At 39.2% G+C, this 72,089-nt stretch overlaps 2 protein-coding genes and 1 long non-coding RNA gene across 4 annotated transcripts; all 3 read left to right on the top strand.

Annotated features, from left to right (window-relative positions):
* Positions 1-4,213: 4,213 nt before the first annotated feature.
* On the top strand, positions 4,214-6,404 carry LOC116407821 (putative protein kinase C delta type homolog). The gene is made up of 6 exons (XM_031893863.1): positions 4,214-4,262; positions 4,651-4,757; positions 5,121-5,285; positions 5,659-5,750; positions 5,869-5,931; positions 6,257-6,404. Exons 1-6 carry the CDS (start codon positions 4,214-4,216, stop codon positions 6,402-6,404), a joined length of 624 nt encoding a protein of 207 aa, XP_031749723.1.
* Positions 6,405-6,959: 555 nt separating this feature from the next.
* On the top strand, positions 6,960-10,131 carry LOC116407513. The gene is made up of 5 exons (XR_004220375.1): positions 6,960-7,167; positions 7,640-7,768; positions 7,915-8,058; positions 8,976-9,078; positions 9,443-10,131. It is a non-coding gene; the product is annotated as an uncharacterized LOC116407513 (long non-coding RNA).
* A 10,140-nt stretch (positions 10,132-20,271) lies between these two features.
* Positions 20,272-56,920, top strand: ube2e3 (ubiquitin conjugating enzyme E2 E3). 2 transcript variants are annotated; one of them, XM_012970266.3, is made up of 6 exons: positions 20,272-20,562; positions 21,697-21,921; positions 27,976-28,026; positions 50,927-51,059; positions 52,636-52,783; positions 56,307-56,920. In XM_012970266.3, exons 1-6 carry the CDS (start codon positions 20,447-20,449, stop codon positions 56,402-56,404), a joined length of 771 nt encoding a protein of 256 aa, XP_012825720.2. In that variant the 5' UTR covers positions 20,272-20,446; the 3' UTR covers positions 56,405-56,920. The 2 variants fall into 2 exon arrangements, with proteins under 2 accessions (XP_012825720.2, NP_989305.1); NM_203974.1 differs by having other exon boundaries at positions 20,449-20,562; positions 56,307-56,914.
* The last annotated feature ends 15,169 nt before the right edge of the window (positions 56,921-72,089 follow it).

Raw genomic sequence — 72,089 nt, 5'->3', positions numbered from 1 at the left:
CCTGCAGCTTTCAAACACACATTATGGTCAATTTTAAAAGCAGCCTGTTAACCTGCCTGTAAGATTCTGGAGTGTGGGAGGAAACTGGTGTGCCCAAAGGAAATCCACACAGACACGGGGAAAATACAAATAGAGCATATAGTGCCTTGGCTTAAATTGAATTTAGGCCCCTAGCGCTGCAAGGAGTAAAATATGCATCCCTAAACATTTATTAGAAAAGGGAGTGAATGCAACCCCACTTTGAAATTGGGAAAATTTTACCCTTTGTTATACCTATTTAATTATTTTGAATTATTCTGCCAAGATTTCTATGGGTATCAGACCCATATTGGCAATCTGTGGATTCTGGCAAATGCCAGAGGGGCTGCTGCAAGATGCCATAGACAGTCACTATTTATTGGGTTGCTGGGGGGCTGTTTGGGCCTCTATGTACTTGAAATGCCAGGGCCTGTTTTGAATCCCAGTCTGATAGGTATAATGGTACCAGACAGCAGAAAAACACTACAATACTTGCTTGCATGGCATTAGCTGTAAAAAGGAAATCAACGCCCCACAATGCTTTGCATGCTAACAAAGTAGCAAAAGCAGAGATGAGATAGTGTACACTGCATCTGCAATATGCAGGCAAATTTGATTTACAAAAAGGCGTTTGGGATATTGGATTTCCCTATAAACAATTTTATAATAAAAAATAATGTCCCAGAAAGCAACATGCTTCAGTGGAATGTTCAGATCACCATTGTAAAAGTGTATCTCCTTTCCCTAGTTTTCTTATTATTCCATGGGAGTCTTATATCCAATGCCATAGTTGTAGTTATAGCAGTTTAAAGTCTGATATCGGGCCCCCCCCCAGTCCTAGTGGGCTCTAGGCAATTGCCCACTTTTGCCCAAAACAGCTCAGAACTCCACGTCATCTCAAATGTTAATTTAAAGCCTGACTTGCTTCTTTGCCACCTGCATTTTGCATGTTGCACCTAATACGGGTATTAGGGTGCATACGGGACCTGTTATCCGAAATGTTCGGAACCTGGAGTTTTCAAGATATTCGTTTTTTCCGTAATTTGGTTCTCCATACCATAAGTCTACAAAAAAATCCTTTAAATATTAATTAAGCCTAATAGAATTGTTTTGCTTTCAATAAGGATTAATTATATCTTAGCTGGGATCAAGTACAAGGTACTGTTTGATTACAGAAAAAAAGGAAATAACTTTTAAAAATTGGAATTATTTGTCTTAAATAGAGCCTAGGAAATAGCCTTCCTGTAATTCAGGCCTTTTTGATAATGGGTTTCCAGATAACAAATCCTGTACAGTAAAGTGGATTCAACCTGCTATTTAGTAAATTTGTGAGTAGCATTTGGATGGGAGAAACTTTGCCATTATTTCTGCGCCTTGTACTGTACTTTGGGTTCGTAAATGAGCCCATAATGAGTTCTATGGTATCCTATGGTCAGTTTATTAGAAGATGGGGGTGACCATCAGTACACGACAAGGACGTCCTATCTTTCTATGACACTCATCTTGCATGCTACCCCTTTCCTCCCAACACTGTCTTAGAAATACCCACAAAAATGTAATGTTTCACACTTATGGCCCTCGTCAGGATGTCTATTAAAAAATCTAAAAGCGTTATGCATGTGTGTTTTCTGCCTGACTACACTGGTGGTCAAATAACACTGTGTGACATAGTGACTATTCTTTCTTTTTATTTCTATTAAAACAGTTCAGTGCTTTCTTGGTTTTTAAAACTAGCACTTTTTTTAGGACTTTTAATTTTGCCCTCACTGCCGTGACCAAGAAGGACATTAAGGGGCAAATTTATCAAGATGTGCAATGAGCTCACCACAGAAAAATTCACATATTTTGTATTTATTTTCAGCAGCAATCTGGTTGCTAAGATCTTGTTTACCATAGCAACCATGCAGTGGTTTGAATGAGAGAATGATATATGAATAGGAGGAGTAACAACAAGGAAAAAGAGTAACCTCACAGAACAATAGTTTTTTTTTGGCTGCTGGGGTCAAATGGGGGACCTCTCCATTTGAAAGCTGGAAAGATGTAGAAGAGGAAGGCAAATAATTCAAATACTATAAAAAATAATGAAGACCAAACTGCAAAGTTGCTAGGAAAAGGACATTCTATAACACACTAAAGGTTAACTTAATGGTGAACCATCCTATGATGGTGAATATAAAATTCCAATAAAATACATCTATCTATTTATATATATATATATATATATATATATATATATATATATATATATATATATATATATATAAAATCAATAAGGTACCATACATGTATGGTATGGCCTGTATGATAGTTATGACTGTAACATAATTAAAGACCCAGCAAGTTCTGGGGGCTTATGAATGTAGGCAGGCAATGACAGTGTGTGTACAGTGCCACAATGTCAGTGTTTGCTAAATATCTCACCCTGTGAACATTTGGGGGTCTACTAAGTAGCTTCTAGACCCACCACTGATGATAGTTCCATAAGCTTCTTCTTTGAATGACCTCATTGTTTCTGTACAATCCAGCTTGGAAACATTTATGTCTAGACCAGGGGTCGGGAACCTTTTTGACTGAGAGAGCCATAAACACATATTTTAAAATGTAATTCCGTGAGAGCCATACAATTTGTTTGGCCTCGGATGCAGTGGGGCAAGGCAGGGTGGGTCCCAAGGATGCCGGATGCAGAGGAGGCCGTGGCCTGCGCTCAGCGGATAGAAGGCGTGTTCTAAGGCTTAGAACACGTCTTCTATACGCTGTGCGCAGGCCATGCCCCCATTTTATTTTTATTAAAGATTTGGCAGCGAGCCAGATGCAGCCATCAAAAGAGCCCTATCTGGCTCCCGAGCCATAGGTTCCCTACCCCTGATGTAACCTAAACTCATACACACTACACTGCACTAGACTACATGAGAAAGATGTCAAAAGTAAAGGTGGCCATACACGAGGCGATTTCGCTCGTTGTGCGATGAACGATTATATCGACAAACGATCGTATGGCGATCGAGTTCCCATACGATATGCCATCCACGGGCAACGATAATTCGGGAAAGATTTTGTGGCATCATTATCGTAAAATACCTACGATCGTACATCTACGTACGATCGATGTCGTTGACTTCTGCTGCTGGCAATCGTGACATGCGCAGAGAACAATCGTTGAAAGACAAATGTCTGACACTCACACCAACTGGCAGATTTTATCGTTAAACGACCAAAATTTTTAAACCTGGCCGATCGATTTTGGGGACGATAATGTCGGCTCGTTTGGTGGGCAGACGATCGTTCGTACACCACCAACTATACGATAACTTAACGATAGCATCGGATCGTTCGGGAATCGGTCGTTTGTAAGTAAAAAATCGGTCCGTGTATGGCCACCTTAACGCAGGTATTCAGTTATCTGCTGAAGATTTTGTGTAATATCTAAAAATGTGTTGAATAGGAGAAGGGTTTTTTTTAAGGTTTGGGCTCACATATTGCATAAAAGTTGATTTTGGTCTCATCATAGCCCAAATCCTTTTTTAAATAGCAACTTTGTCACTCGTGGCTTATGCCTTTTAAATAAATTTCTTTTTTTGTATAATTATTTTTGAGTAAAGGCTTGTTTTGTGCCACCCTTATACTGGCCAGAACTTTTAATATGGCGGTGTTTTTTTTATTAACTCCATTCACAGCTAAGATGCCCTATACGATGCCTGGGAAGGAATCATTTTCCTTTTAAAAGATCAACTGTTATTTCCATCTTTGTATGTAATTATTTATTTTCCTATTTTGCTCTCCTAGGAGTATCCCTAACATAGCAGGCTTCCTAGGCTCTAGCACCAGTGTCCCTGCTGCTTAATGCCAGCAGGACAATGCCCACTGTATGCTGCAGTTCAATCCTGCTCTAGAAGTACCAGGAAAGGTTTGCATTATATTAATATCCTAGCCACATGTATCACTAATAGTTCCCCATTGTGACTGTGACAGTTGGACGATGATGCGCATGAAACTCTCAGCCAAGCTCTCTGGATCGTACCAATGACCAGTATTTAACTGACTTTTTTGCCAGTTAGGAGCAGGAGATCCAGGAGCCTTTCCTTGGTGATTTTGTGAATAATTTGGAGATTTTGGAGTCAGAGCGACTTTTTTTTGCAGGAATACAGATTTTTATTGAAGAAGAAGAGACTAAGAAGACAATTTGATAAATATCAACATGGATAAGAAGAGAAAAAGAAGCAGAAGTCCAGAGAAGACCTCAACTGGTAAGGACAGCAAACCTATTACTAATTATCTATCATTCTGGCACAAGATGGGTACAAACATGATCAAAATTCATTGGTAATTACTATTGATAATTGCACTGGTCTCGGGCAGGAGAGGGGCAGCCCTAATGTAAACGAATATACATTACAGTATCATTAATGTACAAATTCAGAACCCCTCGCTCGTGAGCTTTTGGCAACACAACATGGACTTTACAGTGGGATTCTTTCAAGTATGTGTTGGCCCTAGACTGTTGCATCCTCCAGTTTTCAGGGAAATGGTATTTTTATGGTGTTTTACTCCACTTTTTACACAGCATGATAAATATACCCCATAAGGTATATCTATAGAATGAACTTTAAATGAAATATTTTTTTATTTCCCTAGAAAGAAGAGATAAGAAGAGGTATCGAGTGGAGGCCACAACACCGCCGGCCCTCGATATCAATAATTATCAGTTGGTGAAAAAGCTGGGTGAAGGCTCTTTTGGCAAGGTGAGTAATCAGGAGCCCGCGCAGTCAGAGCTAACTCCCACAGTGTCAAATTAGAGTTTACTACAGCAAAACCCGCCTATTCATTGCTATAGTATTTTTAAAAGTGTATTTATAAAATAGTAGGGAGCTCTAATTTCACACTTTGATATATATGCCCCCGATAATAATGGGATAAAGGGGGGATACAGAATATTTCAGTCTCTACTTCCCTTTATTGTTTCCCTCAATACACTTTTGAAAAGATTTATACTATCAGGCACCATTTCTAAGAATTGTCCCATTTAAGACATCAGTAATATCAGATTCACTCATGTCCTTACAAGGGACCAAGTAATAATGATTTCCTTCTTGCTTCTTTTGTAGGTGATGTTGGCTTCTTATGCCATCAAGAAGCAACACGTTGCCTTGAAGATTATAGAGAAGAAAAAGAAGATGAGCCACAAAGATATCAAGACGGAGGCTGCGATACTGCGGTTAGGAAGGCTGTGTCCGTTTCTTATACGGGCATATGCAACCTTCCAAACTGAGGTACAGGGCAGTGAGTTTACTGAGGGCTTATTTTCCTCTTCCCAAGAATGCTTACATTGCTAATAAAAGTATTTCACATATTATATTCACAGTTACTCAGTAGATGGACACTATACATTTTATATTTTCTTTCCTGCCGGTTTTGTTGGAACAGAGCACATGTAGAGGGGATGGGGGGTGGGCAGCAATAGAGCAAGAGCAAACACAGGGGGGATGCAATTTTCTATTGCAGGGGACCCATAGATGCAAGTTATGCTACTGGTTTTGCCTAACCTGCAGTTATATTTTTGTGGTAATTATTAAAACCGATTCTATTAATTCTGTTCCTCTGTTCTGACCTAATTCTATACTTTACCTTTTGTTTTATAACAAGTCACTCGTATTATATGTGATGGAGTATGCCAGAGGCGGAACGCTGCACCAGCTTATCAAGCAAAAGGGATACTTCAAAAGCCATGAAGTGCGGTAAGTAACAAGTTCCTTGAGACAACCTTTGGAGATGGTGGGAGCTCCAGGTTCCCCCTAATTTACCAAAAGAGACCGGATAAGTATCTTATGATTTTTATTTCATTTCCTTTTAAAGGTTTTACTCAGCGGAAATAGTGGTTGGATTACAGTTCCTGCAAGAGTATGGGGTTGTTCATCGGTAAGAACATTTCTCAAATTCCTCTCTCTTTTTTTTTATCTGTTTCTGGGCCTATTTCCCATCCCTGGGACTTTTCCCAAAGTCATCCGAAGTTTCCTTGAGAGGCAACTTCGGGTGACTTCGGGAAAACAAAGCAACGCATATGCCATCCCACCGGCGATTTACATGCTTGCCAGTGGGATGGCATGTCAAGGTGCAGAATGACAAGGCCCAGATTTGTGGGTAGACCCCCTGTTCCCCTGTGATTTCTCCTATCATTCCCAGTCACTTTCTCTGACTTATTATAGTTAAGGTAACGGAATAATAACTAATTTATGCCTTACAGGGACCTTGAACCAGAAAACATCTTGCTGAATAAAGAGGGCCACGTGAAGATCGCCGATTTTGGCCTAGCCTGTGTCCATGAGTTCAAAGGCTCAAAGGCCTACAATGGTATTAGCGGAGCATACGGATATATGGCCCCTGAGGTATGAAACTATGTTTACAGGGATACTGGTATGTCTTGGCACTGTGTTTTATTAGAATATAATTACTCCTTTTTATTTATGTTTATTTATTATTCCAAAAGTTACAGTATGCATTTTACTATATTGGCATTTGGTATGTTGATTTGATAAATAGTATGGGTACCAAAGGCAAATAATACTTGGCTCAGCCCCCTGCCTCTTGCCACCCAAACTGCTCACTCATCCACCTCTCTGCAGCTCAATCTACACACTAAACACCCAAAACTGCTTACTTAAAAACAAAAATTATATATATATATATATATATATATATAGATTTTTTTTTCTGTAGTGAGTAGACAATAACAACTCAGCCTCTATTAAATCTGACCCAAAGTGCTCGCATAGTTTGCTTAAGGCCCAGGCATTCCCAACCTACAATTTTATACCTGTTTTATTAAAGCATCAATATTTTTGGCTTAAACTGGGTGGTAATTTTAGAAATCTGTTATTTGAGCAGTTACAGATGAGGCAGGAATAATATAAAGAATTATTTAAGAATGTTTTTGCTATTTGATAAATTATCTTTCCTTTTAAGGTTTTGGCGAACACTGCATACGACGCATCAGCAGACTGGTGGTCATTCGGTGTTGTCGTTTATGAAATGGCCACCGGCAAGCTGCCCTTTTCGCCAGATGGAACCTCTAAAGAACAACTAGAGACCATCATGAACAGGGAGCCATATTATCCTGAGCGGGTTAGGCCAGAATTGTGCGACTTCATAAAACAGGTTGGTAAAAAGGCATTGTGATTCTAACTGAACTGGGGCTGCTTGGGCCTCAGTGTACTTAAATAAATGCAAGGACTTATTTTGAATCCTAGTCCACACATGGCTGCTGCCATTACAGTAATCCTGTTGCTTAAATCATAGGGAGTTCCATGTCCTCAGAATCCAAATGTCCATTTCCCTTATGGCTTTATTTGGGCTTCAAATATCCTGATTACCTACAGTTAATATGTTAAATAGTCTATTACGATTGCACAGCTATGTGTAGGGTTGCCCCATTTGTCAGGTTTTAAACCCGGACAAAGAGGCCTTGAAAAAACTAGCTTTCCGGGTCAAAACCCGGCCAAAAAAGGCCACAAAGCCTTTAGCTATAAATGTTTTTGGGGGTTTAGTAAAAATTTTACTAAATGGTATACAGTGAAATAATAATAATAATAATTTCTAAAAACAATTATTCATTATTTTTATTTTTTAGCTTTTGAAGAAGGACGTCAAACAACGCCTTGGAGTGTGTGCCAATGTCCGGGACCACCCTTTTTTATCTTCGGTTAATTGGAGGAATGTTAAAAAACTAAGACTGGAACCCCCTCTAAAACCAAGAATTGTAAGTGCAAAATTGAATCTAGCTATGTGATGGCACGGGGCATTCCCCCAGAACTAACATAGTACCATGGTGGTATTAGTATGTATGTTTCCTATCACCTTAGCTGAAGTGAATAATTATTGGTGTTGTTTCATTCTTTCTTATAGAAACCAATTGATAGGCTCAGCAACATCCCCTTCCCAGTAAACAACATCAGTGGGACTTGCATGATCAAGGACATCACCTACACAGATCCAACTTGGAAGGACAAATAATTCATCTTTGTCCCACCAGCAAGGTAGAGGTTTGAGGTAGGCTAACATATTATTTCTAGAATGAATAATTGAGTTAAGAAATTTAAAAAAATTATTTCAGAAAATATCCCTGTGCTAAACACAGTTCTTTTGAGCTCTATTGACTGTGCCCCTGCATTTTCTGATGAGTAGTCTGTGCTGTTTGTAAATTTTCTGGTGTTTGGTGGTAGCAACACAGGAGAGGAGGGAGGGTGGGCACTGGGTGGTCAATAATGGTAGAAAGTGGAAGAGCACAAGCAAAATGTATAGAATGCCCAAACCCTTTATTTTTTGGCACACTTTCATACAAAATTACTTGTGTATTAGTTTTGGTTTATATCCCCTTTTTAACTTCCAAAGGTGTCAAAAACATCTTAGATGTTCAGGACTTCAAGATGTAAAACTAGAGATATGTAATAGACATCTGTTATTGGTTTAAGCCACCCCCCCCCCCAGCCTCCCAAGCCCGGGTTACAGACCAAGTTTTTGAAAAATATGTTTTTAATTTTACCAAAGATCTAAAACAATTGGGGTGTTCTTTCTGACCTTTAGTGAGGCTCTGTAACAGAAGATGTCCCTCATTTATCATACTATGAGTGGGTAAAAGGAAGTCTGGAAGTGAATCATTCTCTATGCCTTGCATTCTTCATTCTTAATTTCTTATTTATATATAGTATTTATATACCAAAGGCAGTTACCGGCAAAAACCTTGTGACAAACTTCCCGATGTACATTTTCATAGCACAAAGGGACCTTTCAGCTTGAGCAATTATTAAGGACACCTGTGTGAATTCCTTAACTCGGGCAAAAATACCTTTATTCCCCAAGCAGGCTTTCTTAAATAAAAAAGAGTTTGGAGAAAGACTTGAGCAATCATAAATGTAACCTTAAAACTCTGTATTAGCAGCAGTTCTTTACCAGAATATATTTTGCAGATTGATTCCCATCAAATGACCACCCAAAAGCTGTGCAGCCATTCCACCATACTATCCGCTAACACCTGGCTTACTCCTCCACTTCTCCATCCTTTGATATGAGGTAAGTGTATCAATCCTTCAACAACCAACACAAGGACATGCTGTTTATTGCCATTTTCTATCACTGACTTTTATAACTTGTTACTTCGCCTTCCTACTTTGGTTGCCAGTCAAGATAAGTCAAACAACACGAGTCAAACTTTGAATCTACGATACTAGCAGACTATTATTTGTGTGCCAGAGACATAAATTCTATACTCCCTGGCAAAAGAATTAATAAGTGGAAATGAACCTAATTCAGGCCACCCTGACCAACCCGTCAGCTCATTGCAGGCAATAACTGTAATTTACTGATTGATATACCTGTTCTGCTCTATCTTATTAAACCTAAAAAGTCTTTATCTCACCTCCTTTCTTTTTCACAGGAAGGTTCTAAATACCAACTGATCTAATACGTGCAGGTTGGTAGCACTGTGGGATAGGTAAGTATCACCACCAGAGAAAGTACTTATATGCTTTTTACATACTTTCTTAATTAAGATTTATATATTGTTAGTAGCCACAGAGCTAAATTCCATCATAAATCGGATGCCACAAATATACTTCCACCACAATGGCACAGATGCAGGAAACATACAATGTCTAAAAGATCCTATGCCCAGACATATATCATCTGGAATATTGTCATCTAAGTACTTACTGGTGGTTATTTGTTGTTTTTGTTCTAAGTTTGAAAAAAAACAAAAAAAAAAAACAAAAAAAATCTTTCCCTCCTTCCCGTGTTAATGCTAACCAGTTACTGTTTTACCTTTCTTTCCCTTTCCTTTCTTTTCCTTCCCCAGTTTTTTATAGCCTGTGTTGCCAACAGAGAGGAGGGTTGGGGGTGGGCCTATATGGTGGCCTGTGACTAGTTAATCTTCAATCTTTAGACAGTCACAAGCCACCATGGTGCCCTCTGTTGTCACCTCAATCTACACCAACAATATTAGGATAACCTTGTTAATAACAACTTAAGGATGATAAAATAGTTTTTATAAAAGCAAAAAAAGCCCCTGATAATATTAGTTTTATTATAATTGGCTTATTAACTTTAACAACCAGGTTTGTGCTGTCACCAGAGGGGAGGGTTGGGGGCGGGCATAGTTGGTGACCTGTGACTGGCTAATCTTCGGTCAGTCACAGGCCATTATGGTTCCCCTCTGTTGACACCTCAACCTACATCTAACAATATTACAACTACTCTGTTGCCAATATGTTAAGGATGGTAAAATAGTATTTATACCGGCAAAACAAGCCCTTGATAATAGTATGAAGCTTATTAACTTTACTAACTAGACACATAATTAATGAAATTAAAATGGTAAAAGGGTTGAATTTAATTGCATTCATTCAATAAAAACTAAATAACATGTTTTAATTTATTTTCCTAACATTAGATAGGTATTAGTAGGTAATTAATCTTTAAGTTGTATAAAGTTCACAATATAATGCACCCAGTCTTGGTGCTGATACGCAAGGCAAAATATATAAAAACAGGGTTAGGCATTCACAAGGACCCGCTCAGGTCAGTAAGTGAAGATAAATTTATTATCAAAATGTCCTCAAAAAAAGTCTAATGTTGCTATGAACAAGTGCACGCAGCAGGAAACACATCAGGATATTTTTGAAAAGATTTTTTTTTCTTTTTACTTCTCTTACTGGCCTGAAGAGATCCCAAATGCCTACCCCCTTCTTCTTAATTTAGCCAAAATCCTTATTTCCAACCAATATAAAGGGTCCTTTCAAATTTTTTAGAAATACATTTCCATAACATTTAGAAAGAAAGTAAGGATGCCCCTCACCCTACCATTGGTCCAGAAAATTAGAATAAATCAAACATAAAAAAACCTACCAGATAATTCCCTATGAGAATATTTTCAACATCTTAAACATGTGGCAATGGATACAAATAGTAATTCATCACTCTAGGTTGATTCCCAGTGTTTCATTGCCATGATCTGTGATATCACTAGAGGGAAGGGAGAGGGGTGGGCATAGCTAGTGGACTGTGACTGTCATTTTTTGCCCATCACAGCCCACTAGTGGCGTCCCTCTGGTGATATCACGAGTCAAAAGACTTTACTTTTACTTTGAACTCATCTTTCTGATCAAACAATTTGTCATTTCTAACTTTTTAGCTAAAATGAATCTTAGCAAATGCTCAGGTAGGCCCATAATAAAATGATAGCGGTTCTAGTATATTTTTAAACCTAAACAATTTACACCTTAAAAAATTAGTACGTAAAAATAAAAACACATAAAAGCAATAGATAAGTGAGGGAGAAACTGAAAATGTTAGCAAGGAATGATATATATCAACATAGAGACCTAGAGCGCAAACTGTTAAAATGTTTTTTTCTTTTACTTTCCCACTGTTTAAATTTTTTTCTCACTTTTTCTTTTCCCTTTTTCTTTACTATACTTATTCTTGAAGGAGCACAAGATCATTGAGTATGATAAAGTGCTCGATATACAAAATGATATTCATGTAATATGTGAAACAATTGCAACAATGAAACATGTGAAAAATCAATTAAAACAAAGTTTACAAAAAAAATAAAAACACAGTATTCTACAAATCTGTCAGTTGTGCAGACTTTATTATGGTCTGTGATATCACTAGAGGGAAGGGAGAGGGGTGGGCATAGCTAGTGGACTGTGACTGTCATTTTTTTTTGCCCATCACAGCCCACTAGTGGCATCCCTCTGGTGATATCATAAGTCAAATGACTTTACTTTTACTTTGAACTCATCTTTCTGATCAAACAGTTTGTCATTTCTACCTATTTAACTAAAATGAATCTTAGCAAATGCTCAGGTAGGCCCATAATAATGTGATAGCAGTTCTAGTATATTTTTAAACCTAAACAATTAACACCCTAAAAATAGTACGTAAAAATAAAAACACAGTATTACTGGCCTGAAGAAATCCCAAATGCCTACCCCCTTCTTCTTAATTTAGCCAAAATCCTTATTTCCAACCAATATAAATGATCCTTTCAAATTTATTAGAAATACATTTCCATAACATTTAGAAAGTAAGGATGCCCCTCACCTTACCATTGGTCCAGAAAATTAGAATAAATCAAACATAAAAAAACCTGCCAGATAATTCCCTATGAGAATATTTTCAACATCTTAAACATGTGGCAATGGACACAAATAGTAATTCATCACTCTAGGTTGATTTCCAGTGTTTCATTGCCATGATCTGTGATATCACTAGAGGGAAGGGAAAGGGGTGGGCATAGCTAGTGGGCTGTGACTGTCATTTTTTGCCCATCACAGCCCACTAGTGGCATCCCTCTGGTGATATCACAAGTCAAAAGACTTTACTTTTACTTTGAACTCATCTTTCTGATCAGTTTGTCATTTCTAACTTTTTAGCTAAAATTAATCTTAGCAAATGCTCAGATAGGCCCATAATAACGTGATAGCAGGTCTAGTATAATTTTAAACCTAAACAATATACACCCTAAAAATAGTACGTAAAAATAAAAACACAGTATTACTGGCGTGAAGAGATTTCAAATGCCTACCCCCTTCTTCATAATTTAGCCAAAATCCTTATTTCCAACCAATATAAAGGGTCCTTTCAAATTTTTCAGAAATACATTTCAATAACATTTAGAAAGTAAGGATGACCCTCACCATACCATTGGTCCAGAAAATTAGAATAAATCAAACATAAAAAAAACCTGCCAGGTAATTCCCTATGAGAATATTTTCAACATCTTAAACATGTGGCAATGGATACAAATAGTAATTCATCACTCTAGGTTGATTCCCAGTGTTTCATTTCCATGATCTGTGATATCACTAGAGGGAGGGAAAGGGGTGGGCATAGCTAGTGGACTGTGACTGTCATCTTTTTCCCATCACAGCCCACTAGTGGCATCCCTCTGGTGATATCACAAGTCAAAAGACTTTACTTTTACTTTGAACTCATCTTTCTGATCAAACAGTTTGTCATTTCTACCATTTTAGCTAAAATCAATCTTAGCAAATGCTCAGGTAGGCCCATAATAATATGATAGCAGTTCTAGTATATTTTTAAACCTAAACAATTAACAACCTAAAAAATAGTACGTAAAAATAAAAACACAGTATTACTGGCCTGAAGAGATTCCAAATGCCTACCCCCTTCTTCTTAATTTAGCCCAAATCCTTATTTCCAACCAATATAAAGGATCCTTTCAAATTTATTAGAAATCCATTTCCATAACATTTAGAAAGAAAGTAAGGATGCCCCTCACCTTACCATTGGTCCAGAAAATTAGAATAAATCAAACATAAAAAAACCTGCCAGATAATTCCCTATGAGAATATTTTCAACATCTTAAACATGTGGCAATGGACACAAATAGTAATTCATCACTCTTGGTTGATTTCCAGTGTTTCATTGCCATGATCTGTGATATCACTAGAGGGAAGGGAAAGGGGTGGGCATAGCTAGTTGGCTGTGACTGTCATTTTTTGCCCATCACAGCCCACTAGTGGCATCCCTCTGGTGATATCACAAGTCAAAAGACTTTACTTTTACTTTGAACTCATCTTTCTGATCAGTTTGTCATTTCTAACTTTTTAGCTAAAATTAATCTTAGCAAATGCTCAGATAGGCCCATAATAACGTGATAGCAGGTCTAGTATAATTTTAAACCTAAACAATATACACCCTAAAAATAGTACGTAAAAATAAAAACACAGTATTACTGGAGTGAAGAGATTTCAAATGCCTACCCCCTTCTTCATAATTTAGCCAAAATCCTTATTTCCAACCAATATAAAGGGTCCTTTCAAACTTTTCAGAAATACATTTCAATAACATTTAGAAAGTAAGGATGCCCCTCACCATACCATTGGTCCAGAAAATTAGAATAAATCAAACATAAAAAAAACCTGCCAGGTAATTCCCTATGAGAATATTTTCAACATCTTAAACATGTGGCAATGGATACAAATAGTAATTCATCACTCTAGGTTGATTTACAGTGTTTCATTGCCATGATCTGTGATATCACTAGAGGGAGGGAAAGGGGTGGGCATAGCTAGTGGACTGTGACTGTCATCTTTTTCCCATCACAGCCCACTAGTGGCATCCCTCTGGTGATATCACAAGTCAAAAGACTTTACTTTTACTTTGAACTCATCTTTCTGATCAAACAGTTTGTCATTTCTACCTTTTTAGCTAAAATCAATCTTAGCAAATGCTCAGGTAGGCCCATAATAATATGATAGCAGTTCTAGTATATTTTTAAACCTAAACAATTTACAACCTAAAAAATAGTACGTAAAACTAAAAACACAGTATTACTGGCCTGAAGAGATCCCAAATGCCTACCCCCTTCTTCTTAATTTAGCCAAAATCCTTATTTCCAACCAATATAAAGGGTCCTTTCAAATTTATTAGAAATACATTTCAATAACATTTAGAAAGTAAGGATGCCCCTCACCCTACCATTGGTCCAGAAAATTAGAATAAATCAAACGTAAAAAAAACCTGCCAGATAATTCCCTATGAGAATATTTTCAACATCTTAAATATGTGGCAATGGATACAAATAGTAATTCATCACTCTAGGTTGATTTCCAGTGTTTCATTGCCATAATCTGTGATATCACTAGAGGGAAGGCAAAGGGGTGGGCATAGCTAGTGGACTGTGACTGTCATCTTTTGCCAATCACAGCCCACTAGTGGCATCCCTCTGGTGATATCACAAGTCAAAAGACTTTACTTTTACTTTGAACTCATCTTTCTGATCAAACAGTTTGTAATTTCTACCTTTTTAGCTAAAATTAATCTTAGCAAATGCTCAGGTAGGCCCATAATAATGTGATAGCAGTTCTAGAATATTTTAAAAACTAAACAATTTACACCCTAAAAAATAGTACTTAAAAATAAAAACACAGTATTGTACAAATCGTTCAGTTGTGCAGACTTTATTATGGTCTGTGATATCACTAGAGGGAAGGGATGGAGGTGGGCATAGCTAAAGGGTTGTGACTGGTCATGTGTTAGTTTTGGCCAATCACAATCCACTAGAGACATCATAAACCACACCTTAGATTTAACTTAACTTCTCTTTCTTTCTTACGAAACAGTTTATAATTGCTCAAGCATTTTATCAGATAAAACAGGCTTTATCATGGTCTGTGATATCACTAGAGGGGAGGGCTGGAGTTGGGCATAGCTAGTGGCCTGTGGTTGGTCAACTTTTAAAATCTATGACTAGGGATGGGCAAACTAATTCGCTGCACGACCATAAAATTCACTGCATGTCGCTTCCTTTGACGTGGGCGTGCTTTCTCTGACACGCATGTCGCCCATCTTAGACCAATCATGAGCCACCAGCGGCTACCTTCGAGTGATATCACAAACTAAAGCATTAGATTGATATAATCAATCAGTTTGAATTGTTAGCTTCCAAGAACAAATTAGAAAACCAGTACCTGTATTATTGCAGCAAACGGGTGATCCCAACTTTATTCCAAGGTGCTTTACAAATGATCGAATGTTTCAGGACCAACGCGGCCTTTCCTCAATGATTTTTAACTTCCAGACATGCTCCTGGTATTAAAAACACATCTTATCAATTGAATCAACCAAACCCATAATAATACAGATTCATAAACACCAGATACAGGCATAACAATGTAAATAGAAAATGGATTTATTTGAGAGAGTATAGGTAATCATATATATATATATATAAACACTTGTACAAACAGTTACTGTTTGTCAACAGTCAGGCTTTGGAGTTGAAATTAAACCAGAACTAAGATGTAAAATAAAATATTTCTGTAACATGGGGAATATACTTCTCTGTTGCTTGCTGGAGCTGTTCCCTGGTCACCCAGCTACACCTGCGAAGGCGAGATAAATGTATGAATATGTATATATAGGACACTTCACTTCCTTGTGCGTAGACACATTTAAGAAATATATGTCTCCATTGGTTGCTGGAATCTTTTTCTGGTCCCCTATGAATGTAAGATAATCATATGATTAGTAAAATGTAGACCTATAATTACCATTCTATCACTCATCACATACAAATTGTTCCCACCACTGCTCTGCCCCCTGTACTGAAAGTGAGCTCCCAGTGCGGCCGGCCATGCTGAGGCACAGAGAGTACTCACTCACTAGCTCTGTTAGCTTGCACCTCTGGTGGGAGGGACCATTTTTATGTGATAGATACCCTTTAAATATTGTTAACTATTTACTATATATATGCTAAATGATAAAATAATATACATGCCAGCTTGTTAACTCTTTTGCCCTCTCTGCTTCTCACTACATATTACCCCCTAAACGCCCTCAATTTTCCTGTCACTCTCTAACCTAGGTGATCCATGGCAACCGGCTTTACATATAAACACTTCATGTTTTCCCTTTAATCTGTGTATATATACATTTATGTACAAACACCTGCATGTCTTGTATTATCTGTTGTTTCAAATCAATAAAAATAAACTTAATATTGGTAAACCTCAAAATGGTTTGTTTGTGTTTTTATTTATTCCACTAAATACAATGCTTGGGACCTGGAGTTTCCAAGATAAGGGGGTCATTTGGATCACCATGCCATTAGTCTTCTAGACCAGATAACAGCAGAACCCCAGAAAACATCCTGCAGAACACAAAAAGATAGGTGACAGTGGCAGCGTAATTTAATCTGCAATACTTTAAGGGCTCTGGCACATGGGGAGATTAGTCGCCTGCAACAAATCTCCCTGTTCGCGGGTGACTAATCTCCCCGAAATGCCATCCCACCGGCGAAAATGTAAATCGCCGGTGGGATGGCTTACGCGGCGGTGCGATTTCAGTGAAATCGCGGAAGTTGCCTTGAGGAAACTTCCGCAATTTCACTGAGCAAGGTAGAAGACCTTGTAAAAAAATGTGGTACCAACTGAGTGATACAAGTCACCTGGCCTGGTATATGGAGGGGTTAATTTGTTCTGGGGGTAAGCCTGTGCAGGAGAGCACAGAAAAGCAAATTTTGGACTTTAGTGCTCAAACTTCAGCATAATGATTGCTGAGGTGGAGCCCCTAACAAGATGAGCCCCCAAATATAGCAGCCGCTAATCCTGATTCCTGGTTCTGCCGTTTGTGCTTAGGTATTCTGAAGCAGTGCATACCCCCCAACTATCCCGCTTTCTGCGGGACTGTCCCGGTTTTTAGAACACGTTTTCTATACGCCGTGTGCAGGCTACGCCCCCCGTTATTTTTTTTTATTAAAGCTTTCACAGCGAGCCAGATGCAGCCATCAAAAGAGCCCCATCTGGCTCCAAAGCCATAGGTTCTCTACCCCTGGTCTAGACACATGGAAAGTGCTGGACAGCAGTGCATTATATTACAACTTTGCATTTCCTCACACTTCCTAACTTTTAGCCCAGAGTTACCGGCAGCTGTGGTTGAACTGTTGGCACTATATATCATAGACATCATTACGTTTGCTCCTTAATGTCAGCTGCACTGCCACAGATTGTGGTGCATTCTGAGAGTTATAGTTTGAGGAATAAATGTTGCTAATCCCTAATTGTGTTGCAAAATAAATATATTTTTATTTGTTTTTCAAACACCTTTACACTTTGCTGGTTGGACTGGGCTGGTGGTACACTGGAAAAAACCCCAAAGGCCCGGCCCCGCCAACTCCCAGTGGATGCTCCCCATGTCCTCTTCCCAGATCATAGAAAGAGAAAGAAGGACAGGAAGTAAAAGGAAAGTGGCAGGGTACACAGTGAGGGATAGTTGGGGGAGGGCCCTTAAGGTTGTAAGGAGGGGGCTATAGGGATAAAGCCCAATGGGTCCTGTATTCTCCAGTCCAACGCTGCTGGTAGATACAGTGAAGCAGAACTGGTCTTAAAAATCCCTCTGTGCCAGAGAAGTCCTACCTGCAGCCCTCCAGCTGGTGTTTTACTACAACTCCCAGCTTCCCTTATCAACTAATGGCAGGTGCAACAACTACAGGCTGGATAGCCCCACTCACCTAGTAAAAAGCTTAAAGACAGGTAGTCTCTTACCAAGAGACTCAAATCAGAAGGTCTAATGCTGTATACCCACTAAAAAAACCCATCTTATGAATCAGTGGTGTGCAAGCTACAGCTTCCAGCTGGTAAGTTTGACTCCCAAAATCCCAGGCAGTCATAGTTTGTCGGTGAGATGCTAATAGTTGAATATCTGAAGGGCTGCTGCCAAACCACCCCTGTTGTAACATCTATAAAACAATTTAAGCCCTATGGGCTGCAAAAGGGTATAAGGGAAATAAAATGGATGTGTTCAACCTCCCTAGGCATCTACAACTAAATTATAGTATATAAATTTATCTTTATATTTTTTAAAGCAGTTTTACATTATTTAGTTTGCAGTTTCTGAATGATTGCCATTTCCAGCCTGCAACTTGAAAGTGCTGTCTAGCTGTAGGGGGTCACTGACCCTGGCAACCAAAAATACACTAAAAGCTGCCCATAAACTAAAAGATCCACTTGTTTGGCCAGCACCTTGAGGTAGGCAGCCTGTGCATGGGCATCTTAAGTCTTTTAATTACTGTTAAGCTGGCCACATACGTAACAGTTTTTCTCTCTTTAATGACATATTTTAGTGATCTGACAAATCCATCAAATTATCTCGTTTAGTGGGTACTGAACGATTGTATATATTATTAATCTGACATTTGTCAGAAATTGATTGGGCAGGTTTGAAGATTTTAGTTGAAATATATGCATCGTCCAATTGTTTGAAGTGCCAAGCAGGCAGCTACCCCCAGTTCTCCTAGCTTCAACTAGTTCTCAACTTTCCTAATGCCGCGACCCTTTATTATAGTTCCTCATGTTGTGGTGACCCCCAACCAAAAAATTATTCCTAAAACCATCGGAAATATGTGTTTTCTGATGGTCTTAGGCAAACCCCTGTGAAAAGGAGCCACAGGTTAAGAACCGCTGAACTAGACAATTTAACTTGAAATGGCTGTTTTCGTTAATCGACAAATCGTACTTTTAAACAATTGTTTCAAGGTAAGCTTAGTTGTACAATAACAAAAAGATCTTTTAAAAATCTACACGTGTATGCCACCTTTGCCCTATGTTGTATCTCTTATCCTTCTATTCACTGAGTTAGCAGGTAGGAGTCCCCAAATCATTTGTACTTTGTGCTCCTAAATAAACAGAAGTGGAGGCTCTTGTGCACTTGAAATTGACTAAAGAGCTGTTTCTTCTCTACAAATGGGCCATTTATATGGAGAGGGTACCATTCCTAAAACATCTGCAATAACTTTAGAATTAAAAAAACCTCACTTTCATCAGCTAGGAAAGCCCTTCCATCTTACTGAATTATATTTATTTTTCATAATGTATTATTCTTGAACTTTTTGTTAAAAATGAAGCTACCTGCCATATTGCCCTTGAGCATGCATGATGCGTAGGGGCCCGCAGAGGTAATACCTTACAGCACGGGTCCCAACCTTTCATACAGAGAGCCACAGTCAAACGTAAAAAGACTTGGAGAGCAACACAAGCACCATAAAAGTTAATGGAGGAGCCAAATAAGGGCTGAGATTGGCTATTAGGCAGCCTCTATGCACACTATCAGCTTACAGGGGCTTTATTTGGTAGTAAATCTTGTTTTTATTCAACCAAAACTTGCCCCCAAGTCAGGAATTCAAATATAACTACCTGCTTTGGGGGCACTGAGAGCACCATCCAAGGGGTTGGGGAGCAACATGTTGCCCCTGAGCCACTGATATACAGACAGAAAAGGCCAAGGCACTGGATGGACAAACCCAAATAAACACGACATCTTTGAACTCCTCTTTTGCATTCATTTTAAGGTCCTCTCTTACTACAAGCATAGTGATTGGGTGGAAGCAGAACCCATCAAATCATATCTTCCTTAGCCCCCCAAGCATTACCGCAACTGTGATTGGTCAGCACAATACAGGAGTATTTCCTCTCCTAGACCTATATGAAGTAGTGCCCCCAGGCGTTTAAATGATGACGAAACGTAGGAACTTTTCGGCAGCCTCTCGCTTCAGTACAACGTGCCATTAAACAGCGCAAACTCTATTGTCCCCGCTTGGCACTGAGGGAACCCGGCAGCCGGCCGCACAGGGACGAGCCCAGGGAGCGCGCAGGAAGTTGCTGACTCCAGTGTTTTGCGCCGGGCGGGGGAGGAGCCAAGGGGCGGGTCTGCGCGGATAGGGGCGGGGCTAAGGGAACAGGAAAACCCCGCGGCGGCCGCTTTGGGCACGAGCCGGAGAGTTCGCGATTCTTCTGTTCCCGAATCCGCCCGCTCCCGCGCCTCCCACCGCGCTCAGCAGCGCCGCCACCAGCCTGCGGGAACGCACTGCAGCCTCCCCCCCCCACCTCCTCCTCCTCCTTTCTTCCGACTCTCAATGTTCGGCAGCCGGCCGGAGCCTGCTCGTTTCCCCGGCTCTGCGTTCCCAGGATCTCCCGGCGGCAGCGGCACACACAGCGGCGTGAGGAGAGCAGGGACCGGCGCGCCCGGAAGGTAAAGGGGGAAGCGGGGAGGGAGGCGGGGAGACGGACAGCTTTGTTCTTGTTTTCAGCCCCGGAGAAGGCAACGAGGAGGAGGAGGGTGCTAGCCCTGACTTCACGCCTCACTTGCTACACACCATGCTGATATCCTAGTGCGGGGCTGAGGGTAACCCTTACCGCTCCAGCTGCTGTGGGACTACAACTCCCAGCATCCTTGCTCCAGCTGTGCTGGAAGGGAACGCTGGGAGTTGAAGTTACGCCTGTGGTGCCTGTCTGTGCCAGTCCTACTGCCCAGTCTCACAGCCCCCCAAGCACCACAAAGGCTGCTTCCTCCCTCCCCAATCCCTATAGCACGGCCCCCTCCTTGGCTTTATAGAGCCCCCCTCACCGTGACCAGGGCTGTTTAACCTGACCCTTTCTGGAGAAACAGCTCCACTGCTGACAGAGAGGCATCTGGGAGTTTTAGTTTAGCAGATCTGTTGTATGGACCTTCCAGAGTGGCACTTTGAGGAAGTATTCATTTGATATGAAGAGTAAATCAGGGATGGCCAGTCTATGCTCTGTTGGTAAATAAAGCCCTGTATAGCCATGCCTATGTAGGATAAAGCCCCCCCAGGTATGTCCAATCAGAACCCCCCTGCTGTGCTTGTTGAACAACAAACCTGAAGCACCCTGATAAACTGAAATGGCCAGGGACTGTTTCTTTAAGCTGGAGTGTCCAGGCTGGGGTAAATATTAAAACCCTGCTCCTCTTCCTTAATTGGGTACATGCCAACGGGCAAAAAGTAGGAATTGCATACTCCCCCTCCCCCCTAACAAGACAAATCATAACAAACTTTTGGAGAGTTATACATTTCACATGGGATTGGAGTTCTGGAGCCCTTTAACTGCTACACATGGGGAACGGGAATGTAGTCTTTATCAGTTGGTGATGTGAGTAATGGACTGACATCCTAATCTTAATTATCTCTACAAAAGCTTGGCTTTGGGTGCTAATGCATTGATAAATCAGAATTAGGCAGAGTGGGTACCTGTTATAGCTTCAATGGCACCTAAATGTTACATTGTATTGTGTGCAACAGATGTATCAAATCTAAGCAGTTAAACCTGCCCATTCACCTACACACTTCTTGGCTTGTCTCGGCAGATTGCATCCAGAAGAAACAGAATCCATCAAGATGTCTAGTGATAGACAGCGCTCAGATGATGAAAGCCCTAGTACCAGTAGTGGAAGTTCAGATGCTGACCAGCGAGACCCACCAGCACCAGAACCTGAAGAGCAAGAAGAAAGAAAACCCTCGGCGGTCCAACAAAAGAAAAATACCAAACTGTCCAGTAAAACCACTGCTAAGCTGTCCACTAGTGCTAAAAGGTAATAAACCACTTGATACAGGATATTAAATGCAGCTCGGGTTCCCACGGGGAGTGTTGACATGAATTTGTGTGTCTTTTTAATGGATGCAGCTTGGATTGAAATTAAAGCTGTTTTTTTTTCACATACGTTCTGCCCTTACACCGCTTTCCATGTTTTGTTTGGCATGTGCTTTCTAATAATCCTCTAGGGAGTGCATAAACATGGAAAGAACCAAAAAGTAGGGTGACAATGGCAGAGAGACAGATTTAGCCTGAGTTATTACATAGAGGTTACTGTGTATCTAAAGGGTCATCAGTTTTCAGGTTACCAAGTGACTTGTGGGACTGTGCACCCTTGAGGTTAGGTGCCTTGGCCATGCAGAAAATGTGACTGCAGAGTAGAGCACAAGCTAGACGTTTTTGTTGTACTCAACTGGTTGAACATTTGTTCTAGCCCACCTTTGCCATATGAAGCAGAGTGAGCCAGCGATTAGTTGCAATGGTATCCATGTTAAACAGTTTTATTAGTGGTACTTTTTTAGGCAGAACTTGGGTTACTTACTTATCACTCTATGTAACATGTAAGTATCAGTTTTATCTATGGGGCAGATTAAAGGTGGCCATACACGGGCCGACTATAGCTGCCGATATCGGTCCCTTGGACCGATTCGGCAGCTAATCGGCCCGTGTATGGGGAGAGCAGATCGGCCTGGAATTGGCCAGATCTCGATCGGCCAGGTTAGAAAATCTGGTCGGATCGGGGACCGCATCGGCTCGTTGATGCGGTCCCCGATCCGACTGCCCCATTGCCGCCCACATAATCCGATCGTCTGGCCCCAGGGCCAAACGATCGGATTATTATTTTTTTTACCTAAATGGTCCCCGATATCGCCCACCCGTAGGTGGGGATATCGGGGGAAGATCCGCTCGCTTGGCGACATCGCCAAGCGAGCGGATCTGCTCGTGTATGGCCACCTTAAGTTTAGTCACATTGCAGCACTCTTTTCAGTAGCATGGTAAATTCATTCATATGCTTTAACGGGCATAGTGCAAGCTGAATGGGGCCCTCCAAGAGACTTTTATTATTGCCACTAGCCTGCCCAGGCATTCTGTATTCTTTGTATGACATCATTATTTTAATAACATTAAACATTGGTCTTTTAGAATGGACCCATAAAGCAATGTTTTGAGCACAGTGTTGGCCTTTTTGTGTATGTGTCAATCTTGTCCCCATTAGATTTAAAAAAAAAAAAAAAAAAAACACTTTATTGATGCTTTCTGCCATCCTAGAAGTGAACAATTGCTATCTTGTCCTGTATTCTAATGGCCAAACAATTGTCCTGTTTGGTCATTTCAAGTGTGGCCAGATTGTGTGATATGATTGCAATGTTCAAGGACCAACCCAGCCAAATTCTCTTGAATTGCCCCATGTTTGGCCAGCCTGGGCAGTTGTTTTTTTTTTTTTTGTTCCAGACTATAATAGTGGTGTAGGCAGGCAACAGAAAGGTTGAAATCCCTCCACACGGCAGTTGCCTGGAATCATAGGTGCGTTGGCATGTTAGATGTCTTTCATAAACTGTGTTCAGCGTCTCCGACCTACAGTTGCATAACATGTGAGATGTCAGACAATTGCCATTCAAATCAATAGGGTGAGATTCTGAGAGCTAATTATCTCCCAAGTGACAAAATGCCCAAATTTGCTTCCTGTGCCAATGCCATAATTGGTAACATATTCTAGTGCTTTGTTACTTTGTGAAAAGTGTATCCTTTTTAGGTCCCCAAATACATGATAGCACAAGGGCTACCATTCTTAATTGTATCTGCTTCACTGCTTATATAGAATTCTCTAATGGCATTTATCTTGAATTTTGCTTGTGATTTTCAGGATTTATGCAGTTTATGCAGTCAATATTTAAACTCTGGTTTTACTACTTGAAAAATGTGTAACAATAACTAGATTGTGTTAGTCTGTTCTACGGGGTGATATAAAGTCCACAGAATTATGCCAAGGAAAGTCAAAACTGTGTATTTTTATTTATGTGACTAGTATTTTGGTGTGCTTATTAAAACACATGATGGAATGGTTTGGTCTTGTGAACACCTTTTCTGGCCCATCCACTGCATGTTTTTCAGGCCAATGACAATGGGGCACTGTCAGGCTTGTTTATTGTAGGGTTGGGCAAATTGCAGCCTTCCACTTGTTGACCTAAAGCTTCATCCTGGGTGACCGTAGCCTAAGTGTCTACCTTTTTGTCCAAAATTCTAGACAGTAGCTCAACCATTTTCCTTGTATAAATATGTATCAAGTAATGCAATATATATGACCAGGATATCTCTTCAAATTGAAAAATGTTTTATGTAATGTCTTACATGTGTTTGATGTTGCTTGCCTGATAGAGGTAGACACAGCTCCTGCATTTTTAAAAATGTGATGGCAGAATCAATGTGTTGGGGATTGTCTGGACTAGAGCAAGATCACTTTGGTTATTCCTCAGGGAATATGTTTTGAAGATGGGTAGTCATTAATATGTGCACCCTGCATGTTTAGTCATCCTGTCCCTGAACATAGGCATATTGTAATTAAGTCACCCAAACGTTTCTCAGGAACACTTTTAGGGTTAAAACTCTGTGGTATATGACTTCCCACTGTGGTTATTGTGAGCTTCTACCAGTATTTTAGTGTTTGTTGCTCAAAACTGTGAATATTGCATATTCCATGTGTTCCATTCTAATGGATTTTCCCACTCACAGTAACAGGAAGGGATCAATGACTATTCTTGTCACCTCATCTCAGCGACTTTTCCTAAGAAAAGCTGCAGTAAGGAAACATGACATTAGAAATGAACTATAACGATGTGCTAATGAAATGAGCTGATTTTTATCTTGCTTTGTTGACTTTGAAAATAGTTTGGTATTGTGTAAACTTTTATTTTCCTTGAATTAGAATTACTGAGATGAAAATGGTTTGTATGTATAAAAGTGTTTTTTATTATGGCTCAATATTAGTAAAGGCAAACTTTCCCTTTGGCAGAATAGTGAGTGTGAGTGTAGGTTAGAATTATGTGGGTAGCACTTCTGAGTTCGATACTGGCTTGGGCGCTGTCTGCAAGGACTTTGTATGTTCTCCCCATATCTACGTGGGTTTCCACTGGTCTCCTAACACTACAAAAATATACAGGCAGGTTAATTGATAAAATTGGCCCTAGTGTGTGTTAATGTTATAGGGACCTTAGATTGTAAGGTCCGTTGAGGCAGGGATTAACGTGAATGATGAACGCTTTCTTTAAAGCGTTGTGTAAATGTATCGGCGCTGTACACACATAATAATAATGTCAGCATTCACAAAAGAATCCTGCACTCTGTACACTTAACTTGTCGAAGTCCACTTTTCAACTGTATGGAAAGAAACCTCCACGAGCAAGAAACTGCCATTGGTAGAAAAATTGCAGGAGAAAAATAACTATTTTAAACAATTTCTAACATAAGTGGGCATTTAACCAAAACCTACGGTATTGCTAGTTTCATTTTAACTTTAATGTTAAGAAGCAGATGACGGCTAAACCAACAGATGAACCTTAAATTTTACATTATTGGATTTTATGTTTTCCCTGCAACTTTAAAAGTTTTAGGTAATAAATTTGTTTTTTAACATTTTCCCTGAATTTACAATTTCCCACAGTTTGCTTACCTGGTTCACAATGGGTGTAAAATTGATGATATATAAATATCTTGTCACTCCTGAGTAATAACTTGTGATGAATTTAAGATTGATAGGATCCAAACAGTTTTTAGGGTGAAGACACATGGAGCTACTTAGTAGCAGCTACTTGTCACAGGTACAAAAATAGACTATGCTGAACATTTACTAATAATTGTCTCCATGTGTGTTTTACAAGAGGCAATTCTCAGTACTTTCTATGTCAGGGTGTTTTTTGACGTTTAATAGCCATGACAAGTAGCTGCTAGTAAGTAGCTCTGTGTGTCTTCGCCCTAAGGGGATCTCCAACCTGAAACACTTTTCAATAGTCTTAAAATTATTTTGTAAATTTTGTTGCTATTGCCTGATTGATATCTGGCCAGTTGTCAGTCGGGTAGGTCTGTTTGGAGGGCACTATGGATGGAAAGATCAGCTGCTGAATTGGTCTGAAGGCACAGAATCTGCAGCTGAAATCTGCCTTTGTATGGCCACCTTTATTCAAATTAGAAGAAGTTCTTCTCTGGGTTTGTTAATCAGTTGGTTTCTTCTACTTTGTTCCAAGAGTCAAAACCAGAGGTAGAGAGTATGTAATAGCAATGGCATTTACAAATCTACTTGTAACTTTCACTCCAGGGAAAATGGTAATTAATGTATATTGAAAAGTTGCTTAGAATTACAGTTTTGTTTTGGGAAACAGGCAGAGGACCCCTTCAACTGACCCCTTAAATAGATTAAGTCCCCCAGAAGCAGAGGTTATAAGTACAGGTATGGGATCTGTTATCTGGAAACCCATTATCCAGAAAACTCCGAAATTATTTTCTATTTCTCTGTAATAATAAGACAGTACCTTGTACTTGATTCCATCTAAGATTTCATGAATCTTTATTGGAGGCAAGTGCATCGTATTTGGTTTAATTAATGTTTAAACATTTTTTAGCAGACTTGGTGTGGAGAACCGAAATACGGAAAAATCCCCTATCCAGAAAACCCCCGTTTGGATTTTGTTAAGGGTTGAAATTTTCTTCATATACATTTTAAAAAGGTCCATGTATTGAGTGCTGAAAGGTCTTAAATAAAAAAAATTAAGTACGCAGCCTTCCAGATAGGGAACAACGTTTTTGCTGACTGTGTAGCAAACGGGCAGGGTTTGCCTGAGGCCAGTGCCAACTGCAGAGATGTAATGCCCTCATCGGGGTGTGTACATGTGCATGTCCCACAATTGTCCCAGGTCTGGATTATGAGGAGCCTTGGGCATATCTTGGTGTGTACATGCAAATAACATTGTGAGATATGTATAGCTGGCAGTGAGATATGTGTAGCTGGCAGTGGCCCTGGCCAAAAGATGACTGTCTGCACCACTGCAAGCAAGTATCATTTGCCCAATCTGGGCAAGATTTATAAGTACAAGATTTATATTTAGAAAAGAAACAAATCAGTTAAAAGTGGAGAGTGTTTTGTTTAAATATGGTAAATGGCATTACTGTATTTTAGAGCTTTCTGGATAATAGATCCTCATTTTCGAGTAGTAGTGTCACCAGTAAGAGTTTTGTTTGGGCTTATGCAACCTTGGAAATGGCTTGCCACACAAAGCCTGAAATGTTGCCTTTGGCAGTTTAGTAAAGTCATCACTTTAGGCTGTTATGTATATATTTGTTTTATATATCATCTTATGTGTGTTTGAAACTACTTAACAAAAATGTGCCACGTGTGGGTGTTACTTCTCCCACCCTTATGTTTGTTTAAATTATAGTTTTATTTAAATGAAACTGTTGCTAATATACAAGAATTCATAACCCTTATTTCCCGTAGAAAACCCCCCTCTGAAATGATATTTCTGGTGGTGCTTTTAGATCAATTGTTATTTTGGTTTTGTAAAAATAAATAAGAAAAAACACACACACACACATGCTGTCAGGAGGCAAGAAAATAACTTTCACTGCTTATGTTACAGCTCGTTAATTCTGCCTCGCTAAAAGCACGGTAACACTGGTTTAAAGTCATTGTCATAATACTGGAGCGCCCCCTCCCCTCCTGGCTCATTTGCATATAAGCTTAAACATGAAATCTTTCCTATAAAAGCGGTTTTGCTCTTAATCATAGTCACTTTATTGAAAAGGCGAGCGTGTTGCCTTTCAGCCTCCCTTATTTCCAGTGCCAACACCTGAAATGGAGCTGCGAAAACCCAGCTGCTAAGTTCCTCTGCTAAAGGGTTGGGGTTCTGCCTCGGAGAACAAAGAGGAAGCAGCCATGTTAGCGTTACCGAAGGCAAAGCCAATCTTGCATTTAACAACATTATGGTAGAGGGCAGTGTAATTCCCCCATTCGTTTCCCAGGGAGTGTTCCAGTGCTTCAGCTCTCTTCTCATTTCACTTGCAGGATTCAGAAGGAGTTGGCTGAAATAACCCTTGATCCTCCTCCGAACTGCAGGTACGTTTCAGCTTTACTCCTTTAAATTCTGTTTAATGAATGTTGATTTGCTTAAATGTTGAACATAGGCTGTATTGTTTAGAAATAACTTTAAAGCAAAGTTTTAAACATGATGGATACAAAATATTGACACTTTCTGCCAGATGGGAATTGTGATGCTTAACCAATAACCAGATATTTGCTTTCTATTTGGGATATAATTATTGCCTGACTGTGGCAATTCAAGTCATTTATTGTTTTCTGCCCTGTTTATGCTGCCACTGCATTGATTCTCTCATATACTTTTGTAGGATAATTCCATGTTTCAGATTTCTTTTATTTAAAACATCCAGTCATGCTTGTGGCTAGGAAGACGGTACTAATACAAGGGCAGTGTAACAGTGGCAATTCTAGGGATAAACTCATGGAACAAAGTGTTTTATACCCATGCTTGCAGTTACATTAAGCATTTCCTCAAGATGTTATTTTACAGACTGTGGATGTATGATTTTATCTCATTTCCTATTTTATTTCTACTGTGTTTTAAATTTTAAGGGGGGTTTACTGCTGCAGAAGTTGTCAAATTTCCCTGCTTAGTGTGAACTTTACAAGCGTGTAAGGGTTTTTCCTTAGCTGTTCTTTTGTCAAAATTCAGTGAAGAGCTTCTGTTTCTTGGGTCAGAGATTCAGATTATTTGCTGATAAATGTTACATAGTCCTTTGTACAGTGGCCCACAGAAAGGAAATTAGCATTTAGTTGACTTTAGAATTTAGATAAGCGATTTGATTTCTAGAATTTAGACGATAGATTTTTTCATATGACATGTTGATACATTTTCCTGTTTGTATTCTTCTGTGTGTATTGTGGGCTGTTATTCTTAGCAGTACCAAAATAGCTTTTATCAGTTTTAGATATGGATTAATGTGGCATTTGTACACATCAGCTCAGTATGCTGGTGTGTGTAATTCAGCATGTAGAAAGTAAAATGTATATGTGTATGTGTAAATTGTAGCCTAATAATAGGAAGGCCGTCTCCAAAAGAGTCCATTATAAGCAAATAATTCTGTTTAAAAATTATTCCCTTTTTCTCTGTAATAATAAAACAGTACCTTGTACTTGATGTCAACTAAGATATAATGAATCCTTGTAGGAGGCAGTAGACTTAAGGTATGGAGATCCAAATTACAGAAAGATCCCTTTTCTGGAAAACCCCAGGTCCTTAGCATTCTGTGTAATAGATCAAATAGCTGTATTCAGTTTGCAGCCATATGTAGTGGCAATCAAAAAGCCATGTGTGCCACAGCCCTTAAAGGGCTCTTTGGGGCACATGGATAAATATCTTTCATTATTTATTATTATATTATTGCATAAATAATAATTAATGGGGTGTGTAATTAGACTTATTTAATAATATTTCAATTCTATTGCCAGGAGTAGTATTAATGTATTTTCCCTGCCTATTTGTGGGTACTATTAAAGTATATTGTTGGGAAATACCCCAACTGCTATGTAAATTCTCACAGTCGTCAAATACATAATGAGTTACTGAAATCTGATCTTGGTTTTTAAAATCCTGGCTGCACTGATAGCCGACACACACACACACACACACACACCAGCAGCTTTACAAATGTTAGTTGCCACCTCCCATCTTGAATGAACTGTAATAAATGAGAAGAGATTTTAGCGACCCTAAACAGCAAAATGTAAAACAGGTAAGGTTAGGGAGAAGCATACTGCAGCATTGTTAGGTGGAGGGAGCAGTAACAACAACAAAATAAGGTATTAAATATATTTTGGAATTCTTTTAAGGACTTGCGGGGGTGGATTCCTACCTGCCAGTGGCAGATTGGCTCAGATTGCACTTGAACCTTATTAGATGCCCGCTGCACTGAAGTTGCCCCATGCCATCTCTTAAGGTTTTGCCTTTCCCGCCCATTAGGTGATGATTAATGCCACACGTATGCCATACTTAAGAAAGATAACTTACTGGTGTGAGGATATTATTATTATGATAGGCGTGTTGGAGTAAAGTAAGGCACAACTTGCTCTAGAAGTGCTTTGGATTAACTCATTAATATGTTATTTTCCTTTTGATGTAACGATTGCCATTGGGTATGTGTGTGTGATATCTGGAATGTTCTATGTTATCCTACAATATAAGCCTGGTGTATATATTCATGATATTGCAGATATCTACTGGCCTATTTATCTTATTTTCCCTTCATGTGATATTCTGATGGCTTTGCTGAGCACGTCTCTAGTTTCTCTATCTCTCCGTATCAGAGCTGCTGCAGAGATGGATGGGGGAAGAATAGGCAATGTGTACAACACCTCTTCATTGATATTGAATTCTGTCGTCAATGTATAGACATCCAAAGTGAGAGTAAGCTTTCATTAATGCCTGTGGCCAACTCGCTTCAAGAAAGCTATTGATGTAAATGTAATCTATATAATAATGTCTTTATATCTCTCTGTGTTGATATTATTTCAGCCTTCTGTGCATGTTTATTGATCTTGTTGTACTTTTGAGCAACCTGCTGATTAGAACCATAAAAAGCCAATAAAGCAAGCAACAACAACAAAAAAAAATTTTTGACTGGCAATTTTACTGTGTGGCAGAAGAGTAGGCAAAATGATCCATAACTGTTACTTTATTTTGTGATAGGCAACAGGAATACAGTGAATTTATATAGTCATGGTATTTTCTCCTACTCTGTGCAGGTATAGTGGGGAAAAATGCTTTGATGTGATTAATTGAATTGAAACAAGACCATGTATAGGGCCAAACACACGTCCGGGTTTTCTCAGGCTCCTCTATAGCTTTAAGGAATACTGTCATGGAAAAACACATTTGTTCCAAAGCATATCTGTTAATAGAGCTTCTCTAGCAGAATCCTGCATTGGAATAATTTTTTTAAAAGCGCAGACAATTTTTTTTTTTTTTTTTTATTTGATTTAGAAATTTCACATGGGGCTAGCCATATTCTTTATTTCTCAGGGTGCCACAGTCATGTGCTTCCGCCTCAGTGCAGGCACATGCAGTGGGGCAGAGCGTAGGTCAGCCTGAAATGCCTGCTTCCGAATTTTTTGGGCAGATCTACGTGTCACTCCACTGCGCATGCCTGGCTGAGGTGGAAGCTGTAGTTTTCGGTGCAGGCATATGGAGCAGTGTAGGCAAGCCAATCCGCTTCTCCCAGCCTTACTGAAAAACGCAGGGCTGAGAGAAGCGGACAAACAACTCCATGTGCCCAGGGCCTAAGGACCAAACATGGAGAGTAGCATTACTTTCCCTATTTACCATCTTTAGCTCAAACAAAAACAAAACAAAAAAAAATCTAGATTTTTTTTGGTATGTGTGATTAAAACAATAGGCAAAAAGTATATTGAGCACAAGACTTGTTTATTGAATGCATGTTTAAAAGGGGCAGTATAGCTCCTTTAAGTTGCATGGTTCTTGTTGCTCTTTTGTTTAGGCCAGTATTAGAATTATAGGGGTGAAAAATAGGCATAAGGGATTTATTTCATTAAAATACTCATAGTGTGTTGACATTTATATCACCTAATGTGTTAACAGCATGTAAGGAGATCAAGAAGATTCTGTTAAGTATTTAAATTCAGGTATAGGATCTTTTATCTTGAATGTTTGGAACGTGGCATTTTCTGCATAAAGTATCTTTCTGTAATTTGTTTTCCCATACCAAATCATTTAAACATGTAATAAACCCAATAGAATAGCTTTGCCACAATATGGATTCTTGCAGCTTATTTACCACCAAGTGCAAGCCGCTGTTTTATTATTACAAAGAAAAAGAATTTTTTTTAAAATTAGAATTATTTGCTTAAAGGTGTTGTTCACTTTCAAGTTAACTCTTAGTATATTCTAGAATGGCCAATTCTTACCAACTTTTTAATTTGTCTGCATTTTTTATTTGTTATAGTTTTTGATTTTTTTGCCTTCATCTTCTGACTCAAGTTTCCAGTCCATATATTATTATTCTGTGAGGCTACAATTTTATTGTTGTTGTTGCTTTTCATTACATTTCTTTCTATTCGGGCCCTCTCCTATTCATATTGTAGTCTCTCCATTCAGACCAAAGCCTGGTTGCTAGGTTAATTTGGACCCTAGTAACCATATAGTCTCTAGACCATTAGTCAAGGTCAGTATATTCTCAAGCCTTGTTCGTCTGGGCTAAAACTGGAAAACGCATCAAAGCTCATCTGTAATTTGCTGATTTTTCAATGCAGATGATGCATATGGGATGCCAGATGGCTTTGCGCACCTTTCCAAAGTAGGTTAAAAATTTCCGATATAAGTTAGATCAGAGGGAGGAAGCAGAAACACCAGTCAGAAATGTTGTTGCTTCTTTCAAATTCTAAATAAAGTTTTAAGTTTACTGTAAGGGGTGAGTGATATTACCCTTGTAATACCATTTTTATCAGCTTCATGCTTTGCAGTTGTCCTATATTATTCGCTTCTTTAAGTCTTTCAGTATATTTGAGTCCATTGTTTGCATCCTAAAGTCATGGCTAGACTGTTGAAGTAGCAGCTGAGTTATGTTTGACAGCAGTCCTGAACTTAAACCCAAAACATTGCAAGCTTAGTTACCTAAAAGAGGTAAAAGGGGACCTATTTGGCTTTAGAACAGTGCATCGTTAGAACTGACCAAAAAAAACCCCAATGTTTTCAGTAGACCTTTGTGAATGGTAGCATTTTAAATCACTTAATCATATACCATTAATAACAGGTTATTACTTTTTTTTATTGCTTCAAAGTTTTCCTGCCAAATTCCATTTTGTGCTTGGAAATACTTCCTTCTGGCCTTTACTATACTTGCAGATTTGATGCTACTGAAACTTTGCCTGTAGAATTCCTTTGCCGGCACTCTATTTTGGTCATTAAGCTAAGAAGGGATACTATGTGAGGAAAAATGAATAATCATTTTTGCCATTAATGGGTCTTTGTATATTCTAAACATCTTACCTTACCTATGTTTGCAAGTTGTTTTATATAAACCAGACACATCGTAATTGTCTTTGTTGATTGAAAGGCCTTTATGATTCATTTATTGGTGACTGGTATAGTTGGATAGAACAAACAGATCGATTTTTCTCTCAGGCTGAGTGGTTTTTGGTTCATGTGTGGACTATTGTCATTTGCCCAGTAAAACTACAATGGAATTGCACCACGGAGTATTAATTGAATTATTCTTGAAAAGACCTGTTACAGTTCATGCGTTGCCACTGGCTGGCCTAAGTGTTATGCCTTTGCCCTTTGGGAAGCCATCGAAAAATGAGTGAAAAATATGGCAGCCTCTTAATCTTTCCTTAGGCATATACAAAGGAAAAACAGTATATGAATTATGAGTATGCCAAACAACACTTTCCAAAGAATGTTTAATTACATACACATGTCACTTGGCTTGGTGTGCTGATATATGCGATTCATTTGCAATGTACAGTGTTCCATATATAAAATAACCTGTAAAACTGTTCATAGGTTTACTGAAACCTGTTTATTATATAAATACACCCAATTGTAAAATGCATTTTAATATTTTAATATACCTCCCCATGGAGTTCCGTGACCTGTATAAAAGCACATGGCCTGTGGCCTTTTCCCTTTATTTGGTTATGGAGCTTAATTCTCTATATAAATATGTGAGGTATGGTGCCAGGTCAGCTGTATCCACAGTCTACACATGTGTTTTTCCATTATGGAGGATTGCTCACCTTTGCTTTAGCTTTTTAATATTATGTAGCTATTGAAATTCTAAGACAATTGCAATTTGTCTTTATTTTAATTTTTTTTGGGGTGGGTTTTAAGCTCTTAAGCTTTTTGGTCTGCTGCTAGAAAAAAGTAGAAAGACCTATTCTGCTAGAAAAAGGAAGACTAACGGCAGAGTTGCTAGGAATAGAACATTCTATAACCTACTAAAACTTAACGTTAAATCCCTTTCACTGATGTGCCACCATAGGTATTAGAAATCGCTCAATGCAAAATCACAGGGAATTCTCAGATCTCAAACCTTATGATATATGCCACCCTCTGGCACTACCGGCTCATATCACATGTTTACAATTTGAGCTGATAACCCCACAGGTTCCCATGCACGAGCCTCGAAAACCATTCGCAATGTTTTGTTGTCACAGAAACTTTTCTCAAATGTGAGAAAATGCCCAGCAAGGTCTAGAAAATGACTTTGCTTAGAATAATTAGAAACTGCAATTGCATAAAAAGGCCAGGCTGTTGGAGAAAGGCAAAGCAATAATGATTGTTTAATAAGACATGTTTGCAGTTTAACTCCCTGTCCTGAAAACATTTACCCAGCTTACTCAGAGGACTCGAAGGATCACATTTGTATTTGAAAGTGATTTGGTAACTTGAGCCGTTTCATTCATTTTTCTTTCTTTTGTTTATTTAACGTGCTCTTTTTTTTTTTTCCCTCATGATCCATGCTTTTATTTTTATCAGGTTGCGACTTGGCTGCCAGAGTAGCTGTGTATGCAGTCTAGCTAGTGGCAGGCAGGTTGTTTCTCCGCGTGGCTATTTGCCAGCTCTCTAATTGAAGCACGCCGTTTTTCTGCAGGTCACATTATCCAACTGACAATTATATCTTACCAAGGAAATATTTTGAAAAATTCCACACAACACAAAAGAAATGGCTAAACATTTTTGTCTCAGGGTGTGTGACTGCAGTCATATTTTATATTCACACCTCTTAAATTGTCCACATTTTTATGCTATTTCTCAAAGGAGCTGGTGACGCTTGTTATTTGCAATGCTGGGAAGGTTTCCAAAGGTTTTCCATTTCACTGTAAAATCTTAATTTGGTATGTCTGGAAGCATTTAAATATGTGTGCGCGTAGCCTTTTTTCACTTTTCGTCTGGAGAGGTAGTGCCTTTTTCAAGCCATAAAATGCGCTTCTCTGACTTCTAATTTTATTTATTTATTTTAATGCTGAGCTTTTGGTCAGAATGCTTCTTATGTCTACTAAAGTCCTTGTGGACTAGTGGAAAATAGAACACCGCATTGCCACTAATGTGCAAAATGTGAGTAAAACTCACAGAAGAATCATAAATGGGTATCTAGCAGTGATCAGTGGCAGATACGGCATGGGCCATATTTACAAACCTTCACACTAATTGTGTATTTTATAATCACTCCAAAACCATACATTTTTCATAATCAAGTGTCAAAACCACAAAAAACACAGTTGCATGCTGTGGCATGACCTCAAGAAAGCAATTTATACCAGACATCCCAAGAATATTGCTGAACTGAAACAGTTCTGTAAAGAGGAATGGTCAAGAATTACTCCTGCCCGTTGTACACGTCTGATCTGCAACTACAGGAAACGTTTGGTTGAAGTTATTGCTGCCAAAGGAGGTTCAACCAGTTATTAAATCCAAGGGTTCACATACTTTTTCCACCTGCACCGTGAATGTTTACATGGTGTGTTCAATAAAAACATGGAAACATTTAATTATTTGTGTGGTATTAGTTTAAGACTGTAATTGTCTATTGTTGTGACTTAGATGAAGATCAGATCACATTTTATGACCAGTTTGTGCAGAAATCCATATACTTCCAAAGGGTTCACATAGGGTTCAACTGTATACAAAACTACGCTATCTGAGGGCGAAGACATACGGGACGATTAGTTGCCGTGACTTTTTGAAAAGTCTTTGCAACTAATCTGTGTGACGAATTTGCACGAACAATTTGTCACATATTTTGTCACATATACTCTATTGACCGAAGGTAACCACAATTAGTCGACGCAGCTGAGTTAATTAAAAGTCATGGTGACTAATCACCCCATGTGTCTTCACCCTAAGGCTAATGCCAGATGAGGCGTAGGGTGGATATTTTCGGCAAGCGGAAGAGCTGAAAATTCCGCCCTACACCTCCTACATGTGCCTGCACCCGAATGAATGAGATACGATTGGGTGCAGGCACATGTAGCCGATATACGCATGAAAACGCGAGATAATGCAAAGTCTAATTGTCGTGGCTACTAAAACAGACAATGCTGATCATTTAGAGCTCTGGCACACGGGGGAGATTAGTCGCCCGCGATTAACTCCCTGTTCGCGGGCGACTAATCTCCCCGAGTTGCCTACCCCTGCCATCCCACCGGCGAACATGTAAGTCGCCGGCGGGATGGCAGACGCGGCGGGGCGATTTGCGGAAATCACCGAAAAAGCCTCGCGAGTCTTTTTCGCCGATTTGCGCAAAATCGCGCCGCCGCGTCTGCCATCCCGCCGGCGACTTACATGTTCACCGGTGGGATGGCAGGGGTAGGCAACTTGGGGAGATTAGTCGCCCGCGAACAGGGAGTTAATCGCGGGCGACTAATCTCCCCCGTGTGCCAGAGCCCTTAATGATATCTATGTGTGTTTTATCAGAGGCAATTCTCAGTATTGTCTATGGCCAGGTATTTTCTGGCATTTAGTAGCCATGAAAAAGTAGCTGCTAGTAGTTGCTCTGTGTGTCTTCACCCTCAGGGCTGTGGCAGATGGGGAGATTAGTCGCTGCCCGACAAATCTCCCCAAGATGCCATCCCACCGGCTAGAATGTAAATCGCAGGTGGGATGGCATAAGCAGTGCAGCGATTTGCCAAAATCGACAAAGTTGCCTTGAGAGGAAACTTTGGCGATTCCGGAGCACGGCGACTAATCTCCCCACCTGTCAGAGCCCTAAAAGCTCTGTCATCTAGCAGTCAATAGGAGCTGCTTTAAGCAAATTGTAATACTCTTTAATTGGTGGTTAAATGTTTTTGTTTTTTTTTTTATCATTTTTTTCCATTTGTAAGCACATGAAAATTTTTACGAAAACAAGGATTTTGGAGATTTTCATATTCTTATTTGGATTTGTTTTTTTCATCAGAGTTGGATTGGGACCTGGAATCCCCGGGAAAAAACCCAGTGGGCCCTGGTGTATTTTTAGTATTTATATTTACTGACTATGCCTGTTTGACATGACCTAAGTACTAGGAGCCCCATTATTAATGGTCACATTCGAGATTGTAATAGATTTTTCTGTCTTTGTTCTGCTTGTGACATTTATGTACTTTTGGAGTTATTTGTGAGGGTAATGTTACCAGAGGGGGATTTAGGTCTCCACAACTTCTTAAATTGAGAAAGTCTTTGTAGTGCATCAAAAAGAACTGTGTTTAAAACTTTTGCTGTTATGATCAAAGGGAAATGTCTGTGAGTGGGGCATGTGGGTACATTTATTTAAAAACACTATAAAAAGGGTTTCCATGCCCTTGCGACTCACTTTTAAAAGGAAGCCCATGAGGCACTGCATCAAAAGTTGAAACATTTTGCAAGCAGCATCATTTTATACTATTATAGTCCCAAACAAATTGTTTGTTTGTCCTGTCATAGTCTCAGCAGTAATTTAATAATGGAAGCTATAAGTGTATCTATTCTTGGCTTCTTGCAATACAGTAATACATCATTCCTAGCTCTCTGTATTACTGCTGCACTGATAATGAAACATTTATACCAGTATGTTTCTGCCTGTCTGATCTAAGGCATTTGACAATGGCCAGATACTTTAGATACGCATCAGTAACTTGTGCAATGTTATCTTACTTATGGAGCATATTCAGAAAGGTATGTACACAGTGTGGGGGAAAAAAACAAATGGCATATTAATAACTGTCAGTTAAACTTACAGAGCACCTTTTTTATTTTTAATTGTATTTGAGGAGTAACAACCTTGTGTTTAAAATAGCATGAAAAAATATTTTCCCTTCCCTAATATCCCTATTTGTTTCCTGATATCCCTGTTACTGCTTAGGCTGATGGCCCGTGGGGAGATTAGTCATCCTTGGTTAATCGTGGCTACTGTGGCGACTAATCTACCTGGAATGCCTCTCCACTGGCAGTAAATTAAATCACTGGTGGAAAGGCATATAAGTTGCTTTATTTTCCGATGTCACATGAACTTTCCTGCACTTAAAAGCTTGTTCTTAAAAAAAAAAAACTGTATTAACACCCACATCACCCATGTGAAAAAGTATCTGCCCCCATAGTTACCTAGTCAGGCTAGATTGCGCCAGTCATGTTGAATTGAACCTTACTATGAGAGTAGTCACCAGAAAGTTTTTTCTATAAGAATACCATACCACAATTAAAAGAAATTACAGAAGAAATTAGAAAAAAATTCTGTTAGAATCTAGTCTTAAATTGTTACAAAGCCATTTAAAGCCTCTGGAATGCCGTTGAACCACCGATAGAGACTACAAATGAGGACTTGGTGAATTTTTAAAGAAGTGGTCGTTGCGCAAGGGGTATTCAGGTTTCCTCCCACAGTCCAAAATATAGAGGCAGGTTACTTGCCTCCTGATAAATTTGTGTTTGTGATATGGACCTTAGATTCTAAGCTCCTCTGGGCATGGACTATCTCTGTAACACTTCCACATTATGAAAATAAAGGGTGGCTGACATTACAGCCTGTTGAACCCTTATATGGGGTTGAAAATACAGCCATCCCAATCAAAAGCTGGAATGGCGGAATTCCTGTTGGCTGAACACTGCGTTGGGCCTTCAAGTATCTTTCCATCATTTGGATCTACTAAAATAAACATTAAATAATCTTAGGAGGATTGTTGTGCCACCAATATGGATTTATACAGCTTATTGTATGGTCATAATGTAGAGTTCTTTTAGCTGATTAAAATCAGGGGTCTGATAATTCAGCATTTAGGTCATTGGAGGAACCCTTTTGCCCATTTATTAAAGACCCACCATGGAACCATCTTAAGTGCATTTTTAAAATAGAGCAAAGGTTTTGGGAGTTTTTGTAAAATATATTGGATATCTGACAGGTGATTTGTTACAAGATTTCATCTTTCACGTAGAGAATTTTATTTGTAGCCCCAAGAGTCTGCTTTACAATTATTATTTGCTAGGGAATTGCCTGCTGTGATGACAATTTTTTTTCCCGTGTTTGAAAAATCATATAATAGAAAACATAATAAACCATAATTAGAATGGAGCATAGCCCTAGAGAGAGCGAGAATGCATGTGTGAGATTGAATAGAAACGTCTACATTTAAGAGTTCTTTTAACCAGTATAAATGAAATACATTTCCGAATGTAGGTGGGGATTAATAACGATCTATAGTAAACCACAGCTGGGAAAAATAACAAGTGTATTCAGCTTTTTTTCCTGTTGCGTTCTTAAAGAGAAGTTATAACCTATTGTGGACTCAGCTTTGTTCAGTTTCTGTTCCATAAACAAGGAAGGCATGGTGTGTTTGCTCATGACAGTGCCTTGTGCAGCCCATGCATAGGAGCCAGGAGACGGACCATACAGCACCAATGCAGCTGCCTCCCATAGAGCACACATTATTCCTTCATTCATCTGTAATAAAGCCCTTGCTCACTGATGGCAGTAAGGGATGGGGAGTGAACGTAGAATGCATTACAGCTGACCACCCCCCCCAGCACAGGGTCTGTGCAGAAGTAAAGGATCAGTAGAGGGATGATTCTGAGGTGAATATCTCTTTAGCTGCACATTTTTGCTAACTATGTATATGGCAGAGATTGTTCTATTAATGTGAAATGTTAGATTTGTGATTGTTGTACAAAGGTGAACAATCCCTTTAAGGGTAGTTATATTAAAGGAAAACTATATTATGTTAAGTGACCTATTTAAGAATATTGCCAAACTGGAATATTTGTCAATAAATATTGCCCTTTTGCATCCTTTTTCTTGATCCACCATTTAGTGATGGGCTGTGTGCTCCCTCAGAGATCACATGACAGGAAATAATGCAGCTCTGCAACTGTAACAGGAAGTAGTGTGGAAGCAAAATACAGACCTCTGTCTATTCATTGGCTGATGGGACCTTGCATGTATGTGTGCCTTGGCTTGCTTGTGTGCACTGTGAATCCTATGATCCCAGGAGACGGCCCTTAATTCTTAAAATGGCAATTTTCTATATAGAATTACCCAATAGCGCATGAAAATGGTTTATTTAGATGAAGCAGGCTTTTACACATGAGCTTGTTTATGCAATATATTTTTATAGAGACAACGTTGTTTGGGGGTATAGATTTCCTTTAACATGAATTTTAACCCTACCATTGCTTTTCTCCTGCAAATTCTGCATGATGGAAAAACACCCAGCTGTATATAACAGTAGTGTACAGTAGTGTTCTTTAGATTGCAAGTTCTTTTATCATGGCTTGCACTCTTTTCAGTGACTAAAGTGAACCAATTAAATTTTTTTCCCAGCTACTACTTCTCTCCTATCTCATCTTTCCTCTTCTGTTCATACTTTCTACCATCCTTTCCCCCACATGGGGACCCCCTTTCCCAGGCACAGTAGTTGTGTCCTTTCTACTGATAGGAATAAGCACTGGCACTCCACGCAGGTACAAGTAGGGCAAGCCCTTGCGAGTTTATTGTGAACATGCAATGTTTTGGAGCACAAAAGCCCCCCTTTTCCACCCATCCTGCCAGAACATTTGCCCTCCTTGTTTTTATAGCACTAATATATCAGACACTTCATTGCTTGTTTTCTAGCATTATGAGTCAAGATACACAAGGCATTTGCTATGGAATCCTATTATATATTTTCCATGACAAGTTTTGCTCTGCTTTGTCCATTTAAATAGGATGTGTGTGTGTGTGGGGTGGGGGGGGGGGGGGGATGTGGGCATTATCAGAAATCATTGGGCCCCATACTACATAGTTTACAGGGCCGTCCCCCTAACGGGTCCCAGATTTCAGTCCACTGCCTGGCCAATTTTCCTGTGTTGCAGGTCCTGCCAATTGTAAAGCAAATACTGCAGTTAGTGCACAGCCCCTGGGGAGACGGCACTCCCCTACCACGGAAAACCAAAAATAGGTACTCGCGCTCAAGGCAATACAAGTGGGGGACTTGCCCCTCGTGTTTAATGAGTCAAACAAAGTAACACAGCGTTTTGGGGGTGTGCCCCTTCGTCAGGTCCTGCCAATTAGAATTAGTAAACTGTTTACAATGTAAAATGTAATGATAAAGCTTTGTTAGTATGAGTTCTGTTTGTAGTTTTTATCCTCTTGTTTGCTTTTTGAGCTTGGGCAGTTTTGTCAGTTCACCTTCCTCCTTACGCCTTCCTTTCACTGTTCATTATGTACTTAGGATTCTTTCCCCCCTCATTATAACCAAGCTTCCTATAATAAGACAAGAAAGAGAGTGGTTTCTTTACTTTCGCTGCTGAAATATTAAGAACAGAAAATGTTTTTAAAAAGCTTCTTATTTTTATTTATATGCACTTATTTTTGCAAATGAGCCATTCTGGCAATGTTTTTTTCTTCTTTTCCCGAGAGTGCTGCCTTAAATCTGTTTATTATTATTCTATACTCTTTACTACTGAGAGGAATGACTTGCCTAAACAATTTTACAAAATTTGACGCACTTGTTTCTGTTTATATAACACTCCATTTTCTGTACTGAACAGTAATTAGGTTTTTATGGATTAAAGGCTTGAGGGAGTTGCTCTTTAACAGATAGCTCCTTAGCTTTCTGCCAGATAATCATTTCATGAATATCGCACTGCTGCTTTGCTTGACACTTCATTACTTTAAAATAAGTATAAATAAGCTTCTTTTATTTATATATATATATATATATATATATATATATATTACACTGTTGCACTGAAGAACATGTGTACTCTCCAGGTTATTTGGATTGAATTTGAAAGTTGTACAGCCAGCACGGGCCTGTTACCTGTTGATGAGTACTTTCTTTGAATACTGGAACCTACTGCAGGACTCTGAATTTTCAATTGCGGAATAGATCATTTATCTCATCTCGATTACTGACAGCCAGTGAACAAGTTTGTGAACGTAACCTAGAGGCTGGCTGTTTAGTAGGAAATTGTTAGGACTGTTTGTGAATGCAGATGCAACAAATGCAAAGTGATACTGACACTAAACCACTTTTCAAAATATTAATGCACATATGTGCTGCTTTGCTTTTGTAAGTAATTGCCATCCTGACTGTCCTATCTCAGCCTGTCAGTTATAGCTTCTAATGCTAATGGATTCCTGCTGTACAAATATGGCAGCCCCCTCATAGAGGAACATGGGAGATGTTAATGCTGTTTTATATAGGTACATGCACACCTATTCATACTCATTGCATCAGTAAGCCAGTTCAGTCTGCTTTGATGAATTGCATGCAAGATGCAAAGTACATTGTTCCCAGATGCAGGGGAGCCCTGGTTGTTAACACCTTCCTTAAAGGAGGAGGACAGGTAATAACTAAGTAAGCTTTATCAGAAAGGTCTATGTAAATACAGCCATAAGCACACACAGAAACGCTGCACTGAGTCCTCTTTCAAAAGAAACGGGATTTCTTGTCTCCTTCCTTGTCTCTGTAATTCCTGTGCCAGAGTCTGCTCAGCTCTCTCCCCTCTCCTGCCCCCCCCCCCCCCAAGAATGCTAAAAACTCTCTCCTTCCCCTTAGGAATGTGTGATCTGAGCCAATCAGCAGGAAGCTTCCTCATAGTCTTACATACTGGGCATGTACACTGGTCTTGGTGCAGGAGTGTGGCATTATGGGAATTTTCTTTACAGAGCTCAGACTTGTTTTTTTTTTGTTTTTTTTTTTACTATGAGGCTTCTGATCTGAACAGGAGAAATATGGGGAAACTTGAGGGCACTATTGAGACAACTGAAGGTATGCCTGCAGCCAGCTTGAGATTAATTCTTTATTAGCCTTTCCTTCTCCTTTAAGACCATCTTCTCTGCTTTCCTTATTTGCATTTCACATATAATTGGTTTGTAACTAAAAGAATCCAGGTTCTAACAGTAAGGGCAGTGACACACGGTGAGATTAGTTGCCGCAACATTTGCCTTGAGAGGAAACTTTGGGCGACTTGCGCCTCTGTGTATGCCATCCCACCAGCGATTTACATTCTAGCCGGTGGCATGGCACTGTGGGGAGATTAGTCGCCAGCAGCAACAAATCTCCCCGTGTGTCACTACCCTAAATTTGGTTCTTACACTTAGATATTCAAAAACTACTTTTCTAAGCTCCCCTCCTGAGTTTAGCTGAGTGCATGTGACCAGATAAAGTTGGGCAGTTGTGAACCGTATTAGTTAACAGCTTGTGTGCATGGGTCCAAACAAACCATATTATATTTATGATTGTACAGGTTCTAATTTAATTAGACCTGTTTATAAATTGCATTTATATATTTATAGGCCCGCAGTCTTATGTAAACAGTGGTGTGAATAACTGACTAAAGGTCCCCATTCACGCTGAGATCCGCTCGCTTGGCGAGATCGCCAAGCGAGCGGATCTGCACCCGATATTCCCACCTACGGGTGGGTGATCAAATTATACTGGCAGCAAGGGGCAGTCGGTTCGGGGACCGCATCAACGAGCCGATGCGGTCCCCGATCCGACTGAATTTTCTAACCTGGCCGATCGAGATATGGCCAATTTCAGGCCAGATATCATTCGGCCAGGCCCCTCGTTTCTGCCCCTACACGGGCAGATAATCTGCCAAGGGACCGATATCGGCAGCTACAATCTGCCCGTGTATGGGGACCTTTAGGTCCTGTATTAGCTAAAATGGTTGTTTTTAGTGATCTGCCCAATCAGACTCTAGATCTGCCTGCACATACTCAATTTGTCTTAATATTCACAAATGAAAAGTTAGTTGCCAGCCAGTAGAGCAAGATGTTGCCAAAATATTGAAAAGCCGCTCAGAATTAAAAGGTCATTTAGATCCAACTTGATTTTTGTGCTGTGGTTGGAAGTCTCCTATTGTTGTTGCTATATATGGATAATTAATTTCCTTTAATGAGTTCCAAAATACAGAATAGAAAATTGTGTATTTTTCTGATCCCACTGTTGCGTTGTTACGTTCTGTTTGCCAGTTCTGGCAATTTGTGACAGCATAGATAACTTGGCTGACCAATAATGTCATCTCTTTTGAAAAATAAATGTTTTGATGCTGTATTATTATTTCAGACTATATTTTATTTCTAAATACAAAAAAATCAAAAGTATTCAGTGCCTCTGTTTTACAAATTGAGTTGAGAAAAAAAAAAGTTTTAGAATTCTGCACCTGCTGATTTCTTAACTGGATAATAAAGTGCTGAATGCTGGATATAAGCTGCAAAGAAATCTGCAAATTATATTACCATGCGGCTTAAAACACTTACGATTTTTTTGAATGTCAGCATTATCTTTAGTACAAAGCTGCTACTGTGTTCCTACGTCACCAGGTTTCTTCATAAAGACTTGATCATGAGGCAAACTGTTTTAGGGCTTCCATAGCTCAGGGATTTTTCTTAATGTCCGACCTATTAAAAACATCTGGAACCCATAAACACTTGAAGCATTGGGAGGAATACATTGCCAGATGCTAAGCACTGGGTTAGTCTTTTTTTTTTGGTTAGGGGTAGGGGGAGATAAAGGTTCGCATAGGAAATAGTGTAAGTGGAACAAGGACAAGTTTTTGTAGTGGCCTTCAAAGAACGCATAATGGAGTATTATTGAAAATAAATGGGGTGGAGTTGAAATGTGAATGTGAATGTGAAGCAATTAACTGTATGACCAAACCTTTGCATGGGCCATATACCTTTCTAGTCTGTTCCTTGTGGCATATATTCAGGTTTGCCCCTAATGCTATTTCAAGCAACTTTTAAAAGAGCCTTGGCACACAAGTTGATTTCAGGAATTTTACAACTCGTGACTTTTCCTTTGTAGGTCAGATGACGGGGTCAAAACACCCAAATCTGTCACTGTTTGATTCTGTGTCAGTCACCTGAAAGTGTGTGCTTTTGTCTGGCTATTATGGCTTGGAAAGGTGATACTCCCTTTGTGCCGTTGCCCAAAGTGTATTTTTTTTTCTTTTGTTAGAGAGTTACTCATAAAATCAACGGTTTCTCCCCATTTACCTCATCGCTGCAAAGGTGATGCCTTCTTATTCCCGTAATTTTTTACTTCTTTCTTTTTCTGCTCTCTAGTGAGTCTTGCCAAACTGCCCCCTTAGAAAGGGTTTAACGTTAAAAATGTTTCCTTCGTCTTGTCGGCTATTCTCTGGAAAAGTTTGGACTGTCCAGTTAATCAACCAAAAGATTATTTTAAAGTACTAACTGGTTTGCCCAGAACCTTAGTTGGGAATCCATTTTATGAGATAATTGTGCATGTAGACCTTACTCAGGTATTTTTTTTTACTATTACAAACACCAGCAGTCTATAAGGCAAAGTTTAGACCAATCTCCATATTCACAAACTGAATGTTTCTCTTATGTTTGATTCTTCTCTCTGAATCATATGAACAAAGGGATTTGTAGATTTTATAATGTAAACAAGTACAATTCATATAGACTTTGCTTGTCAGTTAAACAATCTATTCTCAAACCATCCATTCAAGGTTTGCTGAAGGTCAAAAAGATTAAATAACTCTCTTGTCTTTTAAAGGCAACACATACCTTTCTTAGCAGTGTTGCTCCACCCCAGCGCACTCTGTATTATGCAGGTTGAAGCATGCAAGGAGTGTGTAGTTTAGTATAATGATGGTTTCATAAGCAACATTGCTGAATTAAAACTTTTTGCCAACTCTAAAGGACCAGCGGCCCAGTGAACTGAAAACTATAATTTCTGTACTACTGGTGTTTTATTATGTTCAGTAGCTCTGATATGGGATGTTTTTGTTTGTACTTCTGCATCTAAATTTGGGTGGCTTTTATTGAAGACCTAGAGGAAAGTACTATGGACTCTTTATGTCCCCTTTAAGATAAAGGTTGTGCAAACGTATATGGCATAACCAGTGAATATGTTTGTATTACTCTATACAGTTTCTCTAAAGAGTTTATTATTGGCAGCAGCTGCCTGACACCTTATCCTGCTATTAGACGTGGCATCTACAGTTAAATGTTCATTCTTTCCAGTTGCAGATTTTCCTAAATGGAAGTCGACTTATAATGTGCAAATGATTCTTTCCTTGTATCTACAAGTGAGCCAATCAGATCACTGGACCTTATTGTTTTGTGTCAAGCAGATGGCCATCTCTTAATAAACAGCTTTACATGGTTTATTCCTGAAAACATGGACTTTTCCTTGCAGTTTCATCTTGAGCAGGCCTGTCCAGCTGAAGATCCCCAGAATACTCATGGTCTGTATAGACATACTTACTTGTATGTTATCATCATCATCATAATATAATCTGCAGCAACTTTCCAGAGTACAATTATGGTGGTGTTTGACTATACCTGGTAACGACCTGGCCTCTAAACATGTGGCACATCAGATAAATTAGCCACTACATAGTAAACTTGGACAGCATTGACCTTAAATATGGTTCTTAAGACTATTATAGATATAAGATATAATGCATTTTGCTTGGGATTTTTTGAATTGAAATGTTGAAATGTCCAGTAAGATAGTTTTGCCTTTACCATGGATTTATGCTATACAAATCAGTCATAATTAAATCATTTGTTTAAATAGGCATCATCATCGTTTTCTGAGCTTTCCTGACACAAATCACTCCCAGTTTTGTGCCTCATTTTATGTGTTAGCCTTTCTCTGATCTAGTTTACTTTCTACATTTTCGGACATTAATTTACTGTCATTTAAATTGTCATGTAATTTAACTCATTTTGGCTCACATTTATATTGGTGCCACCTCTGCATTGTTTTGGACCTCACTTAACAGAAGTCCCATAAACATTAAAAATAATAAAGCTTGAATCACTATCTTGTAAACCTCTCCACGTTGCTCACATTGATATGGGTATTAGGAACCATTTGTAAGGTTTAAAGTGCAAGCTGAATCAGAAACGCCTTCTACCCATTGAAGAAAACATACCAATTGGTCTAAACAGTTAGCAAATCCATAAGGGCTATGTCCTGCCGCTCTTAGTCAGCTTTGCTTCTGCATCTTTTCTTAACAAAAGTCTTGGTGACAAAATATAAGGAGTTATTCTGGAAAGTTTCCAAGCATAATCAGTGGGAATGGCACATAAACAAAACCAAATCTCTGTGACCACAATGACCTGTGAATGATCTATAGTCCTGAAGAGACAAATGTTCCTTTTAACTGAAAGATTGAGGTTCCTAAAACGTTCAGAAACGCACACTATTGGCAGAAGGGAAGAGTGTTTTTTGTGCATTAAACCTGTGGTGCTGGGGGATGTGGTTTAATTTATTTGTTAACCATATTTTTTAATTTCTAATGGAAGTGTATATATAATATTATCAGCAAGATCATACACCAGCATTAAAATATGAGAAGTACGGAATGGCAACCATTCCAGAATATACATTGGATAACTTGGTTGTGTGGCAAGTGTTATTTTGCTGGCAGACATTCATATGAAAACACACAAGATGATCCTTTGACTTCCGTGACCTGCGTTGCTTCAGTGTTTTAATAACTTAAATTGGAAAACTGGGCAGCAAACTGGAAAATGAGGTTCAATGTTGACAAGTGCAAAGTTATGCACTTTGGTAGGAATAATATAAACGCAAACTATCTACTGAATGGTAGTGTGTTGGGGGCATCCTTAATGGAGAAGGATCTAGGGGTTTTTGTAGATCACAAGTTGTCTAATTCCAGGCAGTGTCATTCTGTGGCTACTACAGCAAATAAAGTGCTGTCTTGTATAAAAAAGGGCATTGACTCAAGGGATGAGAACATATTTTTGCCGCTTTATAGGTCCCTGGTAAGGCCTCACCTTGAGTATGCAGTGCAGTTTTGGGCTCCAGTCCTTAAGAAGGATATTAATGAGCTGGAGAGAGTGCAGAGACGTGCAACTAAACTGGTAAAGGGGATGGAAGATTTAAGCTATGAGGTTAGACTGTCGAGGTTGGGGTTGTTTTCTCTGGAAAAGAGGCGCTTGCGAGGGGACATGATTACTCTGTACAAGTACATTATAGGGGATTATAGGCAGTTGGGGGATGTTCTTTTTTCCCATAAAAACAATCAGCGCACCAGAGGTCACCCCTATAGATTAGAGGAACAGAGCTTCCATTTGAAGCAGCGTAGGTGGTTTTTCACGGTGAGGGCAGTGAGGCTGTGGAATGCCCTTCCTAGTGATGTGGTAATGGCAGACTCTGTTAATGCCTTTAAGAGGGGCCTGGATGAGTTTTTGAACAAGCAGAATATCCAAGGCTATTGTGATACTAATATCTACAGTTAGTATTACTGGTTGTATATATATAGTTTATGTATGTGAGTGTATAGTTTGGTTAGTATAGGTTGTGTGCTGGGTTTACTCGGATGGGTTGAACTTGATGGACAATGGTCTTTTTTCAACCCTATGTAACTATGTAACTATGTAACTTAAAATTGTTGTATAATAAAGGTGAAGTCAGATCTATACATGCAAGCCTGTTCAGTATGCTTGATACTTTGTCTGAATTATCTGTGTTTGTCATCGTGTGAGCCAGATACTTAACCTTAATCTGAAACATAGCTCATTGGGCAAACTTAATATGCCAGCTGCATGCCTGTGGGTGGGGGTGTTTTGGGTTTTTTTTAGGGGTTTTGTTTGTTTTATTTTCTCTTTTTATGTGGTAGAATAGGGCCAAGAGGGCCCATTTGCTAGCACTATATAAATAACAGGAAATAAATTAGCCATACAGAAAGCAGTTTGCTCACAAGAATTCAGGGATTGTCTACATTTTGTATGAGTTTCTGAAGTGCAGTTCGTTTAGACAAGTATTAGTTATGGTGTCATTCTGTTGAGCCCAGTGGAACTCTTGGCGACTTGTGTTTTTAACTATCCTCTAATACTTGCTCCCTGTGTAACATAATGGAATTTATTTGTTCCACTTTGGTGTTGCGTTCAGATTTTCAGAACATGACTCTCTAATCCCAGCTGTTTAGCTTGGTACTATATAATTGATTATGATCATTATCCATTTTCACTACCATTTAAATGAAGTGCCTTATGACATTTCTCATCCCACCCCTCTCTGATTTCTGTTCCCCATGTTTTTGCATGTGCAGCTCTGGCTTCATAAATGTAGTTACTTGCTTAGGGTACATGTAAAAAATATCTGAGTATATTTCATACAAAACCCTAATAATTAAATCAGCAACTGTTGTGACTGGAACCTTCATTAATCTGTTGATGAATGATCTTTAATCGGCACTTGTGCTCAGTGCAGACTGTACAGAGTTTATCCAGCAGTGCAATACATACCTGAATCTAATTATTCATCTGCGCTGGGGCATACGTATTGGTAATTAATGGGCAATCAACAGATCATCCATTTAATTGGAAACCTAAAAGTGGAGGAAGAAATCATTTGAATTTCTTCCTATACTAATTTTTCAAGTGTTCCAGGTTAAGTGGATGGTTTGGCCTTTTTATTTTGTTAGATATTTTTAAGTTCTGTTTTAATTGTATGAAATAGAATGAAGCTGGAGGAATAGAAAGAGTTTCCTCTGTTTTAGGGGCTTGATTGATATTCCATCATTTTCGCCTGCTGACTACCAATTTCAGAATGCATAATTTTCATTTAGAGCGCTACTCTGTTTGGTATTGCTCACTGTTTTATGGTATCGTTGACATTAGCTTTTGAAGAGTGTAATCCTTGAGGTTTTTCCACCAGATTAGTGGACAGGAAAAACTGAAATAATTTTTTTTTTTTTTTTAATGATGGCGTAAGTAATAAGTATGAAAATGTAGATTGTAATATTTAACCCAGGGGAAATAATTTAGTAATTTGTACTTGAAATGTTGTTCATAAAAATAATTCATAGAGAATTATTGTGCCCTTAAGTTAGACTGCTTTAATAGGCAATTACTGTGGCTCACGTTAACACCAGGGAGATAGATTTTATCCCTTCATCCCATTATTTCTCATGTTTTGTTCCTTTTAAAGGTATAAGTAATGAGAGGAGGGACAGGAAAGATATCCTGTGCATTCAATATTAATAAAAAAGCTATGATGCACACTTTTTTAAATACATAAACATTATGAAAAATTAATTGATCTATTTTTCTGACTGGAAATGAGCAGTACAGTGAAACGAACATTTGTAGGGATGAAAGTCACTGTCAACTTCCCAAATGAGTACTAGAGTAGTGTTTTTATATTGCACGCAATTGGGCCCATTGCAGGGACCAAAGCATCAATCATTCTTGAAAGATGGAATACATAATTCAGGGATCCCCAACCTTTTTTTTTTTACTCATAAGCCACACTCAGATGTAAAAAGTTCACACAATTATGAAAAAAGTTCCTTGGGGGTGCCAAATAAGCACTGTGATTGGCTACTTGGTAGCCCCATGTGGCCTGCAGGAGGCTCTGCTTGCAGTAAATCCACGTGTTTGCCTTTACAAAACTTGTCTCCAAGCCAGAAATGTAAAAGTGGGCACCTACTTTGCGGCCACTGGGAGCAACAACAAAGGCGGCGCTGAGCAACATGTTGCCCCCGAGCCACTGGTTGGGGATCACTGACAGAATTCATAATTTGTTTATATTTTTGCTACTGTTTTTTTTTTTTTTATTATTATATAGTTCCATGCCTTGTGTAACTATACTAAACCCTAATACCTTTTTCCCATATGTGGCTGCAGAATTCTATGATCAATTACATTCTGGTGATATACATTTTTTCTCATTATATTTGTACAGGTATTTCTAAAAAAAAAAAATGTAAATGTGTCATCCTTGTTTGTTTTTTCTTGATGTTCTTTCTCTTTGTTTCCTTTTTATTTCCATTGAGATTAGATTAAATTCATGGAATTCCATAAAAATTCACAGAAATAGAATTCCACATTAATCAAATTTCTGTCTTTTAATGAAAGTATGGCTAAGCTAGTTATTCCAACTGAGCTAGCTAGCGTAGGTGTTTTTGTTTTTCTAAATGTTTGGCTTAAACTGGGATCTGTAATATCCATTACTCCTGCTGTTTTATTTTTTTTAACAGCGCTGGACCAAAGGGGGACAATATTTATGAATGGAGATCTACGATTCTTGGACCTCCAGGATCAGTATATGAGGGGGGTGTATTTTTCTTGGATATCACATTTTCATCTGATTATCCCTTTAAGCCACCAAAGGTAAGGGAAATATATCTGGAATGTATTGATTTACATCAGCAGGTTGGGCATTAGGTATCTAGATTGCTGTCATAGGGAATGCTTTTTTTTTTTTTTTTTTTTTTAATACTGCTGTTGGTTTTTGCAAATCAGAAATCTCCATAATACTATAATATTGATATTGTTGTTCTGGTGGGTAAAGGGGTTTTCAAGATTAGTTGTATTTTCATGTTTATTTAATAATGTTTACATTCTATTGTTATATTAAAATATTATGTTTTTGTATTTAGATCCATAATTCAGGAATATTAAGCTTATATGTGTCTCTGAAATGAAGGGGAAAAAAATCTATTTTTCTCAAACATTCAATTCCCCCAAGGAAATTGCACTAAAATGTTATGCAAAAGAAGTGTGAGCAGTGGTACTGAAAGGATTACAAATTGTGTGGATTAATTAAAATTCACCCAGTAAGATTAGGATGTGGGGCATCCCTACTAGAATGCATAATATTTCCGTGTGAAAATGACCCAACATCTATTTTGGCCCAAAAAAATTTGACCCACCAATATTTATTTGGCCCAAATCAATAATATGTAAATAAAATGTAATAAAATCATTTTCATTACACATGTTCTGATCAGAAAATCCCAGAAGATCCCTATGGGTGATACCCCATGAGTATCAGCCAATTTATCATTCAACCAGGTTTGAATATTTCTGCCAGTACATCATGTTGGCCGATCCGGATAAAATAAAACACTGGAAATTTACTTCCCAGAGCGGTTTGAAGGTGGCCCAGTTGTGGTGATCTTTAAACATGAGCTTTACTAATGTCAGACATAAGGATATAATATTATTTGTGGAAAATTGATTTGCTTACAATATGAAAAAGTTGTATCCTATTCCTGTATTTACATATTAGGGCATTGTATTTCCTTGTACTCCTGAAGTTGCTTCCTCTGTTTGATAAAAACAGCACCTGGCTAAAATGCAGTCTGTCTTTATAAACGCACATCAGTTATAACTAGTCATTTAAGGCTTATTATATAGGGTGCTTTCCCTATGACGTTTCGTGGAGAAACTTCCTGAATTTTCTGAAAATTCCCTTCTCTAATAGTTAATTGCTGCAATTATGTCTCATGCTATGTTTTTCCTTTGCGAATATCTATAAATACATCTACATTGATTTAATCCCACTTCTATTTTGTATTATTAAAAAGAACACATCTGTAACTGTTTATACATTTTTTTTAACACTTTTCACAAATTTTCTGAATTTAACCTTGAGAGAACTATTTCCCTTTTCTCTGTGTAACTGCTCCTAACTAAGCATATATACACAGGTTTGCATTAAAACTAATCTTCTGCCCCGAATTGTGTCATCCTTGATGAGTGAATGCAGCTGCCCCCAATGCCCACCACGGCGACTGCTGGAACTGGGCTGATCAGCAGCACTTAGGCACATTGGTTGTTAGCTGACCAGTCACACAGGTCTACACGCCTATGTCGCCTAACTACTGCGATCCACAATTTGTACACGTGGATAGCCTGAAAGTCTTCTCCGTGAAGTAATTCATTTGTTTTTGTATTTTTCCAGGTCACTTTTCGCACCAGAATCTATCACTGTAATATTAACAGCCAGGGAGTAATCTGCTTGGATATTCTGAAAGATAACTGGAGTCCAGCATTGACTATATCAAAAGTTTTGCTATCTATTTGTTCCCTCTTGACAGACTGCAATCCCGGTAAGAAATATAGATAAGATTGGAAGATGCTGACTTCTGAGGTTGTTGCAATACTTTGGGAACATCAGTAGAAAAATGGTGTATTGGGGCAGCAATCACACCAATTTATTTTAAGCAGCTTGATTTGCTTTGGCTGTAATGGGAATGAATGGCACTTGTTTCCAAGAGTAGATGCAGCAAGGGTTAAAGTGTTTTGGGGGATATATAGATTTACAAAATATATGATTTAAAAATTTTTTAATTGATTCTGTGCAGCTAAATATACTGTTTGTCTCCTTGCCCTTGTGAAACTGCGTACAGGAATCCTTTCACGGCCTGCCAGAAAACGGTCAGCACTTCTCTGCATTCCAAAGGGCAGGGAAGCAGATTGGCGTTGTTTCTCACTGAGATTAGCCTCAACGATAAATAAACAAACGAAACAGCCCTGCTCTGCTTCCTTGCTCTTCAGAATGCAAAGGAGTGCTGAACATTTTCTTACTACTCTGGCCGGCCAGCTGGGAAAGGATTCCTGTACGCAGCTTGAGGAGGGAGAGGAGACAAACAGTGAATTAAACTGCACAGAATGGGTTACTTAAAAAAAAAAAAACAGTACAAAGTTTTTGTATTGTCTGGCTGTTTGGGCTTCTGTGTACTTGATATTCCAGGGCCTATTCTGAATCCCAATGTGAACCTGCTGGTCATTTAGGGCTCTGGCACACGGGGAGATTAGTCGCCCGCAACAAATCTCCCTGTTCGCGGGCGACTAATCTCCCCGAGTTGCCATCACCTGCCATCCCACCGGCGAAAATGTAAGTCGCCGGTGGGATGGCACACGCAGCGGAGCGATTTCGGCAAATCGCCGAAGTTGCCTCACGAGGCTTTTACGGCGATTTGCTGAAATCGCGCCGCCACATGTGCCATCCCACCGTCGACTTACATTTTCGCGGGTGGGATGGCAGGTGATGGCAACTCGGGGATTTGTTGAGGCATCATGAGGCAAGCATGCTCAAAGATTATATAATGCTGTATTAAGGTGGCCATATACGTTCAGATTTTGGATATCGATTGTATGTTTAAATACAACAAACTTGACAAAGCTCTAAAAAGGACAAAGCTCTAAAAATAACAAATCGGAGGAAGTTCTTAACATGAAATAGTTGGCAGAGAACCATCGTACAAAAGTGACGTCCCAAAATGCTTTCTAGGTCCCCCAAGGATATTGTCAGATACACAATACATGCACAGATTTTATCATTTTCTAACCGAAACTTCCTAACCTGTCCATTCGATTAAACAGCTGATCGCCATGGTACAAAAATTATCAGGACAATAATTTGGAGCCCACACACAGTCTGAAAATCATACCAGCTATTATATTGGTGCGTGTATGGCCAGCTTTTGCACAGACAGTTGCTTAAATATTTACTTGCCTTCAAAAATGTCTAATTATGTTAGACCCAAATATTCATTATTTAATCAGCTTCATCCATTATTTCTTTGCAGAATTTTTGTTGTAATCATCTATTCTGATAGACCGAATTTCCCTTTTGTGCTCTTTTAGGCAAGCTAAAATTACAGTGTTTATTGGTAACAAACAAAACAAATGTGTTGCTTGGTTAGAATTCTGTACACCTGTGCCCACATCACCCGATTTCTATCACATGCGACAGTTGGCATTTCTGTATGGCTTGTTCTGCAAAATGTCCAGAGCAGCAGCTGAAATATGAAATTGCACTGAGCTGAGTTTATGAATAAATTCATTGTGTTTTCCTTTGTTAAAAAATACAATATTGCTTTCTGCTTCGCTCAGAAGCTGAGCCAGCTGTTTGGTCCACACCACTGGGCCCCATACAAGCAGCTACTGTCAGGGATGCAAACAGTGTTATTATCAGTGAAAAGTAAAAGGTCTAGTCCTTTTAAACCAAAACAAAAAAATCAACAAGCTGCTATTTATTTAGACCAAGGTATTTATCTTGACGACAAGCACCAGTCCTCTACAGCTGGGAGGTGTCACTCCAGTAGTGCAATCCTGAATTAATTTTTGTGCAGTACGTGGGCTCAGGTTGATCAGTGCACCTGCAAGATTCTATATAGAAAATAGTTTATATCTGGATTTCTTTTGGCTTCTCAGTTTCTGCCGTACCAATATGTTGCCATTATTCCATCTGGTTTTGTTAATCCTCTTTTTCTCCTCTGTGCCCTTTATTTCGTGATCTGCTATTGCTCATTAAGGAGCCTATTTATTATGCTGTGTAAAACAAAGGTGTGTAAAAAGCTATGTAAAGTAAATGGCGAATTTTATCCGAATGCCAGATTTTACACTGTTATTTTATGTAAACTGCTGTGGAAGGAAAACACGTAAAAAAATTATGCTGTTTTTTTTACACGGCCAAGCCTGGCAACGTGTGGAGAATTTTGTTACTGTTTTTTACAGGGCATAATAAATAGGCCCCTTAGTTTCCTAAATGCAAAAAGACTAAAGCTGGCCATACACGCACCTATTATTATTCAGTGTGTGTATGGCAGATTGACAAGAAAACCAGTATCACAAAAGCTTTGGATATTGGTTGTTTCGCCGATCGGGCAGGACAAAAGTTTTTGATTGGATGTCTTTGAAAGCTCCCGAGCAAAATCTGAGTTTAGGGCTGAATCCTGAGGTGGAGATAGAATCCCTCTTGTTTCTACCTCCAAGACTTATCCCTGAGTGTCAGCATGTGCACAAACCGACATATTATTTGCACACTTATGTTCTGACTTGCACATGAATGGCCACATATCTCTGCACTCCAAAGACCTGTGTTTGCTTCATGGATACATTGGTGCATGAGTTTGGTGGTGTGCCCACCCCCCCTGCCCCCTATTATATCCCCTTGAACATAATTTAGACATGAAATTGATGGTATGCCAGTGGGCACATTGTGCTACAGAGCCTGTTTTATGGCTGCCAGTAAAGGCAGTGTGCATTTTACTTGCCTCACTGTGCTCTGCACCTTGTACAGGACCCCCTTATCCGGAAACCCATTTTCCAGAAAGTTCCAGTTTTTCTTTTTCTCTGTAATAATAAAACAGCACCTTGTACTTGATCTCAGCTAAGATATAATTAATCGTTATTGGAGTCAAAACAATTCTGTTGGGTTTAATTACTGTTTAAATAATGTTATTAGCAAACTTAAGGTAGAAAATCTGACAGTCAAAAACTATTGCTTTGTGAGCTTACACTTTTAATATTTTAAATTTCAATTTTAACCACTCTGGTTTCTAAGGTAAACAGGACCCTAGCAACCATATAGCTGCTGACATTCCAAACTGGAGAGCTGCTGAACACAAATTCAAATAACTGAAAAACCACAAATAGAAAAAATTAAGACCAATTGCAAATTGTTTTATGTTAATGTAAAGGTGAACAACCCCTTTAATAAGAATACCTTTGTTCTATTTGATTTTGTTATATTTTTTATATTCTAATTATTCTATATTTCAACAATGTTCTTGTACAAACCATATCAATATAACTAAAACACTGTATTTCTTTTCTCTTCTGAAGCTGATCCACTGGTCGGAAGCATAGCCACTCAGTACCTGACCAACAGAGCCGAGCATGACAGGATAGCGAGACAGTGGACCAAGAGATATGCTACATAAACTGTACAGTGAAAAGCACAAGGCATCTGTACAATGTGCAACAAATCTTTATAGCCTTTACAATACGGACTTCTGTGTATATGTTATACTGATTCTACTCTCTGCTTTTATCCTATGAAGACTGGTATACTGCCCCAAAAGGTAAATACTAAGAAGAGTAGAACTTTGTAGCTGTAGATTAGTAATGTTAAAATGCCTACTTGCAAGTCTTGCTTCTTTGGGATATCAAAATGTATTTTGTGATGTACTAAGAATACTGTTCCAAACCAAATATTATAGTGCATTTTAGCCTAATTCATTATCTGTATGAGGTTATTAAAGTTAGCAGTAGATTACTAGAAATTGTCATTTGTATTAAACCCAGAAATATTTCCAATTATGTGGTAGACACTGTTGTGAAAACTGTTTTACCTTTTGTCAGTTTGAACTGAAAAGATTTCCTTTATTCCTTTGTAGCTCAGAGAGCACCCAAATGTATTATCCCAAACACACAATAAACATGTTCCCTAAGGTGTAGTTTCTTTTGTTTTTAAGTTTGGATCCCATTAAACAGTGTCATATATAAAGAGAATAAGAGTGTCTCTGTGGCTGTTACTGCCTTGCTGAATTGTGCCCTTCCTTCAAGGATGGTACAGTGAGCTAGTAAATATTCATTGGGACAGATGCACCTGGGATTTTTTTTTGTGGTGACATGAAGGTAACTCAAATGCCTTTGTGGACACCTATGCACATATCTGATGTGTGTTTATTTCAGTGCATAATATGTTTAGATAACCTATAAGGCACAAACACTGCTTAAATATTGTATATTTATATCTATATTTTGGCTTATAAGTAGGAAGGGAAGTAGCAGGTCTCATTTGCCATCACTGGGCAAGTTTGCTGCATGGTAGAAACTCTGATAGTCATCATACTGCTCTGTGTGCTAAAGGCAAAAAAAATAATTGTCAATATTTATTTGTTACATATTTGGTTCAAGCTCCCGATGTGTCTTAACACTTGACTAGGGTCCCCTTCGCTCATAACAAGGTTGCAAACAAAGGAAAACATTAGATCAGCCGTAGTTCCAATAATATCTAGGGCAGTAATCCCCAACCTGTTGCTCACCAACCCCTTGGATGTTGCTCTGACTTGGTGGCAAGTATTGGTTGAATAAAAACAAGATTTCCTAGCAAATAAAGCCCCCTGTAAGCTGATAGTGAGCATAGAGGCTACCTAATAGCCAATCTTAGCCCTTATCTGGCACCTTCATGAACTTTTATGGTGCTTGTGTTACTCTCCAAGTCTTTTTACATTTGATTGTGGCTCAGGAGTAAGAAAGGTTGGGGACCCCTGATATAGGGTAACAAAGTAGTGCTTGCCCCCAGTCAGGGGCATTTCTGGTTCTCTCCTTGCCTTGTGGAAGCAACACCACTGCTTCCAGGAACATTTAGAAGAGCACATAGCTGTTCTGTCCCCTACCAAGGCTATTCTCCCCATTTGTGGAGCCAGCCCATAGTTTGGGAACCAGAAACACTGTATAACACTTTCAAAGGAAAAATTGGACAGGAACATTTGGTGACTACAAGAGAGACTTTTACAACTGCATTCATCATATGAAGAGATATATTTGGATGTAGGGGTTTGAAATAAACCAAAGGGTTTAAAAAAAGTGTGGGTGTAGTAAAAAAAAAAAATTATATATTAAAATGTATTTACTTTCTTTTCCATTGTTGTATATACATAGTTACATAGTTACATAGTTACATAGGGTTGAAAAAAGACCAGTGTCCATCAAGTTCAACCCATCCAAGTAAACCCAGCACACCTAACCCACACCTACCAATCTATACACTCACATACATAAACTATAAATACAACCACTAGTACTAACTGTAGATATTAGTATCACAATAGCCTTGGATATTCTGATTGATCAAGAACTCATCCAGGCCCCTCTTAAAGGCATTAACAGAATCTGCCATTACCACATCACTAGGAAGGGCATTCCACAACCTCACTGCCCTCACCGTGAAAAACCACCTACGCTGCTTCAAATGGAAGCTCCTTTCCTCTAATCTAAAGGGGTGACCTCTGGTGCGTTGATTGTTTTTATGGGAAAAAAGAACATCCCCCAACTGCCTATAATCCCCTCTAATGTACTTGTACAGAGTAATCATATCCCCTCTCAAGCGCCTCTTTTCCAGAGAAAACAACCCCAACCTCGACAGTCTCACCTCATAGTTTAAATCTTCCATCCCCTTTACCAGTTTAGTTGCAGTCTCTGCACTCTCTCCAGCTCATTAATATCCTTCTTAAGGACTGGAGCCCAAAACTGCACTGCATACTCAAGGTGAGGCCTTACCAGGGACCTATAAAGGGGCAAAATTATGTTCTCATCCCTTGAGTCAATGCCCTTTTTTATACAAGACAGCACTTTATTTGCTTTAGTAGCCACAGAATGACACTGCCTGGAATTAGACAACTTGTGATCTACAAAAACCCCCAGATCCTTCTCCATTAAGGAAACCCCAATACATCAACTGCTTTAAATAAGCCACTCTGAACATGGGGAAACTGTGGTCATTGATAAAATGGGGTATTTACCGTGACTACAGATAACGACAATAAGCTTGCAGAGGCTTGAAAAGAAGTAAAAGTAGTGCCTTTCCTTGCTACTCACAGTGGTTCTATTTGCGCAGTGAATGGAGCTCGTGGAAAGTAGGTGTAGTGTGAACTAATGCTATTATTCTGCTTTTAAGTCAAACATATAAACCAAAAAAGATAAGCTTAAATGGGTTGTAAACCTAAACATGTTGCTGCCCCACTATGCCCCCTAGTTTTGCTATAGAAGTTGCCAAAAAACATAATTATAGATGCAAGAAATTAATAAATGAGAATTCTAATGATGAAAAACCAGTAAGAATGCTGATTCCCAGCACTATATCAGGCATCTTGCTGTAATCTTACATATAGAGATAATTATGTCATTTTTTTTCTTTATTATATGACATTGGAATCAAACATGGGGAATAAAAGACAGATTTGTTCAGTGCTGGGAAACTGTGCTTAATGCTCCCAACTCCAATTGCAGGAACAGAGAACAGGGATTTAGGGCTGTGACACACGGGGAGATTTCCCGAAATCACAGAAGTTCCTCTCAAGGCAACTTCCGTGATTTCTGGAAATCGCGATACCACGTATGCCATTCCACCGGCGATTTACATTTTTGCCGGTGGGATGGCATTTCGGGGAGATTAGACGCCTGTGACGCCCTGTGTGCCACAGCCCTTACACAGATCAGCTGGGATTCTCATTGGAGGATTTTTTGCAGTTTAATGCAGTCACTGGCTGTGGTGATTTGGGGAAAAGTTAAGGAAAAGTTTTATTGTGCAATACTGCTTTAAGAGCCCTGATGTTGCTGGACTACAGCTCCCAGCATTCCTCTACCTTCATTATATGTTAAATTATTCTGGGATTTGCAGTCCAGCAACAGCTGAGTAAAGATTGGTTGAGCTGTGCAGTGCAGCAGGCTTTACATAACCTTTAACTTTTAATTAAAAACAACGGCTGGGTATAGTTAAAGTCGGTGGTCATACCCCTAAACAATCTTTACTGGTTTTGTAAACCCAAAAGTAATATTTTTTCCCTTTCCAGTATACATTCATTACACATTTTAAAGGGGATCTAAACACTGTTTGTTAAACCACATCTTACTCAATGTGGATGAGTAAAACTGCTTTTCTAAGCACCTTTGCTATTTACTTTCATTTATTTTCTTTTATTTCAAGTTATCCATAATTAAAGTATTGTTAATATAAATGCATTTTGTTACTACAGCGCCACCTGCTGGTCACTTTCCGAGCATAAAGTAGTTGAGGACATTGTCAGGAGAAAGAAAGAGGGCGATCTGGTTGGAAAAAACATTAGAAACCTCAAATAACTTTTCCCACGGCATTCATATCAACAGTACTTTAACCCTTAATATCTTGGAATTAAAAAAAAAAATATTAATGAATAAATGTAAATTGCAAAAGGGCTTAGAATAGCACTAGAATAACATCACCTTGTTTTAAAGGTTTCTTATCCTTTTAAAGTATTCTTGGATTTATTGTGTACTAGGACCATGGGGCATGTCACTTTTTACACTCGGGACCATAGAGGGTTTTTTTGTGGCAAAAGGCTAGTAACCTAGGTTTTATATTTATTTGTTTTGTGGATAAAAGAGATTATTATTTTATTATTATTAACATTTATTTATAAAGCGCCAACATATTCTGCAGCACTGTACAATAAGTGGGTTTTATACATTGGACATACAGAGTAACATATAAAGCAATCAATAACCGTTACAAGAGGTGAAGAGGGCCCTGCCCAAAAGAGCTTACAATCTACAAGTGGAATTTCGGAGGACAGACCCACGGATAGAGAATGTGGCATAATCTAACTGCAGTTCCGTCACCCACAGGTTACCTTATGTAGGCAAGTTCAGCTTTCCATTTAGAAAACAGCAGCAGAATCAATGTTTATATATTTGTGGTTTGGTTTGGAAAGAGTAATCTGCAGTTGCTGATGGAGGCGAGGGTGAGATGTTTCCATCTCATGCTGTGGTGCTCTCAGTTGTTCTTTCCGTGACTGCTTAAGAGACTACAGTTGGGAAGATTGTTACTGATTCTGGAAAAAAAAAACAAAATGATTATGCCCTTTATGAAGGTGTTTTCAAATATTTATAAATATTGATCGATTTAGAGCAATTCAGCTGTTCTTATATACTGCTCTCATTGACCATTTTAATATAGGGAGTAAAATAACCCCTGCATGGGAGTTGAGACGTCAATAAGGAGTTTGATGATCATATTAGGCACAAAGAACCCCCTGTATCATTTCTTACACCAGATTCATTGTAAGGCTACTGGCATCATAAGCATCAGTTATTGTTATGGATGTTGACTTAGAGCAGGAGTGGGCAAACTACGGCCCACGGGCCACATCCGCTGGCCTTTTTAATCCAGCCCGCCAACATGGGCCCCTTAAAAGAAATATGGGCCCTGATTGGTCGTGCCCCGTACAGGCGAGTGACGTCGGGCGCAAACAAATAAAAGGATGCCAGGGGGACAGAAGCAGCTGCAGGTCCCTGGGGGGGGGGGGGGGGGGTGATGGAGGATGCTGGGTGGGGGGGGGGGGGGGGAGATGCAGGAAGCTGGGGAGTGGAGCTGGAGGATATTGGGGAGGATGCTGGGGTGGGGAGCTGGAGGATGTCGGAGAGGATGCTGGGGGAGGGGAGCTGCCCACTTGATTTCTGATGGCAGCCCTGGGCGTAATGCTGGCCCGGCTCGGCTCGACTGTAAGTGAATGTGGCCCCTGAGCCAAAAAGTTTCCCCACCCCTGACTTAGAGCCTTTGTGTTCTGTATGTAATAGCACAGAATACAATTTTACTATAACAAATTTCTGTGGGAATAGCATAAAGCTGTGTATGCAATACTTTGATAGTTGTGTGACTTCAGTAGGACATTGTACCTAATGCCACGCCTGACCTAGCACTTTCCATGCGGTATATAAATCTGCACAGCTTTGCACCCCATCATCTCCCAGCAGTGCGTACTGTATGACTCCACCACAGTTTTCGTTGCAGCTACCCTGAAGATTAAAGGGGAACTCCACCCAAACAAAACTTGAGCTTTTTAAAAAGTAAACATAATTTCAAAAACTTTATAATATGTATTTCAGTTAAAAATATGCAGCCTTTTCAAGATTTTTAATGTAATAATATGGTTTGGAACAGTTACATAAGGGGAGATTTAGTCGCTGCGACTTTTAAAAAGCGGGTTCCAGCGACAAGTTGCTCGTTTTGTCTCTACATTGAGAAGAATATAAATCACCAGTACCTAAACAGACAATACTACTTCAAATCGCTTATTGCTCCGAATCGCTATGAGACCCTATTTCGAGCAATTTTACAAAGACTTCAAAACTATTGGAATCACTGAAAGTAAAACCCACTGAGCGTGAAGTCGCTGTGATTTCCCCATTGCACTGAATGTAATTTCTAATTGTGGGTGGGGAATATGACACCTGGATTAGTGGGAAACCGAATCGCTCCGTTGTTGAAATCTCTAGTAACTGCTTGTTAGGAAAAGATGAAAGATCTCCCCGTGGGACATTAGCCTAAGCCCCGCCCCCTGTTCTCCTGCTGATCTGACGGACTACTTTGAGACTCAAAAAAAAAAAGAATGTAACAGTAGTCGACTGCCTGCATCCTGCATCCTCCAAATCCCGCAATTCCCTGCGCACGTGATGTCAGTAAGGAAAGGAACATCGCAGTGCATTGTTGGTTATGTAGTTCAGAACATTTTTTTACACAGATATAGAATGTGCAGTTATTCAGTGCTTTATAAGAGCTGCCATTATGTGAAGTCTTGTGGAGACTGAAGCAGAGGCTTGTTTATTGCTTTCTAGAGGCCAATTCTTGATTTTGGCCGAAGCCAATTGGATATTGCTGCTAGCATATGAGGATTATGTTGGTGTATGAAACCTACCTGTTTTTATCCACAAAAAGCCAACGTGACTGAATTGTGTTCTTATCTGATTTGTGAGCAGCAATATTATACCATAAGTATCTGTAAAGTGAGAATTTATGATGCACTCATTTTGAAAGTTTTTGGTTAGTGTTTTGTGAGTTTTCTGCAACAGAATACTTTTAAACTAAGATTTTGGAATTGTCCTTTTTGAAATGATACTTTACTTCTCTTTGGATTTGTTCTACATTTTTACATATTATTGTCAAAGGATAGCAGAAGGAACTGGCACTAGAGGCCTAGATTCTTCTGTTTAAGTGATATTTATGTGATATTTTCAAATGTAGAGACTTAAGAACATTATTATTTGTGGGGGGGCAGATGTAAACCCTTAAATAATCTTTCCAAAGGAAATTCTAATTCTAAGAAGCTTTACAGTATATATTCACATTGGATGGTTTAATGCTATATGTAAATGTAACTTCTGTTGACAGAATCTACCCATTTCTCTACTCTTGGCTGTTGCAAAAGTGAGGGGCATCAGGAGGGAGGGGTGGGGCAGAAAGTAAAGCTTTTATGGGTGGATACCCACATCAGAGAAAACCAGCGAACTGGAACAGGAGTCTCTTGGTAATAAATCAATTATTTAATTAAAAGTAAAACATAAATCAGAAATACAATGGCTTCTGTCCCTCACCTCTAGGGCAGGACAAAAGAACTGAAACAGCTGCCCTATATACCCCAAGGGAGTGGTCCAGTTCCTCTGTCCTGCCTCTAGAGGTTAAGCTAGACGAAACCTACATGTCTGCACTGACTAAAGGGCTGCTAAGCAAGTAACCACCAGCTAGGGTAGGTATTACAAACTTGAAGGAGCAAAAAATTAATGTGTATCAAAGTATATAAAATATAATTTACTTTTGCCCTGCACTGGGTAACACTGGTGTTTTTGCTACAGAAACTCTACCATAGTTTATGTAAACATGCTGCTGTGTAGCCCTGGGGGCAGCCATTCAAGCTGGGAAAAAAGGAGAAAAGGCACAGGTTATATGGCAGGTAACGGATAATCTCTGTAGAGTACAATGTCATTTTATCTGTTATCTGCTAAGTAACCTGTGCCCTTTCTCCTTTTTCCAGCTGAATGGCTGCCCCCATGGCTACACATTGGTTAATTGGTATCTGATAAAAATGACTCTGGATTTAGTTCAAAAATTAAACTGCAAGCTCCACTGGTGCAGCAACCAAGGAATATATTTGCATTACACACAGTAAATAAATGATATTAAAGGACAAGGAAAGGCTAAGTCACTTGGGGGTGCCAAAATGTTAGGATTTAATCGCGTACCTTGTACCCCGGGCTGGTGCCCCTGTTAGGAGAAAACAGCACCAGCCCGGGGTACCTGCAGCGCTTCCTCCTTCCGGCTTCGGTTGTGCACGCATGCATAGTAGAGTGAAAAAGCTAAACTTTTCACTCTACTGGGCATGCGCCGACCCAGGGATTTTGCCGGCAGAAGGAAGAGGAAGCGCTGCAGGTACCCCGGGCTGGTGCTGTTTTCTCCTAACAGGGGCACCAGCCCGGGGTACGAGGTAAGCGATTTAAGTCACTTCGGGGTGCCTAACATTTTGGCACCCCCAAGTGACTTTGCCTTTCCTTCTCCTTTTAAGGTTTGAAAATTCAAACCTTACCAAAGTCTTCTGTATTCCTCAATCCATTTCCTTACCTACAGTATATAAAGCAGCCAGCCTTGTTTCGTGTACTGTCTTACCTTGTTCTAATTTACAGTAGTTGCGGCCAATGAGAAGGTGAGCTTGTCCCCTTGAGGTATGCCACAGTAGCATCAGCCTTCATAGTAGTCACAAATAGTGTTATGTACTGACAATCTATGGAGGCAAGCAGTGTATAAATCCATGTGTAAAGAGAAAATATTCAGTGCTCTGCCCTGAAACATTCCTTTTTATTTTATGGAGATACATATCTGCAGATTTATTTTTTTTTTATTTTAGATTCTGTAGCACCCTATATAGCAACATTGACTTTAGTGGTCTGTTGCAGAATTTCAAAAAGGATGGCTGCCAGATTGTAATCACTGTGCACATATGGTGCCTGTACTGGACACTCAGGGCATTTACTAATGTTCTTATTTCATTTGGGGGTTTCATGGCTTTCGCGATATCCATCCTTCTCATTGAACCGGACCCTGGTTCTGTTACACCTAGGAATTCCCCATGCTTTGAACTTGGGTACAGAAGCATACACATACGTTAGTATTCCTAGCCACGTCAGTGAGAAGGGTTATATAAAGGTTGCGCTAAATTTACAAGCCAGGTTTTTGGAAATCTTTTTTAATTTTTTTTAAATTTTTTTAGAGGAACCCTCATTAAGTTAATATGACATTAAAGATTAGTTACAGTTGGCTGCTTTGTTACAGCCGCCTGGTTGTAAAAATAGCAATAAAAAATGTAACGAAGGAAGACTATAAAATTATCAGAGCAGCATTCTATCCTGGGCCCTGTTGGCAAGTATCAGTAAGCCGAGCGGTCTTACACACATATGGTGTGGCCGTAGAACCATAGCCAACAGATTGAAAATTGTAAACTGAAATTAACTCCTTACAGTAGTTCCACTGAAACTACAGGTATAGGATCCATTATCCATGAATCCATTATCTAGAAAGCTCCAAATAATGTGCTTCCCTGAGGAAGAGCACACTTGGTGCTCGAAACGTTGGACCTTTTTTCTTAATAAATGTGTTATTTTTTTTTGCAAAGTCCCTGTGTGTGTGGCTCACTGTCTGTATAATTATCTTTTTGCCAGCACCCTGGGCGTTTGAACATCTATAGGGTGTGCTCTGTTTGTTCTCATACATATATATATATATATATATATATTAATAAGTGCAGATTTGTGTTAAAGGGGAACCAAACTTAAGCTTGTAAACATAATTTTACATCATTTCATGTGTGCAAAAGCCATTCTGATGCTGTTAGGTTTCCTGCGCATGCAGTGACTTGTGGAGTTAAGAATTCTCGCTTTTAGAGAGGTCATTGGTCTCTGGATTTTGCTTATACTAATTATGATAATACTGAATAGCATTATGGTACATAAGCCATATATTACACTGGCTTGTAATCTGGCTAGCGCTTAATATATCTGTTTTTACAGATTCAACTTCATACTGTATCTGGCTATTTCTTTATTTAAGCTTTTACATTTCATTTCTTTAAAAAAAAAATGCGCATGTTAGAAGTCCTTGACCATACCAATGAAAGACTCATCAACCCAGTGAATGTATGTGAAGATCAATTAGATGTTAAAATATTGTAAACTTCTTGGTGCAGATGTAAAAGCAAAAGCAAGAAAGTTGGGTCACGCCACCCTCGCCCGTCTGCTTCAGTCTGGGCTGCTGGATTTTCCTAATCACAAACCTCTGGCCCTTTTTCCGTAGTCTCTTACAAATAAAGCTGCAGAAAGAAAAGCAGTGCATAAAAACGGTAGCAAACTGTACTGCCAATGTAGTTAATTACCATAATTTGGATAGAAAATGTTATTATCACAGTTCAGTCATAGCCATATTACGTCCAGAGGTACCGATATGAATGCAATGAAGAATAGATTACAGAAGCCATTTAGACAAATAGTGAGAAGGATTGAAATAAATAATTAAGCTAGTATACTGAATTTTTAACAAAAGATCTACCTGAATACTGAACTAAATATAAACCATAATTTGCATTTTAAAATTTGAGCAAAATCCAAATAAAGCATAATCTGGTTATGTCACTTTCAGTATTCTGGCGCTTTAAAGTAACACGGCAGCTCAGAATTCAATTTGGCCACTGCGCACAGCAATAAGTAAATGGGAATTTGCTTATATGCGAGCAAAAGCTCTTCTTCCTGCACAATAGGCAAGATGCCAGGCTGCATGGCTTCCTGCCCATTAGCCAGTCCTGTACAATGTGGGTACCACCCTATAGTGACATTGTGGATGAAAGTGTGTAAAGGTGTCTTGCCCCTGTTTCAACCACCCAGTGCAAATAATGAAACAAATAACAAAATGACCTCCCAGAAGGTCCCAAGTCATTTGTGTTTATGGTGGGATCAGGTTTTAGAGCAAAAAAGAGCCTAATGGCCTCACATCTCCCCCCTAGATCCATGCAAAACCAAGGAGATCTTTGCACTGATCCTGAGGAAAAAAGACATATAAAAAGTAAAGATGACATACGTGGAGTAAAATAAATAAATAAGAAAAATCAAAAAATGTAGCTGCAGCCTGTTGACTGGATTTTAAAAATTCTCAAATACACTCATTGCTAAAGTAACACTGATACTTATTGCATCTTCCCTCTGCTGGGCGCATCAGTGTTTCTAGTAAACCATGACACAAGGATACTGATTGGCTCTTTATATTAGAGAGATTTTTCTCTTTACATCCCAGCCCAGTACTGCTAAAGCCATTCGCTGCATCCTACAAGAAGCACTTGACTGGTAATTGAGCAAAATCATAATGATAATTCATGGTAGTGATACATTTTGGAAAGGCAAACGGTTGACTCTCAAAGATCATTTACTGCATTCTCAAAGGGAAAAATTGTAGCTTCCAGCTCGCTTAAATGGGCATTATACTGACTAACTACAGATGTACAATAGAGCAAGCCTTCTGTCTCCTATACCCTGTAATACAATAAATCAATACAATATGTAGAGAAATGAAGCTCCCTTCAGGCAATATGCTGTAGCTGTTATGCTTTGCAGGTCGTTTATATACAGCTAAAGGTACATTCCTTCTGTAAATGATGTGTGTTTACTTGTAAACAAGCAATTACCAAATCCAGTATTGTTAGAGAATGTGGGGGAGGGGGTACCCACAATTGGATAAAGTCTATACATCTTTATTTTACTTCTGGTTTATATTTTTGCATATATATACTAACACATTATCATGGTTAGCACACTTTATTTCAATGTACTGGATACGGCTGCAGGGAAAGGGCTCAAAAATATTAAATATTTCTAAAATAATTTCCCCTTAGTTTACACGCATTCCCGTAATAAAAATATATTGGCTGCAGTACTGAATGCACGGCGATGACATTAAAGTAAAGTATGCTTCCCTATCCCAAGGAGGGCACTTATACTTTATTAGAGTTTTAATGGTAGAAGTAAACTTTTTTTTAATGTACACTGTAAAATCACGTTGGAATATTAAAGTAGTAATTTAAACTTGAATTTTGTAAAATTTGCACTTATTGCAATCGTTTTGCTCATAAGCAGGACACAAAGAAACCTCCTGCAGTGATCAAGGGCAGTTCATTGAGCTTCTGATTGTAGAACGGGCTCATATGGCCTGACTGGCATTGGTACTGAGGTGCCATGGAGGCGCCCATATGTAAAGTAAATGTATAAAGGAAATACACACACTAAACTGTTAATTGTTATGAAAATACATTTATTTAAAATATGAACAACTGAATTGCATTGAATGCTCCTTTCTTAAAGGGGCAACTTTGCAGTTGGTCTTCTTTATTTTTTTATAGTTTTTAAATGGTTTGCTTTCCTCTTCTACCTCTTTCTAGCTTTCAAATAGTCAGTCAAAAACATCTGTGAGCTTACAATGTTATTATTATGTTATACAATGTTATTATTATGCTATTACTTTTTAGCACTTATCTTTCTATTCACACCCTCGCCTATTCGTATTCCAGTCTCTTATTTAAACCTGTTCCTGGTTGCTAAGGTAAACAAGGCCCTAGCAACCAGATAGCTGCTGAAATCCTAAACTGGAGAGCTGCTGAATCAAAAGCTAAATAGCTAAAAAAAAAAAAAAACACACATAAAAAAAGAAAACTAACTGCAAATTTTCTTAGGGGTGAACAACCCCTTTAGCTGACTCTTCTCTTCTTTATTTAAAAATGTATGATTTGGGTTAGGCAGTATCATGGGCCAAAGGTTTCCCAGTCCAGTTACCCACAACAACCAATCAGCAGTTAGTTTCAGCGGTTCTGTTGCAGTCTGCATGCATCTTATTGGTTGGTGCATGTCCCTTTAGAACCTTTAGCTGGATTAAAGCCTGGTGGTGTGATTAAAATCCTTCTTCATCAACCCTCTTGAAGTAATTGGACTATAGCTCCCTCAATCTCACCAAGAGCTGTTGAAAGCTGCAGACAGTTGTAGTTCACAAACATCTGACTTGGTTGCCATTCACTGCTTGGAAATAACATATATTAGAAAATGACAGGGACCTTATTATTGCAATCGCTGGGCAACTGGAGGAAACCATCCTATTCATCAATGTTGCTGTAAAAATACAGGTGTGGGACCTGTTGTTCAGGATACTCAAGACCTGGGGATCTCCACATAAGGGATCTTTACTGTAATTTGGATCTCCATACCTTAAGTCTACTAATAAATCATTGAAACTCTAATTAAACCCAAGAGGACTGCTTAGTTGGGATCAAGTACAGGTACTGTTTTATTATTACAGAGAAAAATTGGAATTATTTACTTTAATGGAGTGTATGGGAGATGGGCTTTCTGTAATTCTGGATAACGCGTTTCTGGATAATGGAACCCATACCTGTACATTGTTTCTGGACTACAGCTCCCAGCATACTTTTTATTTTATAGCCTTTAATTATCTGCTGTTGTGGCCCAGGATAAACTGTGTGGTGCAGTAATGCGGCTGCTATTTGTAAAGAATTGGAATAAGTAGCAAGTGCCGTATAACCTATAACCATATGTTTTACTGAACATTTATGAGCACATAAAGTAAAATGAATGCTTCTTTATAAATAAAGCACATTTTCCCCTTTAAGAACACAAGCCAATGGATGCTCCCTGATGCGCAAATTAGTAGCATTCTCAGAACTTGCCATTCACAGAAGATATTAAAGCTCCCTTGGCTGCCTGTGATATAATAACATCATTATCATACGGGTCAGTAACACATTGCTTGCATTTTTGTCATTTTCCTGCTGCTCAGAAGCTGCGCAATTACTGTGATCTATGTATTCAATGCTGCACAAAATCAAATAGCAAGGAAAATGTAAATCAGCTGTTATTGGACCAGACATTCAATAAATGGTGCCTGGAATTGGATGCTAATCTCCGGTACTTCTCTGCTGAATGCATTAAATCCTGCTGGAAACAATAAGCGCTCAGCTATTCATAGGCACCTGGCTGCGACGTACGCCCAGCAATGGGGGGATCATTTGGCATTCTAGCTTTGGCTATGTAACATACACAGAGGAGTCCTGCAGGGATGTACAGGTATGGGACCTGTTATCCAGAATGCTCGGGACCTGAGGTTTTCCAGATAAGGGATCTTTTCGTAATTTGGATCTCCATAACTTAAGTCTGCTAAAAATCATTTAAATATTGAATAAACTCAATACGATTCTTTTGCCTGCAATAAGGATTAATTGTATCTTAGTTGGGATCAAGTACAAGGTGCTGTTTTATTATTACAGAGAAAAAGAAAATCATTTTCAAAAATTATAATTATTATGTGGTCTATGGCAGATGGCTTTTTCGCTAATTCGGAACTTTCTGGATAACGGGTTTCGAGATAATGGATCCCATACCTGTACTGAGTTGAGTCCAGTTGCATCACACTGTTTGGAGTCAATTTAAGATTGCCAAAAAAAAAATTTTCCCTCCCAGCAAAACCAAGTGTATGGTAAAATTCTATTTATGATGTTGGTGTTTTTTCTAATACCCTTCTATCTTGCTGCTGAGTCCCTCTGTTGGGAACTCATTCTACCTTTTGGAGCACTAAAACATTATCTAGTTGAGTTGATTATCAGCACTCAAGGGCCAATTCAGACTGGGCCAGCGGGACCCTGGGAAAAAACCTGGTGTGCTCCAACCTTCATGGCTCCTTGGACTCAGACCCGCTCCCCATGGATGCTTTGTACGCTTCTCCACCTGTACTCAGCCGCAAGGAGGAGGAAGGAGGTAAAGGGTGCATGACACAGGCAGAGAGGGGGGAGGATGCCGGGAAGGTGTTTTAACGTTCATAAGTAGGGGTGTAATTAGATCTGGTGCTGCCCTAGGTACCAGACATAAATATGGCCCTTTCTTGTGCGCATGATATCACATACAGTGTGTGTGTGTGCCGTCACACACACCAACATCATGGAAGTGACATCACGCACAGCATGCACGTGATGTCACTTCCACAGAACCCCCCTACCCCCCCAGCTCTATAAAATATAGGAACCCCAGGGCTGCACCCCAAAACCTGCTGCCCTTGGAACTTGGGTGCCTTATTATAAATATGGCCCTGGTCCCTGAAACTGCAGCCCCAGTGGGCCACAGACCCCCCAGGCCAACACTGCCAATGCCCAAAACTTTTGCCCTTCAATTTGTGCCTGTATGTTATCCAACCACTTAAGGTGGCCATACACACTATGCCCACCTATGGGTGGGCGATACCATGCTGATTAAATCGAATTAGAACGTCAGGTATAGGCGTCTGTCAGTTCGGGGACAACATCAATGAACCGATGCGGTCCCTGATTTGACTAAAAATCAAACCTGTCCGATCAAGATCTGGTCGATTTCAGGCCAGATGTAATTTGGGCAGGCCCATCGTTATTGCCCATACACTGGCCAATAAGCTGCTGAATTGGTCTAAGGGACCAATATTGGCAGCTAAAATCGACCCGTGTATGGTCACCTTTAGATTGTAAACTCTAGAGGGCAGGGTCCTCCTCCAATATTCAGCCAGATATTGGTTGCTCAGGCTGTTGGGAGGGTCTCATACAGAGGTCAATAAGTTTTCAACTTTTCTGAAGTGCCAAGTTGGCATCTTACGTATATCGGGCACCTTACCAGCCTTATAAGCCTAGAGCTGTGTAAATACTCTATATACACGGGCGGCTTTCCAGTGCATTATGCACGCCTCGGCTGACTTGTTCCGCTGCATGATACCTGCGGAGGTGATAACTGCTTGCAGAAATCCTCGCTTCGCAGTCTGCCTTCCCTTTGAAGTCTATTTCAGCCTGTAAAGCAAACCATAAAGCAAGATTTAGAAATGCGATGACAGATCCATTTAGCACAGATATGATATTTAAATGCTTAGTCACTCGCTCCAGTGTGTTCCTGTGATTCTAACAAGTACATTCATGAATAATCTTGCATAAAGGAGATGGAATGAACTCTAATACTTTCTGTAAATATTTGAAAGTGCAT

This window comes from Xenopus tropicalis, chromosome 9, assembly GCF_000004195.4.
Source record: "Xenopus tropicalis strain Nigerian chromosome 9, UCB_Xtro_10.0, whole genome shotgun sequence".
NCBI classification, from domain to species: Eukaryota; Metazoa; Chordata; class Amphibia; order Anura; family Pipidae; genus Xenopus; species Xenopus tropicalis.
The sequence above is the reverse complement of the archived record's forward strand: the minus strand, read 5'-3'. Positions and strand labels throughout refer to the sequence as shown.

Bases quoted from the DNA above. Each gene is read 5' to 3' on its own strand.
- LOC116407821 (XM_031893863.1), top strand. From the start codon at position 4,214: ATGGATAAGAAGAGAAAAAGAAGCAGAAGTCCAGAGAAGACCTCAACT. The intron at 4,263-4,650 runs GTAAGGACAGCA...TTATTTCCCTAG, and splicing joins TCCAGAGAAGACCTCAACTG to AAAGAAGAGATAAGAAGAGG. The intron at 4,758-5,120 runs GTGAGTAATCAG...CTTCTTTTGTAG, and splicing joins GTGAAGGCTCTTTTGGCAAG to GTGATGTTGGCTTCTTATGC.
- ube2e3 (XM_012970266.3), top strand. From the start codon at position 20,447: ATGTTCGGCAGCCGGCCGGAGCCTGCTCGTTTCCCCGGCTCTGCGTTC. The intron at 21,922-27,975 runs GTAATAAACCAC...TTTCACTTGCAG, and splicing joins CTGTCCACTAGTGCTAAAAG to GATTCAGAAGGAGTTGGCTG. The intron at 51,060-52,635 runs GTAAGGGAAATA...GTATTTTTCCAG, and splicing joins ATCCCTTTAAGCCACCAAAG to GTCACTTTTCGCACCAGAAT.